At 29.3% G+C, this 72,089-nt stretch overlaps 2 protein-coding genes and 1 pseudogene across 2 annotated transcripts; 2 read left to right on the top strand and 1 right to left on the bottom strand.

The window, feature by feature from the left end:
• Positions 1 to 22,242: 22,242 nt before the first annotated feature.
• Positions 22,243 to 33,552, bottom strand: LOC124926742 (annotated as a pseudogene).
• A 2,034-nt stretch (positions 33,553 to 35,586) lies between these two features.
• LOC124926733 (subtilisin-like protease SBT5.4) lies at positions 35,587 to 41,231 on the top strand. The gene is made up of 11 exons (XM_047467020.1): positions 35,587 to 35,607; positions 37,984 to 38,096; positions 38,183 to 38,280; positions 38,364 to 38,543; positions 38,806 to 38,914; positions 39,030 to 39,570; positions 39,629 to 39,723; positions 39,814 to 40,056; positions 40,139 to 40,253; positions 40,327 to 40,540; positions 40,624 to 41,231. The coding sequence occupies exons 1-11, from the start codon at positions 35,587 to 35,589 to the stop codon at positions 41,229 to 41,231; spliced, it is 2,337 nt and encodes a 778-aa protein (XP_047322976.1).
• An 18,579-nt stretch (positions 41,232 to 59,810) lies between these two features.
• LOC124926723 (subtilisin-like protease SBT5.4) lies at positions 59,811 to 70,118 on the top strand. The gene is made up of 12 exons (XM_047467008.1): positions 59,811 to 59,823; positions 59,870 to 59,886; positions 66,485 to 66,600; positions 66,704 to 66,801; positions 66,880 to 67,059; positions 67,147 to 67,258; positions 67,528 to 68,089; positions 68,158 to 68,252; positions 68,537 to 68,782; positions 69,038 to 69,152; positions 69,232 to 69,418; positions 69,496 to 70,118. The coding sequence occupies exons 1-12, from the start codon at positions 59,811 to 59,813 to the stop codon at positions 70,068 to 70,070; spliced, it is 2,316 nt and encodes a 771-aa protein (XP_047322964.1). The 3' UTR covers positions 70,071 to 70,118.
• Positions 70,119 to 72,089: the final 1,971 nt, after the last annotated feature.

Here is a 72,089-nt window from a genome sequence, read left to right as displayed (position 1 = left end):
GCTAAACCGAGAACCACCCGAATAGAACTCATCTTCACAACCGGAGAGAAAATCTCATCGAAATCAATACCCTTTTATGGCTGAATCCTTTGACCACCAATCTAGCTTTGTATCTGGGTTGTGAGGTGAACTCATCGGTCTTCACCTTATAAACCCACATGTTCTTCAATGCTCTCTTGCCTTTAGGCAACTTCACCAACTCATAAGTATTGTTCTTATACAAGGAATCCATCTCATCTTGCATAACTTCAGCACATTCTTTCTTATGCTCATCTTCTATAGTTCTGCATAACACTCAGGCTCCCCCTCATCAGTGAGAAGAACATACTCATTTGCGGAATAACATACAGAAGGATGACGATCTCTCGTAGACCGTCTGAGTGGAACACATGGTGGCATGTCTGGAACTGGTAACTCTAGATGAACAACTTCATCTACATCTTGCTCTTGAGCATCAACATCATCAGCACCATGGTCATCAATAGGAACATCATCTCCAATCTGTGTGTCAACATGTTGTAGAGGAACTGGACCCAAATCAATAAGATCATCACTATGTCGATGAATTGTCTCTTTCTTCTCAACATCCTTCAAAATCTGATCTTCAATAAACACAACATCCCGGCTTCGAACAAGCTTCTTCTTAACTGGATCATAAAGCCTGTATCCAAACTCATCATCGCCATAGCCGAGGAACGCGCAAAGCATAGACTTCACATCAAGCTTTGACCTTTCATCTTTGGGAATATGCACAAATGCCTTGCATCCAAAGACTCGCAAGTGGGTGTAAGAAACATCTTTGCTACTCCAAACCCTGTTAGGAACATCAAACTGCAAAGGAACACAAGGGGTTAGATTAATAACATGTACCGCCGTGTTCAACGCTTCACCCCAAAAGGAACGCGGCAACCCTGAATGTGAAAGAAAACATCTGACTCTCTCAACCAATGTTCTGTTCATCCGCTCTGCTAAGTCATTCAACTGTGGTGTCTTTGGAGGAGTCTTTTGATGCCGAATACCATGCTCTCTACAGTAAGCATCAAATGGCCCAATGTATTCACCTTCATTGTCTGTCTGAATACACTTGAGCTTTTTTCTAGTCTCTCTCAACTGAGGCATGAAAATGCTTAAACACATCTAAAACTTGATCTTTAGACTTCAAAGTATAAAACCATACCTTCCGGGAGTGGTCATCAATGAATGTGACAAAATATGAGCAACCACCAAGTGTTTTTGTCTTCATAGGACCACAAACATCGGAATGAACAAGATCAAGTATGTTCTCTCTTCTGTAGGGAGGATGACTCTTGAAGGAAAATCTGTTTTGTTTACCTGCAAGACAATGAGAACGCCTCTTCAACTGGACATCATTTACACCTGATAACACTTCCTTCTTTGACAACAAATTCATGCCCTTTTCACTCATATGACCAAGTCTCTTATGCCATATCTCAGTCATGTCAGCATTCTCCACAGCATTAACAATGCTCTTGGAGATCTTCGGTTGTACCACATACAACTTTGACCACCTTTTACCTCTTACCACGATCAAAGAACCACGAGTGAGTTTCCACAAATCATTACCAAAGTAGTTGTTGTACCCATCATCATCAAGTAAACCTGTAGAAATCAAATTTAATCTCAAATCCGGGACATGTTTTACATTTTGTAAAACCAACTTCATCCCAGTATCAAATTTCAAACAGACTTCTCCAATGCCAACAACCTTTGATAGCCCACTATTACCCATCTTGACATCCCCAAAATCACCTGGAGTGTAAGATGAATAAAAATCTCTTCGTGATGTAACATAACACGAAGCTCCATTATGAATAACCCAACTCGCCTCATCATGTGCAAAGTTCACCAAGTTATCATCACAACAATCAAAGAAATCATTAGTGATAGTATTCACTTTAACCTTGTCACTGCCATCGTCATCTTTCCTTTGATTGTTGTTTTGGTTGTTGTAGTTTTTCTTCTTGTTCTCTTTTTTTGCCTGTCTGCAGAATTTTACTGTGTTTCCCTTTTTACCACAATAGTAACACTCAATATTAGCATACTTCCCTTTACCGGAGTTTCTAGTACCACGCTGATTTCCTTTGTTACCCGAACCTCTAATCTGACTTCTCCCCCGCTTTTCAAAGACCAAGACATCTGATTGTGAAGAGGAACTCTGTGACTTTCTTCTCATCTCTTCATTCATAACACTGCCCTTAGCCAATTCCATGTTGATAATACCATCCGGTGCAGAGTTGGACAAGGATGCCCTAATAGTCTCCCAAGAACCCAGTAATGTACCAAGTAGCAATAGACCTTGAATCTCATCATCAAACTTGATACCCATTCCTAAAAGCTGATTCACAATGCCCTGAAATGCATTTAAGCGATCTGTAACAGGAGTGCCATCTTTGTACTATAACTTGATCAATTGTTTAATCAAGAACAATTTATTGTTCCTAGTCTTTCGACCATACAACTGTTCAAGCTTGTTCCACAAAGTACGAGCATGTGTCACCCCAATAATATGATTCAGCACATTATCCTCCACCCATTGCCGAATATATCCACAAACCTGTCTATGCAAAATAGTCCATTCTGCATCAGTTTTATTCTCAGGTTTATTAGTAGCAAAAATAGGTAAGTAATAATCTTTCACATATAGGAGATCTTCCATTTTTGTCTTCCAAACATGATAATTAGAACCATTCAAATTAATCATCCTACTTGTATTAGTTTCCATCGTTCAAACAGTTCAATTCACAAATAAGCAACCAAGGCTCTGATACCACTTTAATGGAAATGCACCACAACGGTAAACAACAAATGCGGAAGTTATCCTTCGTTTGGCAACACTTTCCCAAACTGTTTAAACCTGTGAGGAAGATAAAAAATAGGTATGCACAAATGAAATCAACACAGCCCCTAAAACAGTGAGTAACACACCAAGAAAGCACACACACAAATAACACAGAATTTTAGCGTGGAAAACCCCTCAATGGGTAAAAACCACGGGACACCTAGTGCCGCTTAAAATCCACTATCACCAGCAAGAGAGCAATACAAAAGTCTTCTCTAGACAATACTAGAAGAATACAAATTCATAATACCCTTGGAAACATTCACATCAAGGATATAGAAACAATCAAAGAACAAGAAAGGAAGAATATCACCAAAAATAACTGCTACAGTTCCGGCAACGAAACCCCGACCTCCAGACCTCAGAATCCGATCTCCACCGTCCAGAGTGTTGGCCCAGAAGTTGTGAAGCTTCTGTCCAAAAATTAGGACGATCCAACGGTGTAAACTCCGGCGATCATCAAAACACTAAGGCTGTTGAAACTTGAAGTTTTTCCCTTTTTTCTTTCTTGATTTTCTCTCTTTCTTTTGATTTTATTTCTTGCAAAAAATGCTTTCTCCCCTTTTATATTGCTCCCAAATTAGTGAATTAAGTGGGCCCAAAATGGGCCTATTTGCTGAGTTTTTCCTCATGGACTAAGGAAAACAAAATCCCAACAGCAAACATGTTATCAAAATTGACTTCCTGAAGGTCTTTGAGGTTTCCTCTGTTAGAAATTGAAAACAGACCTAACAAATAGCATCCAATAAAAGCGTCAACTGATTCCTAAAACAAGAAAGAAATTATTTAGCATGAATGCTAATAGAATAAACCAGCATTCAATATATATATATATATATATATATATATATATATATATATATATATATATATATATATATATATATATATATATATATATATATATATATATATATATATATATATATATATATATATATATATATATACGTGGCTAAGGAATACTATGTAGAGACTGTTTTGATTGTAACACAGGAAAGACCTTTTATTACTATTCCAATTTCTCTAGGTGGAGAGTGCATCTATATTCTGATAGTGAGCTTCCAATAGTGATAGAAGCCGCAATACCAAAGCAGCCATTGCAGGAATAACATCTTTGAACCACCTAGCAAGACTCCACCGTACTTATTAGTTGTCGCCCATTAGAAGATGTGGTCAACTAAAACCGATGATGAACTAAGAAATTTATAGTTTTCAAGAGGAAAAATATTATTGAAGAAAAACAATTGAATTACTTATTTCTTGGAAGAAAAGATAGTAGCCATTAACGGTGTTGAAAACCAAGGATTCCGTGAGAGAAATTGACTGCCCTAGTGCGAAAATGGCTTAATACAGGAATCTTCCTACCCCGCTTTGATCCGGGCCTAGAGACAATAATGTGAGTTCCTCTACCATTTGCAGCGGCCAACAGATGCGGGACGTCGACGAATTTATAGAAAGGGGCAAATACGTTCAAGTCCTTGCGGGTTTCCGTGTTCTCTCGCACTTACAGGTACCAAAATGGGGAGGTAAGTAATGACAACTTAATTTATTTGCAAGTCTACTTTTCCAGTTAATTAAATTGTGACATATTCTTCTATAAATAAATTGAATGTTATAGAGTTTAATGTTAGAAATATTGTCTTGAAATAACAAATAATATATATTAAATGATGTTATAAATAAATTAAATAAATACAATATTACAAAAAACGAAATCGCCAGATAAAATGTTGATTCGAGGCATGTGTTAGACACATTTCCCATAAAACAGTTTCATCGTCTCCCGTTTGTGCTGGAGCTTATCGTAGATGACTGTCTCCCAGGGTACAACGAATCCAGTAGTGATTTTGCACTGAAATCACTACTCGTCGAACTTGATCAGCGTACCTGAACTATCACCGGGTTTCAACGGAAAATATCGAGCGAAGAACTCGAAGAACACTCACAAAATAAGAAGAGTGCTTTTGGAATTCTTGAGTGAGAAAAATTAAGGATGAAGTGATGTGTATTTTTGTCCATTGGATAGTGTGGGATAGAATGGCTATTTAGATTGTTGAAATAATAAACAGTTAATTAAATCATCAATTAATTCAATGATTGGCATTGTTTGCCTCTTCATTTGCCTTAATATTTCTTCTTAATAAAGGGTAATTGTTTGCCAAAATTAATGAAGACATTTATTTTGCCATACTCACGTTACATGGATTTGTAATCTGTTAATAATAATATTAAATTATTATAACAATTAATAATAATAACAAAATCATGTAAGTTGCACACTACAAATTAACAACATTTTGTTAATTGGTCATCAAGGCATTTTAATTAATTAATTTAAATTAATTAATTCAAATATTTGGATCAAATTTCACCATTTAATTCACGTTTGAATTTCATGTGAATTTGATTTAATTTTATTACCCACATTCTAATTTCCATTCATTAATGGAATTTATAGAATTAGTTTAAAAATTCCAACAATCCCCCACATTAATGGAAATTGAAAGATTAACCCGGTGAAAGGTTCAACAGTTGAATTGTACATAGGATAGGTAGGTGTAACCCTTTGAACCTTCTCTTATGAAAGTATATAACTTTACTAGCCAATTGATTAGTAGACTCAATGTCCTTGAACTATTCTGCAATTTGTGTAAACGATTACACACTTTCACATAGAATTCTCCCTGATACATGTCAGACTCTCATGGTTGTGTCCATTTTAGCCATGGAACACGCGCCTGGTTCTGTGAGAGGGTCTAGAATTGAGCGGGGAAATTCTTTCGAAGCGGCCCCACTTCTCCCTCACATAGGTGATCTCTTTGCTCACAAAGAATAATTAAAAGCGATATGCTTATCCTCGTCAAAATATATATTGTTTCGTTATAGGATTAATCCTCAACAATAACTTTCCAAGTCAGTACAATTAGGTTGTCCCATTGAACCTAGTTTTTGGGATATCCAGTCTGCATAGGTTGAGTTTTCCTTCATACCAACTTATAGTAGGATAATGTCTCAAAAGACTTCAAACTATCTCTCTATTCAATAATCTGATTAGTGGATCCACAATGTTATCTTTGACTTACATAGTAAAATTTGATAACTCCATTAGAGAGTATAGTCTAATGACATTATGTCCAAGACGTGTATGTCTAGACTTGTCATTGACTCTAAGCTTGTCTAATTTCAAATTACTATCACAATAATTAGAAATTTATGTTGGTACATTCTTGGTTAACCTTGGAACATCTTCTAATAAGAAGCATAGTCATGCGTACATGCTTATCATTTAATTTTTTTTATGAAAATACTATTTACTTGGCTAACTAGTAGACTAAATGTTTTTGAACTATTCTGCCTTCGTATAAACGATTATATATTTTACATAAAAATATTTTATTTTTTGACATAAGTCAAAAATATAGATTATAACGTTTAATCTATCCATCATAAGTTTATTAGAAGATTTCCCTACGTAGATTGCACTTCTAAGTGTAAACATATTCACTTTAAGACGTAAAGTCTTTCATTTAATAATATCAATATATCATTTGATAACAACATGATATTTCGTTTAGTGAATTTCATATCCTTTATGGATTTAATCATTTTTATCGTAATTTTCAACGATAAAAATATCGTACAAAAAATACTTAGTAAAATAATTTTCATTGTCTTCATGATATATATAATTGTTACATCCACTTTTTAATAAAAGTATGATCAAATTTTCATATCATTATTATAAAATTTGTTATAAGTCATGTCAAGACTTTATAAACTTTCTTTTTCATTTATTTCATAAAATTCTTTTGAAGACATTGGTTCTTCAAAGTTTTATGAAAATAATGTCAAAGTATGACACGTTTCTTGATTTCAAAACCCTCAAATCTAAAATATCGATTTGAACACCAACTCAGCAAATATAAACAAGACATTTTCTTGTTATTTTATTTCTTTTTATAAAGTTGCGCAACTTTATCTTTTATAGAGAACATATTTCTCTAACAACAAATTATTTTTACATTTATCATAATATACACAATTATTTTTGTGTTATAATCAATAAAAAATATTTGCTCTCACATTCGTGTTGGTATCCATTTTAAATCACGCACATTTGTATAATTTAAATAAATGATTTTCTAATCAAGAAATTGTCACACAATTCTTTTACAAATTTCTTTTGTTATACTTATCATACAATGAATAATATAACTATATCATAAATAATTAATTGAATAAAATATAATTTCTATACAAGAGATTAGAATGTTTATTCATATATAAATCATTCTTCACATAATCTCTACATAAGAAATTAAAAATATTTAATCAATTAAAATATTTATTTCAACACTTAATTTCTATAAAAGATTAGACGGTATAGATTAAGTTTTATACACACTCGTCATCAAAATTTCAATAGTCAAAATACTTTGACACTTAGTCAAAATAATTTGAACCAACACTTATATTTACTGAAACAATGAAGGTATGTTTGTTGATTTCAAGAAATAAATGAAACATGAGTTTGAGATGACTGATTTAGGAAAGATGAGGTTCTTTCTTGGAATTGAAGTGTTGGCAAGATGGAATTTTTATTGGGCAGAAGAAATACACACATGAAATTTTGGAGAGATTCAATATGGATCAAAGTAATTCGGTTCTAAATCCAATTGTTCCAGGTTGTAAACTTGGAAAATCAGAAGAAGAAAAAAAGGTAGATACAACTACTTATAAACAGATAGTGGGGAGTCTGATGTATTTAACAGTTACTAGACCAGATATTATGTTTGTGGTAAGTCTTCTTACTAGATTCATGGATTATCTTACTGATTCACATCTTGCTGCAGTAAAGAGAGTACTCAGATATTTAAAAGGAACAATGGACTTTGAGATTTTTTACAAGTCAAAAGGATAACAAAATTTAATTGCATATATTGATAGTGATTATGTATGGGACCTAAGTAATAGGAAAAGTACTTCTGGATATGCTTTTATATTTTGTTCTGGAGTAGTATCTTGGTCTTCAAAGAAACAGCCAGTAGTTTCATTGTTCTCCACTGAAGCTGAATTCATTGCAGCTGCATCGTGAGCTTGTTAAACTGTATGGCTTAGAAGGATTTTTGAGGAAGTAAAACACGCTCCTGTTGGTGCTACCACTGTATTCTGTGACAATAATTCAGCAATCAAGTTATCAAAAAATCATGTAATGCATGTACGGAGCAAACATAGATGTCGGGTTTCATTTTCTCCGTGAACTTACAAAAGATGAAACTGTGAATCTAGAGTATTGCAATACTAAAGAACAAATTGTAGACATCATGATTAAACCACTTAAGTTGGATGCTTTTGAGAAACTACGAGATTTGTTAGGTGTTTGTGTTGATCCGGGTGTAAATTGATACAAGTGTTACCAATTTAAGGGAGGATGTTAAGAAATATGTTAGTTTGTTTATTAGTTTAATATTGTATATGGAGATGTATAACTCTTTGTTCTTATCTAGAAGTAGTTAGTTGTTCTTATCTTATCTAGTAGTTAATGGTAGTTAGTTGTTATTATCCTCTTAGTAGTTAATAGAAGTTAATAGTTAGTTTATGGAAGTATTTTACTTTTTCAAATGTAAGATGATGGCTATATATAGCCTTTTATTCCTTCAATAAATTCATCAAGTTCTCTCTTATAAAATTCTTCTTTTATAATTCTTTAACTTAACTTGTCAATCGTCGTGATAGGGAAGAAGGATGGAATCCAAAACGATGTATGTCGATCCTACTACTTAGGGGAACAACGTCAATCTATGTTTCTTTGAGATTAGGGCTTGTCCCAATCGAAGCAACGGACAACGGACTGTGGAGGAATGGAGACGAGAGCTAGGCGAGGGGAACGGGAAGACGGAGAGTCGTCTCGGAGTGATCTTCGATCGCAGGCGCGAAGGGTCACTAGAAATCGCCATCGCCGGAGATGAGAGGAGATCGAGCCAACTGTTGTTTTATATTTTTGTTATATTTGATTTCACCCAACTTATCTGGAAGTTCCAAAAAGGCCCCTAGGCCATTTTAATTTTTAAATAGGAATTTTGTATTTTAATTTCGAATTAAATATTTAATTCGAAATTAAAATAAGCCTCAAACTCTTCCTTTCTTTTAATTGAGACCCTAGGCTTTCTTTTCCTTTTTTTATTTAATTTTTTAAAACAAATCAAAAATAAAATAAACTTTAAGGTCTTATTTGTTTCTCAAGTTTAACAAACAACTTTAAAATGATGATTTAAACATCCAAACTACTTTCAAATTTTCCCAAAAATTCAAAAATAATTATTTCTGTAAGTTTTAAGGGCCCGTTTGGTAAAATCCTAAACTTTAAAAATCTATAACTTGAATTTCATGAGTCCAAAAATCATGAAATTAAAAATGTAACTTCTTAAAAATATTTTCAATGCCCACAAAAATGTTTAGAATTTTTGGCATCCGTTTGGAAAAACGTCTATTTTGCAGTGTCAAATTATGAAACTCTGAAAATTCCAAACTCGATTTCTTTAAGCCTCTAAAAATATTTTTGACCATCACGTGAAGTTTCGGGAATCATTTTTGAAAAAGACTCGTTTTAATGTGTATTGTATTTAGAGTTTTTTAACTCCGAGAATTTCAAAAGAGGAAACACTTAGGATTTTGGATAGATTTATTCTCTTCTTTTCAAAGGAATAAACTTTCAATCTTTGATTTGAATCTTTACCCTCATCGTTTACACTTATTTGTTCTCCTCGTGAATCATGATTCTATTCTCCCTTGGGAATCGTGCTTCGTGTTTTTCAATGTTTTATCCTTGCCAAATACCTCATTAATAGGATTACTCCCTTTACAAAATGATCAAGATTTTCTCACACAAGCAAAAGAGTTATGAACTCAGAATGAAAACGTAACAATCTTTCAAATATAAATTAATCTATTACTTAGGAGTAGAGATTGTCTGTAAAGACAGACGTATATGACATAGCATCGTAGGCCCTTTCTTAATACGTAACCAAACACCGAAATCGTAAAACGAATCTCTGATTTTCTTTTCTTTAGTTTCTTTGGGAAGAAAACTAAAGTGGCGACTCTCAAGTCAATTAAATAGATACATTCGCGATTATATCGATTTAAAACCTGTACTAACAAATTCAAAAGGCATATGCAAATTCGAAAGGCATATGCTAAAAAGAGGAAGCAAAAAAAAAACCGCATACATATGAATTTTAAGTTGTATTGCGATCATTTTTATAATTCATTCAAGTTTTACATGTTTGACTAGGGATTCAAATTTAATGGCAACTACGTAGACAGAAGGGGTATGGATTTAATGTGAAGACGGAAAATAAGAATATTTGCAATGGGTGTTTCTTTATATTCCCCTATAACATACAATATAGGTGTCAATATGTTTTACCGTGCTCATTTTCACCATTTTCTTTTCTACTTTTGTGATGTAATGTAAACATAGCACACTACTTGTTTTAGGGTAATGGATAACATGTTGAGTATTTCTATGGCAGTTTGATCATGATGGGTTATTGTCATTCTATCTACAATAAGTTTGATCATAATTGTGTTTCTATTTGTTTGATTCTACAATAATTTTGATCATAACTGTGTTTTCTATTTATTTTGATTCTTTCAGGGAAGTAAATAAAGCTTTGATTGAGTTTCAATATGAATTCTAATATGATTGTTGTCACTTCATGAATTTTGATGTATAAATCAAAATCCTTATTCACCAAATGTGGCAAGTGCTCAAATGGTAATATTCCTTGTGTCATGTGTTTCATTTTCCAAATTGATTTTGTAAATTATTTTATTGAAAATGTTGTAACATAATAAAATAAAATAAAATAAAATAATATCATAATTATATCATTAGATTAATCTGATAAGTTGGGGGTATTTTTCATAGATTTAAACTTTATATTCCTTAAGTACAACTTTGAAAAATCATAATCCAACATGAATTGCAACAGAAAATTGAGGATGCGACAAAAATGAAGGGAATCTCATGTCAAACTAATCATTTAATGGATGGATGTGTCTCAGGTGGCGTGATGCTATTGGCATTAACTCCCGATGACGAGATTGCTAGCATTCTTTGGGAATTCATCACCAGAAAGGAGGTTCATGTTGTCTTTTTTCTATTAAAAATGAAAGAATTGCTGTTATATTTTTATGTACAAATAGATTTTAGCTCACCTTGTTTGAGAATATGTTTTGTTTGTTCCAGGCAGGGAGGCATACCATCATATCTAATGAAACATATTCAAGAGGTACTTTATGCTTTGACATTCAGTTTGTTGCTCGCTCGAAATAACAACAATATAATATATAATGATGACTTCACAATTATGGAACATATTATGTCTAAGAATTGGAATGTTGGGGATTTATGGAGTAAACTAATTGAGTACTCATCTTTAAGCACACGTGGAAAGATTTTACCTTTTTTCACTTGACTTCTTTCCCCTCTATAATCCTCACTGGAAAATGGGGAGTAAGGGACCAAACGACATAAATAACAGGTGCCTAGTAATTTTCATTTCATGCAATGTTAGTTGTGAACCTAAGTATATGTACATATTCCCTTTTATATCTACCATATTATGCAATTGTGAACTTTAAATTATTTGTATTAATTGTTTTTTATGTTCTTATCTCCTAATGGTTACATATTATTGGAGGAAAAGTACCAAATTTTTGGTTGTTTGACTCTAGATATTTTCAAGAGCAATATGATTGTGTTTTTAGACATTTTTCTTTAAGATTAGTCTTTTCATTTAAATAGTAAATAACATAATGACTAATCCTAAGGTTATTTATTATTTAAATGAAAAGACTAATCATAAAAAAAAGAGTTCTAAAACACAATCATATTTCTCTTGAAAACATTTTAGAGTCAAACAACCACAAATTTGGTATTTTCCCTAAATAATATGTAACCTTGAGAGATGAGAACATAAAAAAAATTATTAATACGAGTAATCAGAAGTTCACAATTGTATATTATGAAAGATACATAAAAGAATATTTACTTATACTTAAAAAGGTTTATAATTAAAATTGCATTAAATGAAAATTACTAGAAGGCACCAATGTTATTTATGTCATTTTGGTCCCAACTCTCCATTTTTGGGTGTGGACTATGGAGGGGAAATGAGCCAAGTGAATAAATAACGTAAGATCTTTCTACTTGTGCTCAAAGATGAGTACTCAATTAGTTTCCTCTATAAATCCCAACATTTCAATTCTTATATATATCCTATTGTAGTTATTTCGAGCAACAAATTAAATGTAGAGTAACTCTATAATATATTCCATTAGAAGGATGTCAACTCTGTCTATAATATATGATGATAAGTATCTGCCCTGAAAGAAACAAACAAACAATTCTCAAACAAGGTGAGATAAATCTATTTTGTGCACAAAAATAGAACATCAATTGTTTCATTTTCAATAGTAAAAGACATCATGAGCATCAATACTTTCATCTACAACAGGAAAAAGACAACCTGAGACGTATACATCCATGAATGGCTAGCTTGACATGATGATCCCTTCATTTTTTGCCTTTTTTTCCACATCCCTAATTTTTTATTTCAACTCCTGTTGGCTTATTATTTTCGAAAGCTATCTATATTTAAAGGAATATAAAGTTCAAATTTATAAAAAAATACTCCCAAGCTACCTGATTAATCTCATGATATAATTAAGATATTATTATCTTATTTTATTAGGTTGATAACATTTTAAATAAAATAATCTACAAAAATCAATTGGGAAAATAAAACACACGAAACAATGAATATTACCATTTGAACACTTGGCACATTTGGTGATTAAGGAATTTGATTTATATTTAAAAATTCATGAAGTTTTTGACCGTGCTCTTATTGGAATCCATCTGGAAATTCAATCAACGCTTTATTCACTTCACTGATAGAATTGAAACAAGTAGAAAACATAATTAGAATCGAAACAAATAGAAAACACAATTATGATCAAAATTATTATGGACAGAAAGACAATAATAGTTGAATTTAACTTAATTTATGGCTTCATAAATGATCTCTCACCCAACATAATTTGAAAATCTTTTCGCATCGACAATTTTTATTACTATATTATAAGTCATGGACAGCAAGAAAATCATACCATCAATCATTTCTATTTATTCCTGCACAAGAAAATCATAACTAACTCTAATAAATATACTTACTATATAGTGGGCCTAAATCAACTTAATCTAAAATGATCAATAATTAGGATGCTCTAGAAATAAACTTGTGAACAATATGAAAGCAGAACACCACCACTAAATAAGCAATTGTTAGCAAAAACTACTTTTAATGCTTCACGAGATTGGTTTTCTATGTGATCCATATAAAAACCCTCAAATTTGCTAAGGCGTAATTGTGAGTTGTTCCAGTAATTAGTTTCCGGATAGCAAAGACCAGAACTGACTTCTAGAAGAACTTTACGTTCAAAAGACACTTTACCAGTTGACTTAAAGGAGCATATTCTTTCAAAAATAGTTCACTATACATCTAATTTTTTTTACTCTAATTTCAAAGTAAATGAGATTTCTCAAACATAAAAATAGTGTCAGCATATCTATTGAACAATTAGAAATTTAAAACAGACAAATAAATAACATAATACAATAAGCATATCTCCTGAACAATTAAGAATTTAAAACAGAACAGAATACAATAGATTCAACTATAAAGTGACAAAACTCAATAACATTATTCTTAAACATGATAATAGAGCAATTATTTCAATTATAAAGGTTATATGTCACATACATACGCAAACATGTTATCAAAATTGACTTCCTGAAAGTCTTTGAGGTTTCCTCTGTTAGAGATTGAAAATAGACATAAAAAATAGCATCCAAGAAAAGTGCCAACTGATTCCCTGAAACAAGAAAGAAATTATTTAGCATGAATTCTAATAGAATAAACCAGCCTTCAATATATATATACCTGGCTAAGGAATACTATGCATAGACTATTTTTTTTATTGTAACACAGGAAAGACCTTTTATTACTATTCCACTTTCTCGAGGTGGAGAGTGCATCCATATTCTGATAGTGAGCTTCCATTAGTGATAAAAGCCGCAATACCAAAGCAGTCATTGCAGGAATAACTCCACGGTATTTATTAGCTGTCGCACATTAGAAGATGTGGTCAACTAAAACTGATGATGACCTAAGAAATTTATAGTTTGCAAGAAAAAAAATATGAGAAAAATGTCAATTTTAAGTATCAAGTTGTACAATGGTGTCAAATTTACTCATTAAGTTTTTAAATTCTATTTTTACCTATTAACTTAGAAATTTTAAACGGGGTTATCATTTTGCCACGCTGTCCCTGCCACATCATATTTACATCTCTCTTTTAACTTGGCATTATATAATGTTCAAACAAGACATAAGAAAAATAACCCTTCCCTGTAAAACCATCCCCTTTGCATCTCCTCAATACTGCAACCCACATCCCTTTCTCTTCTCCAGCAAAACTTTTACAGTCAAAGCCCTCGGTCTTCCTCCAATCGAAGCCTCCCAGTCTAAACCATCAAAGCCTAACTTATGTTGGTCATGGTTCTAGACCATTTTCAAATATACATATACCCACCCTAGAACAAGCTCAAGAAGTTGAGGTTGCAGTTCAATGTCTCTTAAAGCTTCAATTATTTTTTAAATTTTCAACTGCATGAAAAGAAAATTTGATCATTTGAGTGTGAAGATCTTGTTTTCTCTGTGAAAGTTAAATCTCCTTTGACATATTGGCTATTAAGATAATTGCTTCTTTTTTTTCTCGTATGCTATGAGATCCTACACTACATTTGTATAGTTTCTTCTCCCAAGCGTATAATTTGTCGAGTCGAGCGGTGATTGATGACTTCCAGTTAAACTGCTGCTGAATTCTTAAATATGAATAGATCAAGACTACTGGATTCAACATTTTCATACCTACACAAGTTATAAGAATTAAGAACCATTTATTGATTAAAGAGTGTGAAAACTGAAATAAAATTAGAAAAGAAATTTGTGAATTGCTTAAACTAGGGGTTCATTTCAGTTTAGGCTGAGACCTTTTGTGCTCTAGAACAGCTAGTTGTCTTCGATTACATCAATTATGAACTCATTTTCAAAATCTTTAATAAATTCATTTATGCTTGTTGATCTTCGATTTACATAAACAATGAATCTCGGTGGGGTTGGTTTCAAAGAGTTCAACTTTGAAGGTTCCGGTAGGTTGCGAAGATGAGAAGGTAACAAGTGGAAGGAAAGAAATAGGGTTATAGAGTAGAAAAAAATTAATATTTTATTATATTTTGTTTGAACGTAATAATATGAAGTTAAAAAAAATAACAGGTGGATATGACTTAACAGTGTGGAAAAATGGTAACTCCGTTTAAAATTTCTCTCAAACTTAATAAAATTAACATATTTAATGAAGTTCATAAGTAAAAATAGAATTTAGAAACTTAATGAATAAATTTGACACTTTTATACAAGTTTAAATTATTATTGAAGAAAAACAATTAACAATTGAATTCCTTACTTCTTGGAAGAAAAGATACTAGCCATTGGCGGTGTTGTAAACCAAGGATTCCGTGAGAGAAATTGACTGCCATAGTGCGGAAATGACTTAATACAGGAATCTTCCCACGATGTTACCCCGTTTTGATCCGGGCCTAGAGACAATAGTTTGAGTTCCTCTACTATTTGCAGCGGCCAACAGATGCGGGACATCGACGAATTTACAGAAAGGGGCAAATACGAAAAGTTTCCATGTTCTCTCGCACTTACATGTAGCAAAATGGGGAGTTACGTAATGACAACTTATTATAATAATACTTATTATATATTATTATTATTATTTATATATATAATTAAATATTTTATATCTATCCAATATAATTAATTAAATATATATATATATATATATATATATTAAAAGAAATTAAGAAAATGCAAGAAAAGACAAGACTCAAGAATTTGTATTGCTAGTCCCACTTCAATTCTTAATATTTTAGTATATAATATTATTAATTACCATAATATTATTTTTTTTTCTATTTATTTAATATCTTTACTTTTTTAGTCTATAGTATATCATATTATATATTTATTTTTCTCTGCATATTATATAATAATATATTACTTATTTTTTATAACATTTTTTATTCTTAACATTAGGATATTTTATTTATTCTTAATTTTTTTATAGTGTTTAATTATCTCCCCGCAACTTAAAAATTGGTGAGTTTAGAACATTATTTACGCAATTATTCTTATTATCATTTTTTTGTTGTTGTAACATTTGATGTTATGTATGTAGTGAATAGAAAAGAGTTTCCAGGAAGATGAATTATTATATACGGTTATAATTCTAGTGGAGAAGATAGTATAAAGTTAATCTTGTTGAAAATTTAATTAAATAATTAATTTATTAAATTTATGTTTTGTTTGCAAGAGAATGTTGGCGGAGATAATCACTCACAAGATTTCTTTAATTTCTTAAAAACAATTACAAGAGATACTATATTTCTCTTTTTTTCTTATTTACATGAGATCTTAATTTTCTAATTTAATCAAATTTATTACAGATCTTTTGTTTTCTTTATTAATACAGATGTTTTGTTTCCCACATTATTACAGACCTTTCATTTTATTGTAAGTAATTCAACATTCTGCCTCTTAGTCCTAACGTGGTTCGAGATCACGAACATTGATCAGGTTTCGCATCATAAACATCGATCAGGTGTCGCATCATAAACATCGATCAGTTTTGATGCTGGCAAAGCCTTCATAAGTATGTCGGCCTTCTGTTCATCCGTTTGAACAAATTCTACTTTGATTTGACTATTTTCAACACACTCTCGAATAAAATGATATTTTGTGTTGATGTGTTTGCTATCTCCGTGAAAAACTGGTTTTTTCATTAGTGCAAATGCGGATTTGTTGTCGACGTAGAGCTTTACTGCCTTAGGTTTTGAACCACTTAGTTCGACGACAATGATTTCAACCAAAGTGCTTGACACGTTGCCGCTGCTGCAGCCATGAACTACTTCACATGAGGACATTATACATGAGGACATTATAGAATAAATTTATTTGAGAATACTTCATTTCTACATATTCTTTTTTAGTTGATCTACTATTTTCAAAAAATCACGTAAAAAAACAATATCAAAAGTATGAAAATATCAAAAGTATGAGAACAATATAACTTAAAATTGTGATTTGGAGACTTAATTTGGGACATAAAATTGTATTTAGTCTGAAATTATAGAATCACTTTATTTTTAAATATTCTCAAAACTAATTGATCTACTTTTAAAAAAAAAATCACATACAAATGTTAGTTTTATAATGATTGTGATTTAAATGGCTTGTGAATTTAGTGGTGTGTGATCCATGTATAATTATATTTGGATTGAAATTATAGAATCACTATATTTCATAATACTTTATTTCTGCCTATACACTTAACTAGTTGATCTAGTTAAAAAAATTTGTATATTCATGTTGGTTTAAAAAAGATTGTGATTTGAATGAGTTGTAATTTGAGACGAATAATTCGTTTTAAAATTATAGAATTTCAATATTTGAGAATGCTTAATTCTTTAAAAAAAAAAAAATTTCACATAATGATTGTTTATAATATGAGACATATTATATAGACCCACATTTTGTACCCTAAATTTATAATTAAATTTACCCTAAATTTATAATTAAATTTAAATAAAATCAACAAATTAAATGAGATTTGAAATGATTTAATATAATTTGTGGTTTATTTTGCAGGTTAAGGATACGTGAGTATATTTACTTATGAACCAAACGAGACATTGAGCAAAAACAGGGCATAGGCGCATAAAGCATGCCCAACCCCTTTCCTCTTCTTCCTCAGATGGCAGCAGCAGCAGATGGCAGCAGACAAGAGTTTTTTTTCCCTCTTCTTCATCAGCAGATCATCTGGTCTTCTTTGGGAAAACTCCAAAATCCCCACACCCATTTCTTCCCTGATGCATCAGATCCACAACCACATATAATCAGCAGGAGCTCCTTCGCGAGGATCAGTCGTTCTTACATCTGAATCTTGTAAATCTTGAAACCATTCCTCTACTTCATATAGTGTGACAAGAATCGAACCGTGATCTATACCAAAACACCATGTGTTAGTCCAAACCCTGTGCCACTACACCAATGGTGAGTTCTAAATAACCCATCATATAACCATTCCTCACTTCCCAAGTATAAAAAAAAACAAAAGAATAGAGTTCCTGGGATTTGATCTCAAAAGTTCAGATGCAAACGACACCCCGCAGATCCAGACATCAGAGCCAGCTCGACCAAGCAAGCACTTGTATCTAAAACCTCCTACCACCATGATATTCTCAGCCCGGGTACCCGCTTCCAGGAGCCAGCTGGACTTATGGTCAGTTTGTTTCTCACATTTTTTTTATTATAAATTAAACTGTCTTAATAAATTCTTAAAAGTCAAAAAATATAAAACACATTAAAATAAAATTATTTTCAACCCAAAAAAAAAAACACTAAAAATTATTTTGGTTTAACCTGAGATTTCTCAATTAACATTTAACATCTGTAAGTTTTAAATCTGTACTTTTCTGAGTTTTAAATTAGTCGGATCAATTGTTTTTTATTAAACTTTATTAGTATCGTGGAAATTCCAAAAAACAAATATATAAAATACAAAAACATCCTTTCTATTAAAAACAAAATATATAATATAAAGGTTTATTTGGATTTTATCTGTAAGTTTTAAATCTGTACTTTTCTGAGTTTTAAATTAGTGGGATCAATTGTTTTTTATTAAACTTTATTAGTATCGTGGAAATTTCAAAAAACAAATATATAAAATACAAAAACATCCTTTCTATTAAAAACAAAATATATAATATAAAGGTTTATTTTGATTTTATTTTCTTGTAAACTAATATTTAAACTTTCTTTTTGTAGGTATCGTTTTTTAGCCTCACTTATTGCTCATAGGTACTAGGATTTTATTTCATTTCTCTTTAAATTTAGGACCATGACATAGACGCATGCTCTAAGAAAGAATGATACAAAATTAGACAAATGTTTAAGTTTGGATTAACTTTAAACGTATGTTCTATAATTGAATAAATGAATAAGGTGTTGAATAATATTCTTTTAAATGACCAAAAGTTTAAAGTAGAGACTGTCATGTGACAGACACATGAGACAAAACGCGAGAGCCCTTTCTCACGTGTAACCAAGCACCGAACCACTAACAGAATCTTTAAAACGCATTTGAACACGTAAAATATTTTTCTTTCCTAGTTTTTTGAGTAGTAAATTAGGTGGTGATTCTAAAAAATCAAATCTAGTTTAAATTGATGTTTTAACTGCATTCTAGTCAAGTTTACCATTTTCGTTCCTCGTCTCACTCGAGAGGAATGTGAGTTATGGGGCTCGACTATCGAGTAACGAAAACTCATTCTCGGGAAGGGTCGATTTTTGGCATTACACGTATAATTATATTCGATTTAAATTATATAATAGATTGAGTGTAGTTAGGAAGAGGCTAGGTCCTGACTAGCCTCGTTTCTTAACCTCTAACTATCGCCGGAATCCTCGAGTTTTTGTCGTCAGAGAAGACATTGTTGAGAAGTTCTTTAGACGAATACTAGAATGTCTCTAGGTTGCAACGAAGTCTTCTCCGGAAGGCAATATCGAAGGCTAAGGTGAGGACGCTTGAATGAAGAGAAGCAAATGACGAAGAAAAACCGTTGATTAATTTTCAGATCCACATTTCATTCCCCATTTCATTCATTTGTTCTTCGTTCCAATGAACTGAGACCTCTTTTAAAGGTCTCTAACATCTTGGAGAGCTTATGCAAAGACGTACTCCAAAAATCTGAGGCGAATGCGAGACTAGATGACACCTCCATTGGAAACGCAAAGTTTAGAGCGGAGAACAAAGTTTGCCTATGTTCTTCAATGTTGAACGTAGTCAGATGAGGAATCCCTGAGCAACTGCGGCATTTGGAATTGACGAGCCGGAGGAAGACAATCAGAAGACAACAAGTTTGGCTTCAACTTTTCCCAAAATTTATCTTTTCTAAATTTCCAAACTTCAGACCTCGAATTTCTTAATTTTTAAATTTGAATGGGAACTTTAATTTAAAATTAATTTATTAATTCCTAATTAAATTGGCCCTCACATTTTCTGTCTATGTACAATTCAATATCAAACTTCTAATTTCAGACTATTTTCAATAATTCCGAAACAATTCGTCCATCGGACTATTTGTTCACGTTCAATTTGACCCTCCAACTTTATATATGTCTAATTTTGGCTATAAAGTACTAATTCAATAATTTTTGAAATTCCTTAGTGCTTGTTTGGTTTCATTTTTATACCCAACAACCTTGTGTTTTTAATTGAAGCCTTTAAATTATTTTAGAAAATTTTTAAAATTTCATGGATGGTCAAAAATATTATATTCTACCAGAATAATATTTTTCCATAATTTTAGGACAGTTTGGAAAGGATATACTCTTTTAGGCCAACTGACATTGTGTCTTTTGAACATAAAGTTCTTTTGAACATAAAATTCTTTTAGAATTTGGTTTTGGTCTTTCTTTTTCAGAAACGATTACTGGAACAACTTACCGTTAATCTTTGCAAATTTGAGGGTTTTCATATGGGTCACATAAAAAATCAATCTTATGGAGCATTGGAAATAGTTTTTGCTAATAGTTGCTTATTTGGTGATGATGCTCTGTTTTTGGATTGTTCACATGTTTATTTATAGTGCATCCTAATTATTGTTGTTGATAATTTTAGATTAGGTTGATTTTGGTGACATAGTAAATATATTTATTAAGGTTAGTTATGAATTTTTGTGTAAGAAAAAATATGTTTTATCCTTCCAAAGCTTATGATGAAGTAATAGAAATTATCGGTGCAGAATAATTTTCAAGTTAGGTTGGATGAATGAGATCATTTATGAAGCTATAAATTAAGTTAAAATCAACTATGAATTTTCAAGTTGTATTGCTGCCATTTTTATAATTCATTCAAGTTTTACATGTTTGATTAGTGACTACGAATTCAAATTTAATGGTAAGTATGTGGACAGAAGAGGTATGGATTTAATGTGAAGACGTAAAACAAGAATATTTGTGATGGATGCTTCTTTATATGCCCCTATAACAGACAAGGCGTCAATGTTTTCTACTGTGCTCATTTTCACCATTATTTTTTCTACTTTTGTGATGAAATGTAAACAAAGCACACTAATTGTTTTAGGGTAATGGATAACAAACAAGTTGAGCATTTTTACGACAATTTGATCATGATGGGTTATTGTCATTCTATCTACAATAATTTTGATCATAACTGTGTTTTCTACTTGGTTCGATTCTTTTAGGGAAGTGAATAAAGCTTTGATTGAGTTTCAAGATGGATTCCAATATGAGCATTGTCAAAGACTTCTTGAATTTTGAAGTATAAATCAAAATCTTTATTCACCAAATGTGGCAAGTTCTCAAATGGTAATATTTCTTGTGTCATGTGTTTCATTTTCCTAATTGATTTTGTAGATTATTTTATTAAAAATGTTGTCAACTTAATAAAATAAAATAAAATAAGCCTATATCATAATCCAACATGAGTTGCAACCGAAAATTGGGGATGCGATAAAAATGGAAGGATCCTCATGTCAAGCTAGTCATTTAATGGATGGATACGTCCATATTGTTTTTTTCCTATTGCATATGAAAGTATTTAACGACTATGGGTGGCTTGATGCTGCTGACATTAACCCCTGATGACGAGATTGCTAGTATTCTTTAGGAATACATCACCAGCGAGAGGAGCGCTCATGTTATCTTTTTTTCTATTGAAAATGAAAGAATTGAAAATGAAAGAATTGATATTCCATTTTTATGTACAAATAGATTTCATCTCACTTTGTTTGAGAATATGTTTGTTTAAGGCATAAAGGTCTATCATCATATCTAATGGAACATATTCAAGAGGTACTTTATGCTTTATCATTCAATTTGTTGCTTGAAATAACCGCAATATGCTTTACCTTATTTTTTCACTTGGCTCATTTCCCCTCCATAGTCCTCACTAGGAAATGGGGAGTTGGGGACCAAACGACATAAATAGCATTGGTGCCCTCTAGTAATTTTCATGAAAATTACTAGAGGGCACCAATGCTATTTATGTCGTTTGGTCCCCAACTCCCCATTTTCTTGTGAGGACTGTGGAGGGGAAATGAGCCAAGTGAATAAATATAGTAAGATCTTTCCACTTGTGCTAAGAGAAGTACTCAATTAGTTTCCTTCATAAATCCCAACATTTCGGTCCTTGTATATCATATCGTAGTTATTTCGAGCAACAAATTGAATGCCAATGCATAGAGCAACAAATTGAATGTATATGACATATGATGGTAGGTCTTTGCCCTGAAAGAAACAAACAAACATATTCTCAAACAAGGTGAGATAAATCTATTTTGTACACAAAAATAGAATATCAATTATTTCATTTTCAATAGAAAAAGACAACATGAGCATCAATACTTTCATCTACAACAGGAAAAAGACAACCCGAGAAGTAGACATCCATTAAATGGATAGTTGTATCCCAATTTCCGGCTGCAACTCTGGTTGGTTTATGATATTTGAAAGCTATCTGTATTTACAAGAATATAAATTTCAAATTTATGAAAAATACTCTCAAGTTACCTGATTAATCTCATGATATAAGTAAGATGTTATTATCTTATTTTATTAGGTTGACAACATTTTAAATAAAATAATCTACAAAATCAACTGGAAAATAAAACATACGAAACAATGAATATTATCATTTGAACACTTACCAGATTTGGTGAATAAGGAATTTGATTTATATTTAAAAATTCATGAAGTTTTTGACCGTGCTCGTATTGGAATCCACCTTGAAACTCAATCAACGCTTTATTCACTTCCATGATAGAATCGAAACAAGTAGAAAACACAATTATTATGGATAGAAGGACAATAATCCATCATCATCAAACTACTATAGCAATGCTCAATATGTTACTTATTACCTAAAACAAGCCATGCTCAACATGTTACAATTACCCTAAAACAAGTAAGGTGTTAAGTTTAAATTTCATCACAAAAGTATAAAAGAAAATGGTGAAAATGAGTACGGTAGGAAAAATATGTTATATGTGCATATAAAGAAGTATCCATCGCAATTATTCTTGTTTTCTGTATTCTCATGAAATCCATACCTCTTCTGTCCACGTAGTTACCATTAAATTTGAATCTGTAACCAAATTTGTAAAACTAGAATAATTTATAAAATTATTCGCAAAATAACTTGAAAATTCATAATTAAATTTAACTTAATTTATGGCTTCATAAATAATCTTACTCACCCAACATAATTTGAAAATCTTTTCGCACCGAATTTTTTTATTACTATATTATAAGCGATGGTCATCAAGAAAATCATACCTGTAATCATTTCTGAGTTGATCATGAAACATATTTTTCCTACACAAGAAAATCATAACTAAACTTAATAAATATACTTACTTTATAGTGTGTCTAAATCAACCTAATCTAAAATTATGAACAACGGTAATTAGAATGCTCTAAAAATAAACATGTGAACAATATGAAAGCAGTGCACCACCATCAAATAAGCAACTGTCAGCAAAAACTGTTTTTAATGCTCCAAAAGATTGATTTTCTATGTGACTCATATAAAAACCTCAAATTTGTAAAGGAATGCGTAATTGTGAGTTGTTCCAGTAATCAGTTTCCGAATAACAAAGACAAAAACAGGATTATGGAAGAACTTTATTTTCAAAAGACAATATATCTAGAGGAGTATGTTATTTCAAAAATAGTTCATGATACATCTCATTTTTATACTATAATATCAAAGTAAACATAAAAATAGTGTCAGCATATCCCTTGAACAATTAGAAATTTAAAACAAACAAATAACAATAATTAAGAATTTAAAATAGAATCGAATACAATAGATTCAACTATAAAGTGACAAAACTCAATAGATTCAACTATAAAGTGACAAAACTCAATAACATTATTCTTAAATATGATAATAGAGCAATTATTCCAGTTATAAAGGTCTTATGTCACATACGCAAACATGTTATTATTTCAGTTATAAAGGTTTTATGTCACATACGCAAACATGTTATCAAAATTGACTTCCTGAAGGTCTTTGAGGTTTCCTCTGTTAGAGATTAAAAATAAACAGAAAAAAGAGCATCCAAGAAAAGTGCCAACTAATTCCTGAAACAAAAAAGAAATTATTTAGCATGAATGCTAACAGAATAAACCAACATTCAATATATATATACACCTGGCTAAGGAAAGGAATACTATGCAGCCTGTTTTGATTGTAACACATAAATACCTTTTATTACTATTCCACTTTGTCGAGGTGGAGAGTGCATCCATATTCTGATAGTGAGTTTCCAATAGTGATGGAAGCCGCAATACCAAACTGTCATTTCAGGAATAACATCTCTGTACCACCTACAGAAGATGTGGTCAACTAAAACCGATGATACGGAAGAATTGAGTTCAAGTCCTTGCGGGTTTCCGTGTTCTCTCGCACTTACAGGTAGCACAATGGGGGAGTTAAGTAATGACAACTTACTTTATTTACAAGTCTACTTTCCAGGTTGAAATGGGGAGTTAAGTAGGAATCATAGTATCAAGAATTAAAATAGAGAAAGAAAAGTAAAAATATTATTTGTGAAATGGGTTCCGAACCTGTATCATTTCAGGCGTACCATATGTTTCTGTCCTTATAATTAACACTCGGTCTAACAAGTCCACAGGAATTCCATGAGGACTTACCATGTCTGTTCCCCTGCCAAAATCCTCCAAAAATTAAAATAAAGTAAATCATTATGATATCAGAATGTCATATACAGTCAGCTTTTAAAAAATATGCAAGAATGTACACTTATAGATAGAATCACTTCTTTGGAGAAGGTTTTATTAAAAGAAGAAACATAAGGTCTTGTTTGATGTGGGTTATTAGGGATTATTTCCATGTAACTCATAGAATCACTTCTCTTTTATTTGGAGAAGGTAATTTATTAAAGGAAGAAAAAGGCCTTGTTTGATGTGGGTTATTGGGATTATTTCTAAGTAACTCACTATCCAATTTACCTCCAACTCCAAATCTATTATGAAATTATTCAAATCATCAATAAAAATACTACGTTACCCTTCATTTTTTTATAACATTTTAGAATACTAAATAATAAGTTAGGACGTTTTGGTCATTTCACCCAATAATCCACTCCTTACAACAAACAAGGTTATTTGAAAATAACCCCATATCAAATGAGGACCAACATCAAGAAGACATCTCGTCTCATTTAGAAAAATCAAGCAAAAACCATAGAAGGTAGGTGTGCTTTCCTATTACAGAAAAAGGATTGGATAAAATTGATGATGGCCAAGTAGAGGTTTTGTTTCTTTTGAATCAAGTGTTCCCTTATAATCAAATAACTAATCCTTGATTTGTAAAATTTCATGATATTGAAGAGTGTCTTCTGTAAGCACAGTAGTAAATGAGTATACCTCACATTACATATTCCTCTATTTGTGGCAAAAATTACTATAGGTGAAAGTGAGCTCTCAAGAGCACAATTTAAGTACGAAAAACACTCTATATCCATCATGTGTACCTGCAAAGAAGTGCTAAGAATCAATAACCACATTCAGCCAATTCAGGACTAGAAAGAAGTTCAAATATCCTTATAAGACCTCGTCAATAAATAAAACACCAGGTACAAGTTCTGCAACACCTTCATCAATGTAACGGTTAACAACCTATAGACACAGATGAAAGTACATTGATTTTTGTACTATATTGAATGCTAACATAAAAACTATACTGTTAAGATAGTAATTACCTTGTTTATGTTTTGTCTAACTTATCTGTAATCTCTATGTTCCTAGGTTTCATCATCTGCCCCATTAAGGATAAAATATCTTGTCCCCTTGAGGTTGAGCATTTGCAGCATCCAGATCATGCAGTGTTACATCCTGATATGACACAAAAACATCAAACAACACAATTTCACAACATGTCCACTTTATGAGTACCAACTTATTAAAAAAAAGCCTCTTATTACTGAAATTTCTGAAGCACTCAAGATTACAGTTTAACCTCAGTTTCACAAGAGAAAATACAGTCCAAAGAGTATTTTCTATTTGATGCTAACTGAGGTATGACCATTACCTAGTTAATGATTAGATTTGTTAGTTAGGATTTAAGTCACATCCTGTACATTAACATATTAAATAAGTTCTAGTTCAAAAATCATCAATTGGACTCATCAAGAATGACATTGACCATACAAAAACAATTTTTTCTTGAAAGTCCAAAATACCTTCCCTTCTGTCAAAAAATGTGGATGACATTTCTTTATACTCCACAAAGTTCTATGATGATTTGTCCAAACAGGATTATGATGCCTAGCTTCAAATAATAGCATAAGCTACTTGCAATCTCAATCAATCTCAACTATGACAAAGAGAGATGGCAAAAAGATTATAACTGTTGAAGAAGATTCAATATAATAAGAGGTTTCTAAAAGCTACCTTTTCCTTGATCAATGCATCATATATGGTTGAATTAAGCTTCAGATGCTTAGTTCCCTTGACAGATTTTAACCCAATGATAACTTTACTTATACTTTTACCATATCCACCTGTTAAGTTGTCTCCCTCTTCAGGAGATAGTTCAGATTAATTTTTCTAAACCAATTCTAACAATAAAAAACTCATCAAGAAGATTGATCATGGAAACTTGCCTCTCCTTCATACACTTCTTTATTTACTTTCATATGCAAACCTATTGCCCTTCTGAAATTTTCGGTTAACACCTCTGTTTTCTTGACTTCAGAGGAATATACTTCAGAACTAACCATTGGGCAGAATGGAACCTACAGAATAAAGAGCACCCATGACAAAGAAGTTATCATTGAATAGAGAGATTCACACCTGAACTATTCCCCTAGAATATGAAAACTAAGGCCCTATTTTACACATTCAAAAGAAATGAACAGGCACACATCTACAGAAATATATGGAAATTTGTTTAACAAGCTGCTATTTGACAAAAAAAAAAAAAAAAAAACACTCCATTATATATGTCACTACTATAATAGATTGCTAAGTAAAAGTCTAAACAAGAAGATAAGGCAAATAATTACAGATATTGAGATTATGCATCGTTGCAATAACAGATATTGAGATTATATACTACAGCTTGTATGGATGTACCAATAAACAAGTTAACCTTATTTCCTTCCAAAACAAGTTTAGAGTTGTAGTATATAATGATGAGGTAACCCTTCTTCCGTTTTTATTTATTATAATGTTTTTTTATTATTTTTATTTAAAGGTATATATTAAGTCATAGTTCAAATTGTATATGATTTATAATTTTATGTTTAATTTTTTGTATAAAAAAAAAAAAATTGGTTTTGTTTTGTTTTGTGGCTAACGTGCCTCCTTTAAAATTTACAGCAAAGTTATGTAAGCTTCACATTCATCTTTTTTTTATATAGGATTTTTTTTATTAATTTGAACCGGGCTGTACACCCTATAAAACAACTGATTTCTCTCTCTCTCTTTTATATACTTCTAACTAGACATACATATTAAATAATATAATTTATACATCTAAATATCTCAAACTAAATATCTAAGTATCCTTTCCACCTATATTTGAATATAATGAATAAAGCACGACGCTACTTACAAGTATTAGACGAATCCTTTTAAAAGTTTGGAGAGGTTTAAGAATGCGAAATTGAGATGTAATCAACATTCCATATTTAATATTCTTAAAATTTTAATTGTTTGAGTTATAAAAATATAGTAATTTAAATAATTTTTTTTACAAAATATCCTTAAGAGTTCATATATATATATATATATATATATATATATATATATATATATATATATATATATATATATATATATATATATAATTTTTAATATGACAATAGTTAATAAATAATAAGCTATAAAAATATAAATTAACATATGGTTTATATAATATATAACTAGATTAATATAATGTTAGGATTTGTATCTCCCAAATCCAACCAGTTTGAAATAATTTGTAAAAACACAAGAAAGAAAGAACACAAGAACACACAGATTTATAGTGCTTCACTCAAATTGAGCTACATCCATTTCAGCCACCACCAGATTTCACTATGAAGAAGAAGAAAGAATACAGAGTTTTTGCCTCACACTTTATCTCTCTAGAATTATGTCTACATAATGTAAACCCTTAATAATTACATATTTATAGGGTAAACATTCAGGTAATAAACCTAAATAACTTTGGTCAGGCCCAAGCCCAAAACCAAAAAAGATAAACTCAATAAACTCTAATTAAAAATGTAGAGTTTATTATAAGTGTAGGCTCCATAACTCAACAATCTCCCACTTGGAGACTAACTTCATTATCTCTCGATCGGTAGTGCCTTTCCATTCGGTTTCTTAACGAAGAAGACCAACTGAAGTTGCACACAACTTCAGTTTCTCATTTGTCACAGTTTTCGTCAACATATCAGCTGGATTCTCACTCCCGGGAATCTTCTCAAGAGTTAATACTCCATCTTCTAAAGCTGACCGGATGAAATGATAACGAACCTGTATATGCTTCGTCCTGCCATGATAAACAGGATTCTTTACCAAATGAATGGCACTCTAACTGTCGCATCGCAACACACTTCCCTCGTAGTCTTGACCCAATTCTCGCAAAAAAAGTTGTAACCACATCATCTCCTTAGCAGCTTCTGTCACAGCAACATACTCTGCCTCACAACTAGAAAGAGCAACAATCTTCTACAATTTTGAAACCCAACTGATTGCAGTACCTCCTAGAGTATAAATGTACCATGTTGTGCTCTTCCTACTATCAACATCACCACCATTGTCAGCATCAACATATCCTTCCAAAACCATATTAGACTTTCGAAAACACAAAGCAAGACCCGTACTTCCTCTTAAGTATCGTAGTATTCACTTTACTATTTCCCAATGTTGTCTACCCGGATTGCTCATTAATCTGCTAACAACTCTCACTGCATGTGCTATGTCTGGTCTTGTGGAAACCATCGCATACATAATACAACCAATGGAAGAGGCATACGGAACAGTTGCCATGTAATTTTTCTCCTCCTCTGTTGAAGGTGACTGATCTGTAGATAGTCTGAAGTGACTAGCTAAGGGGGTAGTAACTGGTTTTGCATCATACAAGTTGAACTTGCTAAGAACTTTCTTCACATATTTTTCTTGTGAAAGCTTGAGAACTTTTTCATCCCTGAAAATTCTCATCCCAAGGATTTGTTTTGCAGCACCCAAATCCTTCATTGCAAACTTTTTAGACAACTCTTTCTTAAACTTGTTAATCTAATACAAGCTTGCTCCAGCAATCAACATGTCATCAACGTAGAGAAGAAGAATATGTACGATTTATCAAACCTCTAATACAAGCTTGCTCTAGCAATGATCAGCTTCACACCTCAAAAAATTGTTACTTTTCATGAAGCTATCAAACTTCTTGTACCATTGCCTTGGAGCCTGTTTCAAACCATACAGACTTTTCTGAAGCTTACACACAAGGTCATCTTTTCATTTGATTTCAAATCCTTCTGGTTGTCGCATATAAATCTCTTCATCTAAATCACCATGAAGAAAAGCAGTTTTGACATCCATTTGTTGAAGATGAAGGTCTTCTTTTACAACCAAACTCAAAATAGTTATGATTGTCATCAATTTAACTACTGGAGAGAAGATTTCATTGTAGTCAATACCTTCTTTCTGTTGAAATCCTTTCACAACCAACCTTGTCTTGTACCTCATGGTTTTATCATGTTCTTCTTTAATCCTAAAGATCCATTTGTTGTGAAGCTTTCTTTCCCTTTGGTAGCTCAGTGAGCTCCCAAGTCTAATTCAACATCAAAAAGTCCATCTCATCTTTTATCGCAGACTCCCACTTAACCGATTCATCAGATTGTATTGCTTCCTCATAGAATTCAGGTTCACCTCTATCTGTCAACAAGATATAGTTTAGAGATGGAGATCACCTCTCAACTGGTTTTCGATTCCTTGATGATCTTCTCAATTGTATAACCGGTGTTTGCTGATTTACCTCTAGGGCCACGTTCTCAACGATTTCATCTTTAACAACACATTGTTCTTCTTCGACAATCGGTATATATTCAGCTGAAAATTCTCTCAAATCGACTGTACCAGTTTCTTCCAACTTGGAATCACCATCTGATGTCTTCCCAACACAATCTTTGTAGAGAACCTGTTCATTGAAGATAACATTTCTGCTACGAATGATCTTCCGATTTTGATTATCCCAGAAACGATAACCAAACTCGATATTACCATAACCAATGAAAAAACATTTATTAGACTTTGGATCAAGCTTGCTCCTATCACATTCATTAATATGAACATATGATAAACAATCAAACACTTTCAAATAAGAAAGGTTTACCTTTTTATTGCTCCAAGTTTCTTCAGGAATTCTGAATTCAAGAGGAACAGAGGGTCCCCTGTTTATCAAATAGGCAGCAGTATTAATAGCTTCTGCCCAGAAGGTTTTAGGCAGCCCTGCATGCAATCTCATGCTTCTAGCATGCTCGTTCAATGTTCGTTTCATTCGTTCAACTACTCCATTCACTTGAGGCGTTCGGGGAACAGTCTTCACCATACTGATCTCATTCACAGCACAATACTCTTTGAAATCTGAATTGATATATTCACCTCCATTGTCGGATCTCAAGCACTTAACTTTCTGATTTGTTTCATTTTCAACCAAAGCCTTCCACTTCTTGAAAATAGCAAATACTTCAGACTTGTGCTTCATAAAGTAAACACATACTTTTCTTGTTGAATCATCTATAAAAGTCACATAGTAGTATGATCCGCCAATAGAAGAAACAGGTGCAGGTCCCCACACATCAGTGTGTACCAACTCTAGTCTTTCTTTCTTGAGCTCCTTCCCAATCTTTAAGAAACTCACCCATTTATGTTTTCCAAGAATGCAGTTTTCACATAATTGATGTTCAACAGACTTCAGTTCTGGAATCTGTCCATTCTTCAAAAGAATTTTCATCCCTTTTTCATTCATATGTCCCAACCTACAATGCCACAACTCACTGTTCTTCGAGTCATCAACTACAGCAGCAACTGTTTCTCTGCAAGTTGAAGTCGTGTATAACGTTCCAGTTTTATGACCTCGAGCAACAACAATTGCTCCTTTAGTCACCTTCCACGCACCATTTCCACAACTGAAATTGTGACCTTCTTCATTAAGTTGTGTAACAGAAATCAGATTGCGCATTAAATCTGGAATGTGTCTCACCTTATTAATCTTCCAAACAGAACCATTTGCCATCTTCAATTTGATGTCACCAATGCCAACAATATCCAGTGGCTCACCATCTGCGAGATAAACTTTCCCACAGTTTCCAACCACATAATTCTCCATTAATTCTTTGTGAGTAGTGGTGTAGAAAGACGCTCCTGAGTCCAAAACCCATGAATCTATCGGGCTATCAACAGACAGAAGTAACACATCAGTGACAGATTCTGTAACAACGTTGGCTGCATCATTTTTATCATCACCGTTTTTTTCGGTGCTTTGCAGTTCCTCTTCAGATGACCCTGTTTACCATAATTCCAGCACTCAAATGTCCTCCAAGACTTGGACTGACTCCTCCTGCTCCTTGACATAGATCTGCTCTTACCTCGGTTGAAATTTCTATCATTACCTCTTCCCCTGTTTTCCACATTCAGAGCAGAACCTTTGAATGTTTCACCAGAATCAATTTTACGAACCTCTTCAGCAAAAATACGATCTCTAACTTCAACAAATTTCAGTTTAGCATTTCCAATTGAATTACTAATTGCTGCCCTCATAGGTTCCCAACTATTTGGTAGAGATGCTAACAAAATCAGGGCACTAACTTCATCCCCAAAATCAATCTCAACAGATAGCAATTGATTCACAATTGTATTGAATTCATTCAAATGAGTAGTGACAGAAGTACCATCAACCATTCTTAAGTAAAAGAGTTTTTTCATTAAGTGTACCTTGTTGTTAGCAAATGGTTTCTCATACATATCAGAAAGAGCTTTCATCAGACCCATGTTGGTCTTCTCCTTTGCTACATTGTGAGCAACTGTCTTGGCTAGCGTCAATCGGACAACTCCCAAAACTTGTCTATCAAGGAGTTTCCATTCAGCTTCATCCATCTTCTCTGGTTTCTCACTCAAAGGAACATGAAGCTTCTTTCCATAGAGATAATCTTCAATCTGCATTCTCTAGAAGGCATAATCTGTCCCATCAAATCTTCAAATTCCATGTCCTATACTGTTCTCACTTTCCATTGTTTCCAATGCTCAGATCTAGACCAGCTGCTCTGATACCAGTTGTTAGGATTTGTATCTCTCAAATCCGACCAGCTTGAAACAATCTGTAAAAACACAAGAAAGAAGAACACAAGAACACACAGATTTATAGTGGTTCACTCAAATTGAGCTACATCCACTTCAGCCACCACCAGATTTCACTATGAAGAAGAAAAAGGAATACAGAGTTTTTGCCTCACACTTTATCTCTCTAGAATTCTGTCTACACAATGTAAACCCTTAATAATTACATATTTATAGGGTAAACATTCAGGTAATAAACCTAAATAACTTTGGTCAGGCCCAAGCCCAAAACCAAAAAAGATAAACCCAATAAACTTTAATTAACAATGTAGAGTTTATTAAAAGTGTAGGCTCCATAACTCAACATATAATTCGTCTAAAAAAACAAACAATTATTCATATAGAGTCGTTGCCATTAAAAAAACTCAAAAGAAATGAAGTTTTCCTTGTGATGGCCCGGGACCGGAAAGAATAAGAGAAATGGAGTGAAAGGGGCCTCCAAGTAAAGGCGGCCGAGGGCCTAGCAACATTTAAGTGACTCTCCTTTTTCGGAGAAAGAAAAAGAAGGATACTTGGATTTGAAGAGTAAAGCTAAATCCTTGGGCCCATACAATCCCATCACAACCTGAAGATCCATATCCAAAGCTCAATTTTCCGAGAGAAGGGCTTCTTTCCCAGCAACTAGAGGTGGGAAGGCCTACTTCCGTCTTTCCTGGTCTTGAAGTGATAGTTTGATTCATTTGTTCACTGAAAGCTTTCACTCTTGAAAGTTTGATAGCAGCATAAACAAAGATGGATTTGTGAATGAGAAATACAAGTTTCCTATATGAATAGGAAGAAATGGGAGAATAACAAATTGCTCAAGTGGGTTGTTGGGCGTAATCGTAAGAAACACTTTTTATTTCATCCCTGTAGTTCCGCTTCTTGCTCTAAAAATGAAGAAAGACTTGTCTCGAATCGCCGGTTGGGTTGGTCCAACCAAGAAAGGCATCGTGACAAAAGAGCAGGTTAAAACTTCATCTCTGTCCGTGGCTTCCTCTTCTTGATCATATTCGTTTCGACCATGGACAATTCAATAGATCGATCAGCTGAGTGGATTTCGAGGTACATTTTTCCGAATTAATCTTTGAAAATCACCCCCTCATGTTATAATATACATTTTTAATCGGTCATCTCTGCGATTTCAGTTCTCAAACGACCGTATTTAGGGTGTTTATCGGTTCGGTTTTCGGGTTATTCTAGTTCCTCGGTTCGGTTTATTCGAATTTTTATTTTTTTAGTCAATTCGAAAATCGAACCGAATTCAAATAAATTTTAATTAAACTGAACCGAATTCGATATTCGGTTCGAACTTCGAATAATTCGAATTCAAACCGAATTCGTTTTTATTATTATTTGAAACTAGCATAACTCAAAATAAATTGAAACTAGCATAACTCAAAAAAATTGCACCAGCGAAAAATTGAACCCGAATCTGTACCGATACCATTCTACCACTAGACCACTGATGCTTTTGTTACCTTCTTTTTTATTATTAAATCTTGAGTTCAAAATATTCTAATTTGATTATTTTGAATTTTTTCTTAAACTAAGTTTGGAAAAATAAATAATAAAAAAATAAATTCGGTTTTCGGTTTGGTTTTCGAGTTGAAACCCAAACTCGAAAACCAATTTGAAAACCGTATTTGAATTCAAATCGGTTTGAAATTTGATTCGAAAACCGAAAATGAAATTCGAATTCGGTTTATTCGAATTCGGTGAATTCGAATTCGGTCGAATATTCAGTTCAGACCAAATATTGAACACCCCTAACCGTATTTGGAAAGTAAAACAACATATGGCGGCAATGTGCTATTGATGTTGCTGACGAAGAAGACGAGTTTCTCATCAAAATGCCATATTTAATGTATCCTGGATCAAGGTATCCATAATGCAACTTCTACAAAAACTAATGATTTTATTTTAATGTACAATCATGCAAGTTTATATTATGACAGAACTAAAGTATTAACCAATCATTGAACTAGGAACTAGTTATGCATTGTTTTCTTTTATCTGAACTCTTAATATCATCTCATCTTGTATATATCAATTATCTTGTATATATCAATGTAATCCAACAATCTAACTGTCTCTGGTGATCAAATTGTACGTTGACAATGTTGTCATGACAATTATAATACTAACATAGTAAAATGAAATCCAATTGTTGTTTGGTTCATGTTATATCTAATTTCCCTAACTCGAATTTATCATTTCTATACTTGAAGTAAGGTATAAAGGAAGTGCACTTGAGTATTAAGGGGGCATACAGGATGTATGAAATCTGTTTTTTATGTATGCTATGTATGATATATGCCTTTACATGTAGTCATGTATATTAAAAATGATAAAAATCGTTTAAGCACACAATAATAAAGCATGACATAAAAATAAAAAATAAAAAACGGTACTTAATAAATTATCAACTCGTAAATCTTCGAGAATAACGATTAACTCTCCGAGAACTGACTTTCCTGAACGAATCTCAAAAAACGCCATAATAATAGTATTATGAATGATACACATCGGACAACTACGATTATTGAAAATTTGACGATTTCTCTCCAACCAGATAGTACACCAAAAAATAATTGGGATGATAACTAAAATATGTAAGTCTGTCATATCAGCCGCATCAATCCAAATTTTTAATTTCAACAACTACTCAAAGACTCGTGCATCACCCAATGAATCTCAGTAATACTTCATAATTACTCTAAATATTATTCATCCTTCGACAATGCAAAAGTAAATGAGTTGTCGATTCAACATTTTTGTGACACATACGACTAATCATAATAAAACTTTTTTTTTCCATTCAAATATTATCTTTTAGAATTTAAACATTAATAACGCTCCATCCAAAGAATGAAATCATGGATAAAATCTTTGACTCTCAAAATTTTTTCTAACAAAAATTATATGAAATTATTTTAACGAACAATTTGTAGCAATACCACACATATAAACTATCAATATTTTATCGACGCTATTTGTTTTGAGGGTGACACTTACTTTTATTTGTCATTCACAAACACACAAATAATTTGTCTGTTGACAAAAAATAATTGTTTACAGATTTAATTGCCTCTGTTTCAGGACATGAGTCCTTTGGGATTTGAGGTACTCCAATACATAAGTTATGCATTTCCTTTATTTCAGTTTGTGTGTTAAAATGATTATGAAACAAGGACATTTCAACTATAATTAACATACAATGTTGTGCTTAGGGTGATTAGCATTTGGTGAATTAATTTAAAATTCAATCCGATCTGAATCCGAAATACTAATTCGTATTTGATATTTCAGATCGGATTAAGATCGGATCAGATTGAGTCCGAATGCAATTAAATTCGAATTTGATTAAAATTATCCAAATTATCCAAAATATCTAAATAAAAATATATTTTTCAATTTATTTTCTTTAAATTATATTTCACCTCAATATAATATATTCTTTTATTTATTTTCTGCATCTTTTAGTCAATAATTTTTTTTTTTTTAGATTCAAATTATAAATAAACAAAATTAATTATAACATTAAAATTGTAATACTTTTTTTTTTATAGTTAAACATATTAAACATTAAATAATAAAATAAATTAAGTAATTATATTTTCTTAATTCAAGAGGTGAATATTTGACGTGCTAATCCGAACCGAATTCGAATTACAAAATTGGATTAACTATTTCGGTTTAAATTAAATTCGAATTGAATTTGAATAATCCAATTAATTTAAAATTATTGAATAATTTGAAGTTGACAATTACAAATATATAAATATTATTTTAGATGGGATTGTCCAAACCATATTCAATCAAATCTTTATCCGATCCATATTAATTAATAAATTGATTTGGATTACAGATGATATAAATTTAGTTTGAATTTAATACGAATCGGATAAAACGGATTGATTTTGCCGTTTGCTACTCCCTAATTGTGTTTCGTCACACAAAAATATGCCTAAATATTTTTGTATGCAACACCTTACATCCTTAAAATATCAAATTAACTCGAGTTATCACTAGTTAATTCATAACTACACAGATTCAATGATTTATATAGTGTTTTAAAAAACGAAAAATCATTAAAAATCTTCTATAAACACAGAATTTGCAATTATAATTAAAAAGGTTATTTTCTTAATTCCCAATTCCAGATTGTATGGTTTAATGGAGTCAAAGGTTATATTTTATTTTTGTATTTTTAAATAGTTCAGAGCTATATGAAAAATTGATTGAATGACTTTTATATTTTTTCTTTTCTTATTTCGATACACAAGCATTAAGATATTTTTATTTATTTTTTAAAAAATAACCATAATCAAATATCATTTCATTTACTTTTTTTTTAATTATATTACTTAATTTTATAATCAAAATATTAAAATATCTTTTATTTTTGTATAATTATTTTATTATTATATATTAATACACTCTGTAAGTTATTTTTCCCAAAAATAAATACTTCACATCATCAAAATCATTCTTAACGAACATTATTTAAATAATCTAATATTTATTTAAATATTCTAAATAAGATCTTACTGCAAATTTAAATAAAAAAATATTATTAATTTTATTTTTGCTTGTTTAGATTATGATGTCAATTTTTTTTTTTAATTTAATTTTATTTTGAAGATTCTGTGACAGCTAATGTCACACGGTTTTGTTTGTAAAGTATAATTTGACATTGGTAAAGTATTTGGCACTAAATAAAGATACATTTAGTTTAAAAAGGTAATAAATTTACAACATCTAAATATAAAGTAAGACTAATTTATTTGCTTTATGATCAGATTAAATGTATATATTAATATTTTTGCAATTCAGGGTGAAGATCTAGCAAATATTTTTATAAATGAAATTGCTGAATACCGCGTAAAAAAATTGGAAATAAAGGGGAAATATAATTTATATAATCACTTATGCATGTATCATATATATATTATTTAATAACTTGCTTACTTCTGTCAAAATACAATGAGCTATTTTTGACCAGAAACATGAAAGTATATATATAATACCTCTTAATTACATACACGAACATTGTTACAATCTAAGTTCATGTTCACAACATCGGTTAAGGAGTACTATTTTATTAATACTATTTAAGATCGATCGTTCTCTTTGTGTTCATCAGTCATGGACTCGAGCCAAATCATGTTCTTCCTCCTTTCTTTTTGCCTTCTTTCCTTCTTTGCACCCGCTTCAATCGCAGTCAAACAAGTACGTATGTTTATCTCAAATTCGTAACTTTCTTTGATGTTTCCTAACTAGGTTTAGTTAAGAATCATTGATTTTGATGTTAGTTGTTTCGATCTTGAGTTATTTCTATTGAAAAAGTAATTTGTTTTATAAAACAAAATGTATTTTGATTAATGATTTGAATGATCTGAATTGAATTGATCTTATTTGTGTTTATTTTTTTTAAATTAAAGACCATGTTTGAGTTTATTGATAATGATGTATTATTTCATTGTTGGTCGATAATAGCCTTATGTAATCTATATGGGAGCACATTCGCATGGAGAATATGGCCCAATGGATGCCGACATAGATCGTGTTAAGAATTCTCATCAACAATTTCTATCATCTTTTCTTCCAAGGTGAATTCATATAATTACGATAATGGTTTTGTAATAGTTATAACATTAAATTTTATAACATGTGTTTTTCTCGTGTTACTTTATAGTGAAGAGAAGCATGAAAATTCTGTCATTAATTCGTATACAAAAAGTATCAATGGATTCTCAGCCATGCTCGACGAAAACCAAGCAGCAGAAATGGAAAGTATGAACAATTTTCAAAGTAAAGTTTCACATTATAACAATTAGTTATTACTTATATAATTATATATGTTCAATATTGTGTAGAAAATCCCAATGTTGTATCTGTATTTCCAAACAAAGGGAGAGATTTGCATACAACACGTTCATGGGATTTCTTGAGCCTTGAAGTTAAGGATAAGATTAAGCTAGATACATTTCGTCCCAATTCTCTATGGCGTAAGGCTAATTACGGTGAAGATGTCATTATCGCAAATTTAGACACAGGTAAATATATGAATGTCACATTATTTACGGGAAGGATCTACTATTTCATAATATGAGCGATTAAATGTACTTTCAATTCAGCTTATTTTATACATAACATATTATTGTGGATTCCACATTTTATGTGTAAAATAAGCTGAGTTTGAAGGTACATCTAATGACTCATATGATATAGCATATCTAGACCTACATATACAGATTGAAATAAACAATGGCTTAATTCGTACAATTTTTATTTACATTTATTTTGAATAAACTTAAGGTGTCTGGCCCGAGTCTAGGAGTTTCTCGGATGATGGTTATGGTCCTATTCCGGCACGCTGGAAGGGATTCTGTCAAAATAATACCAAGGATGGAGTTCCTTGTAACAAGTAGGCATCTTCTCATTAACATCTTCTTTTCTGGTTGATAAATATATTCTAGACCCGATCCGTTCCATTATCATCCCGGTTATGAGTTTGAGTTTTCATTGGTAATTATTTGTAGGAAACTGATCGGAGCAAGGTACTTCAACAAAGCATACAGAGCAATTGCAGGGGATAAACTGCCCAATTCTCAGAACACCGCCCGCGATTTTGAAGGCCACGGTTCCCACACTCTCTCAACCGCCGGAGGCAACTTCGTCCACAACGCAAGTATCGGCGGAATTGGTATTGGCATCGCCAAGGGCGGCTCCCCAAGGGCTCGTGTGGCTGCCTACAAGGTGTGCTGGCCTAAACAGACGCCAGAATCTGGATCGTGCTTTGACGGAGACATATTGAAGGCAATGGATTCAGCCATAGACGACGGCGTAGATGTGCTCTCCCTCTCTGTCGGTGGATTTGTTAATAGTTACATGACCGACGCTATTTCTATCGGCGGTTTCCACGCCGTGAAAAAAGGGGTAGTCATGGTTTTATCGGCTGGTAACAATGGAGGTGAATGGACTGTTGCGAATGTTGCCCCGTGGTTACTTACTGTCGCAGCTAGCACAATTGATCGCCAATTCGAATCACTAATCAAACTCGGAAATGGACAAAATTTCTCGGTAAATGATCAAAACTTTTTTCACATATTTTACCAATTCTGATGTAATTTTTCTCCAGGGAGCAAGCTTGACAAAGGGATTACCAAAAGAGGATATGTATCCGATTATTTCCGCCGAAGATGCAGCCATCGTAGGTGTCCCTCCTTCAGACGCGTAAGATTTTCACTATAGATATTTGATTGAATATTCTTGAAATGGGTTTTGAATGATATTTGAGATTTGAATCGGGATTATATGTTGTAGTTCTATGTGTACGAATGGGACTTTAGATGCAAAGAAGGTGAATGGTAAATTGTTGGTGTGCCTAAGAGGTGAAAATTCAAGATTAGAAAAAGGCTTCATAGCGGCTCAAGCTGGAGCCGTCGGTATGATCCTTTGCGATAAAGATGAATCCGATACCCCCGTTCTCGACCTTCATTTTCTTCCTACTTCTCATGTTAACTACAAAACCGGTCAAGCCATTCTTCAATACATCAAGTCTACCAAGTAATTATAATAATTTTGAAAAATAATTTAGTCTAGTTAAATGTTATATTAATAAATTCTTGTTGTTTATTCTCTTGACTAGGAACGCAACTGGGCATTTATCAGCATCAGTGGAAAAGTTTGATGTGAAACCTTCTCCATCCATGGCTTCTTTCTCGTCCAGGGGTCCCAACAAACTAACACCAGGAATTCTCAAGGTATTTTTAATACGAAAAAAAAATGTTTTATTCGACAAATTAATTGATTATCGAATAAATGTTTTGTCTCCAGCCTGATATAACAGCTCCAGGAGTGAACATTATAGCCGCCTATACTGGATCGAAGAGTCCAACTGAAAAAGATGTTGACAAACGAAGGTTTGAATACGTCACGGAATCTGGTACTTCCATGTCGTGTCCTCATGTTGCTGGAGTAGCGGGCCTTCTTAAGAAGCTCCATCCTGATTGGAGCCCGGCCGCCATTAAATCCGCCATCATGACAACAGGTAATTTCTGTTTAGAAAAACAAAGGACTAAATTATTGTGTTCTACCACTGAGTTTTTCAAACTATCCATTGAAAATTCACAGCTAAGACAAAAGACAATACTGAAAAGGCAATGTTGGATTCAAACTTAAAAAAGGCGACGCCTTTCAACTATGGAGCTGGACACATACGTCCAAACCGAGCCAATGATCCTGGCTTGGTTTACGACTTGAGCACCGTTGACCATTTGAACTTCCTTTGCGCGCATGGATACACAGAAGCCATTGTACGTCAATTCTCCGGAGTTCCTGATCACAAATGTTCGAAGACAGCAACAATTCTGAACTATAACTACCCTTCAATTACCGTTCCCGACATATCCAAGCCAGTCGAGGTAACTCGGACTTTGAAGAACGTGGGTACACCGGGAACATATGTATGCCATATCCGTGCCCCACAAGGAATACTGGTTAAGGTTAATCCATTAACTCTTAGTTTCTTGAAGATTGGAGAAGAGAAGACGTTTACTATAAAGATGGAGATAAGGGCTGGAGTTAACATAACCATGGATTATGTGTTTGGAGATATTGTGTGGACAGACGACCACAGTCACAAGGTTAAGAGTCCAATAGTCGTTGGATTTGGCATGCCGGCGCCGTCACCAAGCAGCAGTGAAGATACCGCAGCTGTCGATTTAAGGGGCGGAATCTAATGATTTAATTACCTTTTTTTTATTATTAAGAAGCACAATACTTAAATAAGAACTTTTATTCAAAAAAATTATTTAAACAAAGTTTATTCATTTTATGTTGATTTAAGTGGGAATCTATTGATTTATTATTATTATTATTATTATTATTATTATTATTATTATTATTATTATTATTATTATTATTATTATTATTATTATTATTATTATTGGGAAGCACAGTGCTTAATAAAAGAACATTAATTTGTTTTTTATTCAAAATTTTAATTTGGTAGTAAGTCTAGTCACAACTCTTGACATTTCAATCATGGATTGATATTAATGTGTTATAAATTATCAATAACACAAATAAAATTTTATTTTATTAATATAATCTCTTTTTTTTTGTTTAATTCACTATATAATGAAAATTATTATGTGTTTACTAAGGATTAAAGGGAGTTTAAATAGAGATGAATCAAGAAATTAGAGTTGATGAGCTTTAAAAAATTTGAAATACTTAAGAAAGTTATGCATAAAATAAGTGAATAAATGTCAGTTTTATAATTTTTTTTTAAATTAGAAAAACAAATACTTTTTTTTTAAAATTATGTATAACACAAATAATGAATTAAATTGAAAAAAATTAAAAAATCAAAAGATAATATCAAATTTATAGCGAAAAATAAAATAAAATTTTGGGGTTAAAAGAAAACAACACTGAATCAAAATAAACTTATTGGAATCAAATAGGGCCTAACAGCTGTGTTTCCGGCGTTTAGATGCTTTTTCCGGCGCTTTTATCTTGCAGAATTAGTTATAGGAAAATAGCATCGTTAAAAGTCTACCGACACTTTCTTCTCCAGCAATTCGCAATTGATAAGCGTCGCTAAAAGTATTTGACATTACTTCTGACATATTGTATACTGTTGGGGGACTTTAGATTCAAATTAGATTTAAGGGACGAAATCCAATCATTTAACGTTTTGTTATTATTTTTAGTGAGAAGTACAGTGCTTAAATAAAAGAATAATTATTTGATTTTTATTTAAATATTTTTATTAATTTTATTTTATTAGAAATATTTGTTAAAGCAAAATATAAAACAAAACGATAAATAAAAGACAATAAATTAAGGTGTTATAAACTAAAACGTGTACATAAATAAATATTTATAATATAATTTTATACACATCTAATTTGATATATACTTATCAATACCATTTATAATTAATTGTAAAAATTATTGACCCTTACACATACAATTTTCTGAAAGTTAACCAGGATAAGTTTACAAAGGTGTTTCTGATGTTTGGTTTCGTTTTTCGGCGGGTAGAAATAATACTAACAAAATTGAGTCGCTAGAAATCTACTGACACTTTCCTCTTCAACGTTTCAATCAACGTGCTTGGACAAGCGTCGCTAAAGGTATTCGTCGACACTTGTTCGGGCACTCGATTCAAACTTGATTTTCTGTGATTTTTTGTGCGTTTCGAAGAGGAAAATCAGAACTATGACGAATGAAAGTTCTCAGAAGTCTCTAAAATTGATTTATGACGATGAGTCGATGACAACTTGACGATTAGTACATGCGAATTGCGTTTAGAGTCGATGAATCAACTCAACCAAGATGGCTTGGTAAAAAGAGTTGACCTAGGATACCTAAAGCTTCACAGATTCGATTTCCACTTCAAGTGTTTTAAAATGAAAAAGAGTGGTCATTATTGTTAGGGTGTCATGTTAGTTCTCCATAATTAAAAAAAAAATTGGATCCTCATGGTCGATAAAAAGTCACACATTGCTTTATCTAAAATCAATTAAAACATATTTTGCATTTTATCAAATCTTTTAATTCTCCCTTAAAAATTAACATATAAAAATATAGTAAAACAGATAAAATCATATATTTATAATATAATAGTAAAATGGAGAGAAATAATCTAATTTGAATGAAAAATGATAGTCACATCAATAAAAAAAAAAATATTATTATGTTCGACAATTTAAAAATGTTAAAAATTAAAGTATATACGTAGATGAGTATTTTACTAGTTTTGGATGTGTTTATCATTTTCTTATCTAATCTTCTAATTAACCTTTTTCAAGTTATCATACTTATTTTTTAAATTAATAATAAATCAACCATAAAATAACATATTAAAAGATAATCAAATTTATTTAATTTAAAAATAATAATATTAGGAAAAAATTCAAAAAGATGAATTTCCACTCACATCCCTTAAATTCACACATATATAAATTTTTTATTTATTTATTTTTTTAGGTAGATTCACTTTTAAGAATGACATTATTAATGCATATTATCTTAATTCAAACCATCATTATCTAATCTCTTAAATTTGACTCACATATATCATGTGAGTCAATGATGTATTATGAATATCACACTCAATTCGTAAACTCTTCTCTGAAACATTTTAACCACTTATAATAGTTTCATTTCATTTATAATTTTAGTAGGTATATACATACTTAGAACAACTCCAACAGGCACGCAAATCTTATTATGCGTGCCTTTTTCACTCCAACCGGACACCATTCGCAAACCCAAAATGCGTTTGATGTCTCTTTCTCCTTCAACCAATCGCAAACCCAAAATGCGTTTGGATGTCTCTTTCTCCTTCAACCAACCCATATTTGGGTTGTCACTGTTCATTCCCCCATTTTGGCCATTTTTTTAAAATGGTCCTCAATCTATTTTATTTTTTATTTTTTTATATATAACCTTATAATATCTATAATTAAAATTAAGCTTTAAACTTATTTTTTTTCTTTTTAAGATAAAAGTTATAATATTTTTAAATGTATAGTTAAATTATTAAATTATATTATATTTAAAATTTTATCTAATTTATTTTATAGTAAGTATTTTTTTATTAATAATGTTTGTTTTAATATATTATGTTTGTTTATTTAAATGTATTATTTAATTATTTTTGTTTGGTATGAATTATTAATATATAATTAATTTTATTAAATAAATAAGAAAAGATTGGGGTTAAATATGTGAAGTTGATAAATATATAGATAATATTAATAAAGTTAAAAAGTTAGTGTAAAAAAAGAATATTCTAAGAATATTCTTTTGAGTTTGGAAATGAATTTTTGGGTTGGAGATGAATTACTGTTTGATGTGACGTTTAGTGTATTTTGGGTTTGAGAATGGGTTTGTGGGTTGGAGATGGTCTTAACTAATTAAATTTTTATATATAAATATATATATATATTATATTTAACCTTATTAATGAATAATAGATAAAATAATGAATAATTTTTTAATTAGTTATATAAATAATAAATTTGTAGAGAATTTAAAAGAAAGTTTTATAAAATATTTTGGAAATTTTAATTAGATATTAGGTGAAAATATTTTTAAAGTTTAATATATAATAATATATTATAAAATAATTATTAAAATATAATTACTGATTTAAATATTAAATTATTTATTAAAAAATATCTGGTGAAGAAAAAATATATGATTTAAAAAATTAAATTAAGAAAATAGTTAAAAAAAATAATAAATATATAGAGGAGAAAAAATATTTAAATCGAAATAAAAAATATTTCAAGATCAATTTAATAAATATATAAAAGAGAAAATATATTAATATGAAAGGATACAAATAATCAAATAATTTAATTTATTTTTGTTTAAATATATTGCAAATTAATTTTTAAATAGATTGTTATATATATAATAACTATATAGATTATAAAACAATTTAAACAAAATTAAAATATGAATGTATATATATAATTATTTATTAAAAGAAAATATAAAATTTAAAATAAAATAAATAATAATTAAAATAATGACTAAGGTAATAAATATGACTTCTTTTGTCCGGATATGATAGATTAAATAATAAATATTTCCTTTTAAATAGAAAAACATATATCAACATACATAAAAATATATATATTGAGAAAATTAATAAATAAGGAAAATGAAAAATATATCAATGTAAAAGAAGATAAATTATCAAACCGATCCATTATTTTTATTCAAATATCCATATTCGAATTCACGATCCGAACATATTTATGCTCACAATAAAGATATAAATCATTTAAGTAAAACAAACACATTTAAAAGAAAGATTTAATGTATACGGATCAATTATATAAATTAACGACATTCATTTTAGTAAGAAGAAAAATAGTTTTGACAAAAATATCTTCAAACATTGAATTTTGATAATTTACATATTAATTTATATAAAATTCTCGAATCTAATATAATTCTACTAAAAAATTGGACAACGAATTAAGTATGTATCCCGCAAACACACTTAATTATTTAAGTAGGCACAGAACTTATCGCCTAAGGAAGTCGAATTTATGACCTTAGAGTGAGACTATCCATATTGTATTGTCGCTAGATTAGAAAAGAAGATTAATATTACTCTGCTTATTATTGAGTATTATTGGACAAATATAAAAAAAATATTTAAAATTAATATAATAATTGCTAATAAAAACAGTATTCATATAATATAATATAATGTCATAATTTTTTTTTATAATAATAAATTATTATAATATATAATTGGACAAATATTTAAAATTAATATCTATATATATAAATAATTAAAATAAAAAATATAGTAATAAAAAAATTATTCTTTCTTTCAAATAAAAATATGTTAATTTAAATTTTATAATAGTTTCAAATACATTTCCCAATCAAATCAAAACTTAACCTAACTAATTAAATATATATTTAATTTATTTTATAATTTAAATATTTTATTAATTTGTTTTACTGTTTTTTAATTTATTTTTAGAAAACACTTTTTTATTTCAGTATTTTTAATTAATTAATATATATATATATATATAAATATATAATTATTTTCATTAAACAATAACATTAATTAATTATTGTTTTGAGTGTCTCAACTTATTTTTTATAATAATAAATACATTTAAAATACAATTTTAAATGATTTTAAAGCTTATCATCATTAATTAAATATATTTTAAAATTTAATAAAAAAATTCTAAATGACTTTAATACATAACCTACTACTTTAAACATATTTGTTTTAATTTTTTTCTAGTTTTATATTTTTAAAATATATATTTAGGTACATTATAAATTATTAAAAATGTAAATATATTTTTATTGTAAATATTAATATTCATCATTTTAGAATATTTTTAATCGATATTACCCTTTCCAAACCAACTCATTTCATTTACATATTTTAACTACAAACATCATTTTTCCTACCTTTTAACATTATTAATTTTGAATATGGATCATTCTTTTAAACATCTCAAACATACTAACCTCTTAATAAATAAATATATAATTAAATATAAAAAATATGTGATAATAAATATTTCCTTTTTAAATTCTCCTTCAAATCTAAATTATTATTTTAAGTATATAAGATTTTATTTTATTTTTTTATAATTATAAATAAATTTAAGATATTTTCTCAATCATTTTAAAACTTAACATATTTAGTTAAATATATTTTTAATTTTTTTTTCTAATTTAAATATACATATATAGGAAATTGCAAATATTTATAATTATTTAAACACATTAAAATATAATGTTTAAATTTTAATATTAAAAATAAAAAGAATACATTATTAATATCAAACTTGCACCAATATATATATATATATATATATATATATATATATATATATATATATATATATATATATATATATATATATATATATATATATATATTATACATTATTTTTAATGATGCATTATTATCTTCATTATTCTCAATTCTAACTGTACATTAACTTCAAAGATGAATTCTTAAACATTCAACTACATCTTTCGGTATTGTAACCTTCAGAAAAAACCCTTTTAGTAGACTTCCGTAGAAAGTTTGATGTTCGAAAATTTTCAACTTCGATTTGTGTGTCAAGAATCTTATTTTAAAATAAAACATTATTTAAAAGATTTTTAAATGATTCTGGACAACTTTTGAAATTAATTAAACATAATTAATTTGGGTTTCAATTTTAAATAATTTGAAGATTTACGGTAATCAAATTACAATTTAATTTTTTAGAAATTTGTTTGTTTAAATTAGTTAAACATAATTAATTAAAAAAATTATTTATTTTGAAACAGAGTCGTTAATTGATTTTTTAAAATCAATAAAAATGGCACACGTATACAAACGTATATGCTAGAGTTTATTTTAATTCGTAGTTTGGTGATACTCGGGAAGAATTTTCGTGTTTCATCCTCTATACCCGTTTTAAAAACAGTCTCTACTTATAAAGTTGATTTTTGAAAACCGGTTATATAACGTTTTATTTTTAACCGATTATTCTTCATGTTCTATTCATTCTTTTAGGTTTTAGCGTTACTTAAAATCTTGAAACAATAATATTTAAATCCTGGTACATGTTGCTAATGATAATTAGGGATAAGTGTATATACCTGAATAACATCAGTCATTTTAAGGGTGTTAGGATTTAGAAATAAACACCAAACAAACCTTAGTCAAAATATTTTTTTGTGGAACTATCCCAAAATATTTTGAAAGTATTTTCTAATTTTTCGGGATTTTTAGAAAATATTAGAGATTCTAAAATTACAAAAATAATTTTGAATTTTAAAAATGAGAACTAAACAAGCCTTAGGACCAGGGTCATGAGTCTTGGTTTTGTTTTTATCGATCGGGGTTTAGGACCCTCGGACAGACTCATTGGTCTAGGCTAAAAAGCCTCGGTCGAGGTGCTAAGGATTCTCGATCCTTGGCCAAAATTTATCGGTCGACGTGTAAAAACCATCAGTCCTAGGCTAGCTGTAGGCTAAGTTAATCGGTCTTAGGTTTAGGAATTCTCGATCAGGGTCGAGATTACTCGGTCCTAGGTTTGATCTCTCGATCTTGGGAGGAGGCCATTGATCTAAGTTCGGGAGTTCTCGGTCCTAGGTTTGGTGTCTCGTTCGGTTGTTAAAATCCTCGATCGGATCACTCGGTCTCCGATGAAGAACATTTATTAGACCTCTCGGTCCTCGATGAAGAACATCGGTTGGACCTCTACGTCCCCGATGAAGAACATCGGTCGGACCTCCCGGTCCTCAATGAAGAACATTAGTCAGACCTCTCGGTCCTACTAAAATTCTCGATCGGACCTCCCGGTCCTCAATGAAGAACATTAGTCAGACCTCTTGGTCCTACTAAAATTCTCGATCGGACCTCTCGGTTCTGGATCTAAATTTCCAGGTCCTAGGTCTTCGGTCCGGACAAATGATTGTCGGTCGGACCTTAAGAGCATAAAAGTTGTAGGTTTTTGCTATTTTGAGTTAAGCTTGGATTCTTTGATCCAAGAGCTTGGGTAGCATCACAAAGCTCCTAGAAACATGTTGATCATCATCTTAAGGTATTAATTGATCTAGATGATGATCAAATCGTTCAAAATAGTATGTGAAAATTTTTTGGATTTTTGGTTTTAAAACTGTTTTGAGGAGAAATGAGTTATCCAATAACTTTTTTATATCTCATATACTTGATTGGTACCAAAACAAGAACACTATATGTTCATTTGGACTAAATTAAAAACTCAAAATTTTCAATTATTTTGAAAATTTTGATTTAGATCAAATATGACCGGGAATGATCAAACATGATCTAAACAGTTATCCAACATGATTACAATCATGTTGGGAAGCTTTATGGGTTGTGATCTTCAAAGATTAGCCCAAAACAGCAAATCTGTTTTTTTTTTTAAATTTAAATTTAAATTTAAATTTGAGTTTTTTTTAAGGTCGATTGATTGTGTCTAACATATACATAAAGTTTATAAATGATCATATGATTGATTTCCAGCCACAATACACCATAAACAACCAGCATACAAGTTTAAGCAATTTGAAATATAAAAATTTCAAATTCAAATTGTAAATATGAATTATAGTTTGATTGGAATCTTAAAAGGGATTGGATAACACTCCTAGGAACTTAGGGAAGCTTTTGGGATACTCAGATCCAAACTTTAAGGCCTTATACGAAGTTTTTAAAAAATTCGAAAGCTTAAAGCTTTAATGACAAATTTCTGAATTTTGTCGATTTGAAGTTGGAGAGTCGATCTATTAGCTTTGGATTTTTTTAGGGAGACTATTTATAGCCTCCCTCCCGAAGTTGGTTGATCCATCTAGTAACATCTAATAATTAATTTATCATTATTATGTTTAATTATATTAGACTAAACAACTAGTCACATCTAATAATGCCTAGTTGATTTGCATTTGATTAACCGAGATATTAATTTATTAATTAAATAATTATATGATTAATTTTAAATTAATATAATGTTTTGTCATTAAAATTTATACATCTTATTTTGTTTTAATAATACATACTTAACTTATAAAATATTATAATTAAATCATTTAAAATAACTGGAAAAAAAAAAAAAAAAAAAAAAGAGAGAGAAATAATTTGAGAAAGAATGAGAGAAAATTTGATAGTTTTGAAGATAAATAATTTAAATGTTAAAATCAATGATCAAATAGTTTGAAGGTAAAGTAACTATCAAAATAGTTGGAAGGTTTTTAGTTAAAACCGTTATATTTAACGAAAAAATTGACAGAAGATCATTAGTAACTAGGATATTCATATTCAATATTTGGTCTGAACTGAATATCCGACTGAATTCGGTGAATCGAATTCGAATTTCATTTTTAGTTTTTGAATCGAATTTCAAACAAATTCGAATTCAAATACGATTTTCGAATTGATTTTCGAGGTGGGGTTTAATTTCGAAACCAAACCAAAAAACGAATTAATTTTTTATTATTTATTTTATTATATATTATATTATATTATTTATTATGGTAGCGTTTGGTACGTGATATTAGTTATATAAGTATAAATTGTAAGGGGTATAAATTGTAAGGAGGTATTATGAGGTATAAATATATTATATAGGTTATTAGTGTTTGGTATAAAGTATAAAATATGTATAAATTATATAAGTTTATTATTTTGTGTTTGGTTGGTGATATAAGAAAATAGTACAAAATTTAAAAAGATTATTTTATCTTTATATTTATATAATTTTTATTTTTAATTTAATATTTATCTTATAGGTAGTTTGTATTATTAATTTTTTTTAATATTTATCTTATTTTTTAAATTTATGTATTATTTTAAATATTTGTATATATAAAAAATATTAATTGTTTGTATAATATAATATTAATAATAATAATATTATAAAATAATATTTGAAATTAGAATAGTATAATTATAAATTAGTTTTAAAAATAAATTATATAGATATAAGTTGTATTAATTAATTATAATATCATTAATTTATATAATTAATTATAAATATAATTTATTAATAATTTTATAAATTAATTTTGTATATGAATAATTATAAATACAATTTTATTTTATAAATTAATTTTATATATGAATATTATTTTTTAATTAACATTATTAGTTTTTTTTAAATAATTATTATATTTAACTATATATAAAATTTTCACATTTAATTTTTTATGATTAAAAAATATTTTTTTTTCTCTTACAGAGATAAATAAAATATATAAAAAATAAAAAATCAAATAAAATAAGTAATTATATATTTATTTATTATTATTATTATTTAAATTAGAACATTAAACATAATTAAATATAAATAAGTATATAATTATAATTTTATATTAATATATTTTACAATTCAATAAAAAAATTAAATTTTTAATAATTTTATAAAACTAAAATATAAAAGATAAATATTAAAACGTATGCAGGTTTGTAACTAGTAGAAGTAGTTACTAAATTATACTTGATTGAAGGTATAAATTATATCTAAATAATTATGTAGATATAAATAATAATTAACCAAACAACATTTTAAATTTACTGTAGATATATTATATCTATATTTTTATACCTCTTACCAAACCCGTAACCTCTATATATATATATATATAATATAATATATTATATATTATAATATATAATATTATATTTATTTTATTATATATAATATATAATCGGTCTTCACCTATTTCAGCCCGCCTGTAAACATAATTTATTAGTTGTCTACCTAGTTACCTCATTTATATTATTTAACTTAATTTATTAGCGGTACAACTCATATATATTCTCTAAACTTAATAAAATTATCTTAATCAAATAATCTCTTTAGTTTCCTTCGTCTTTATTTTCTTAACATAATCTTCTAGCCGCCACTTCATCCCTCGTCTTTATTTTTTTAACCTAATTCTTCAGTCCCCACCTCCTTCTTTCATCATTATTCTCATATAAAAAAAAATCTTCATAGATCATAAGTCGTCCACCTAAAAAAACTATTAATCTAATCTTACTATATTTGCCCTATGAAGATTTGATCTATCTAATCTCGCTATCTCTAGAGTTTCTTCTTTGTCAAAACTCTTAAGTCTTAATTTGTTTTAAATTAGAATAATTTGAATTCAAGATTTGAAAATTAAAAAAAAAATCAAATTCGGTTTAATTCGAAATTCGAACCGAATATCAAATTCGAACTCGATTCGGTTTTATTAAATTTATTCGAATTTGATTTGGTTTTTGAATTGGATAAAAAAATAAAAACTCGAAGAAACTGAATCGAGGAGTTCGAATAATCCAAAAATCGAAGAACATCCCTATTAATGACCCTTTATGAAATTGACGCATTCTAATTAACTTGGAAAAATAAAAGAATTTCTCTCTTTTTCTTTTTTTATCTTTTCTTACACACTTTTTCTTTTTTTTAACTAATGAATTGATGACACATTATTTTTTTTTTTCTATTCCCCATTTTTTTTTATGACTTCTCTAATAATATTATACTGTACCAATCAAAAATCATATCAAATTCATTAGACTTTTATAAAAATCAAGTTAAATATGATGATATATAAATTAGTATTAATGATATATTAAAACTTAAAATTAATTTTAAATAATAAAATAAACGAATATTAATATATTTAAATAAGATAAAAAATAATTAAACTGAAAATTAATCGTAATTCAGATTCAAGTCGGTTTAGTGAGGGCAACCGCGAAAGTCACTGAATGGGCCTATTGATAAATCAGTTATTCTTTCTATTTTTTTTTTAGAGAACGTTGATGTACGAGAGGGGCACGACTGATTCTAAGATTAGAAGACTACTGGAAGACACCCCAAACTAGAGTATGCAGTGAAAAAAGCATACTAGACAAGCGTGATTTGACCCTATCTTCGGAGTACATTTGAATGTAGATATCATAAACACGTGGTGCGTATGGAAACGTCCAGTTTCGGAGTTGATGTTGAGTTTGGACAATTTTTTTCTTTTATTTATTTAAAAATTATATTTTTAACAATATCTTATTAGAATGTTAATTTAAATTAAATATTTTAAAATATAATTTAATTATATATAATATTAACAAATTTAATAATATTTATTCCCAACCTTCCCAAAATGTTTTCAAAGGATTATAATTGTTAGTCAACTGATTTAAATAAAACAGAAACATTAACTTATAGTCTTTTAAAAAAAATATAAAATTTATTATAAAATTAGTTTTTTTTTTAACTCAAGTTCTTAGTAAATGTTACTAATTTATTTTCACTTAAACTTAAATCTGTTCAAGTTAAGAGAAATATTAACTCTTGAATGTTAGCTCCTTATTTAAGAATTTTCTTTTTCTTTTACACCAACATGATTTTCATTTGGAAGATTTTGTCCTATTCGATCTTCTGTTATCTCACATGTATAACCCTTTTACTTCGGATATTCTGTATCACTTGACTTGTTGGGAAAATTTGACGAAATGATCATAATGATTCACTTATTTGACTTTTTGACACTGCTTAAAATAAAGAGCGATGGTGACACATTTTTCTTTTTTGGATAATTTTGTCCCTGTTGCTAGACATCCTCAATCGCGAGACGATTTTTTTTTATATATTTTTTTTTTAAAAAAAATAATTTTTTTCGTCTCGCGATTGCCGGTTGCGTCTCGCGATTGTGGAATTTTCACTTGCGTCTCGCAACGGGTGCATTTTCGTCCAAAAAAATAAAAATTTCACGAGCGCATTTATTTTATGCGCTAGCCAAAAAATCAAATAACTGATCTTTAGGGTCATTTCATCAAATTTCTCGACTTGTTGTTATTTATCCTCTCATATATAATATTTTTTTTTAACATATATGTTTTATAAATTTTTTTAATTTGTACTTAAATTTGAATATTAGTTTTTACTGTTAATTATAAAAAAAATTAATCATTAGATCGGTCAAGATTATTCATTTATATTTTAATTTTGCATATAATATATTTATTGATATGGCACTTGTGAATTAATCGGATATTAACCTATATATAAATATAAAAAGTAAACTAGTAATATCTAAATTTACTTTATAATCAGGTTAATATTTAGTAATAACTGTAACATAATACTTTGCAATCCAGAGCGAAGATTGAGACATATTTTAAAATTTGAAACAGCTACCTAAGCACACAATTATGGATGGTAATCAAGAATTTTGTACTACCATCTTGTCCCGTTTGGTTTCGGAAAATTCTCACAGAACACCGTATCATATTAAAAAAATAAAATAATAATAATAAAATTATATTAACGAATTTTTTAATATAATATATTAAAATTTTAATACTTGTTCGGTTTTGGTTTTTTAAATAACCCAAACAAAATCTAACATCATTTCACTCCCCTCTCATTCATTACATTACTCAAATTACTCACCAAAATACTAAAATATCATATATTTTAAATTATTATTTTTTATTTTATTTATATATATCAATACCCTTTAAATTTTTTAACAAAAATAATCATAACCTCCTTAAAATCATCAAACAATTATTTTTTTTCTCTCTATATTTGAGTTTTATAAAATTTAATGAATAAAAAAATATATTAATGATTATATATATATAATATAAAATTATGTTTACAGTGCTTATATCAAAATCGTTGTTAGGTCGGACTGGGACAAAAATATCATCCTCAACCTATCCTCAATCAACTATCGGTCAAATTGGGGAAAATCCGAACCAAATCAATTAGGTTAACTCGACACGATTTCCATTGCCATCATTACCCAACTACGTGTATTAGAAATAGAAAGGATAATGAATGTGAATATCTAAAAAAAAAATTATTAAATAATTAGTCTTATTGGAAATATTTTTTTAATTACTATTAGAATTACAATCCCTTAAAAAAGGAATTATACAAAACCAAATTGAAAATAAATTTGTGATGTTCAGTATTTTCTTTTCTTTTCTTTTCTTTTTAACTTTTTTAAAATATTCACATAATATATTTTTTTTTTTTTTACAATTCTATGTTTTTTTATAAAATAAAATATTAATTTATTCAAATAATGCTTTAATATTATTGAATTTGAAGAATATCGTGTTTTCATCCTCATTAACAATCTACTTAGATTTGTAAGGTCCAGTATATATATATAGTAGATTTTACAAAACTATTTTCATGACTTATCCAAGCAATTTTTAAATTTACTTATAAGATATTATCTTTAAGATAACTAGTATGTATCCCGTGCATTTACACGAGTAATAATATAAAAAACCGTGAAAAAATATTACGGTAAAATTTTTATTGGCGGGGTCAACCCACAATCTGATCTAAGTATCCATTACTCTCACATATATCCAAATTAACCACAGCTCTCGACCCGACAATCCGAACACTTTAAAAATTAAGCATTATTATATATATATTTATAATATAGGCAGATAAAACAATTAATGAGTATTCAAAATAAAATAAAGAAACAAGACCTAATAAAAGAAAGGTCAGGTAAATTAAAACCTTATTCTTCAAAATATTGAGAGATGATTATTTTTTCATATCTTATTGGTTGATATGATATTAAAAAAAAAATTGATATTTTTCTTTTAACTTCTTTAACCAACACTTATTTTCATATCCAACCATCAATATCTTTATTTCTCAATCACATTTTTCAATGAATTTTTTAACCTCTTTTTGAGCATTTTTGTCAAATTATCTCAATTCATATTATTAAGTTCTCCTCATTTCAATTAAACAAAAAATTATTAGATTTGTTCCACAATTAACCTTTTCATTTTAGTACTCAATCTCGTAATCTCACTCCGAGTATTTTGTACCCGACCATTTCATTTTTACCGACATCTTATCATCACTTCGGTTAACTAATTATCTTATTCACATATTTAATCACAATTATTTTTTCGTTTTGGTTAACTAACAATCTTATTAACATATTTAATCATTAATATCTTTTATTTCTACATCGACCTTGTACAATGAATCTCTCCTCAATACTTAATCTTGTAATCTCACTCTGAACAATTTTGTACATGACCATCATATTTAACCACAATTATCTCTTGTTTCTCAATCTTTCGTATTTAATCTCATGTCACATCACTCCAAACATTTTATATATACTTTAACTATTTCATCACTTTTCAGTACTTATCTCATGACCTCACTCTAAATATTTTATACACAATCATCTCACAAATTATTTTTAGTATTTTGAACTCAACTATCTCATTATTACAACTTTTTATCCGCACATTGACTGACCAACTATCTCATTATTCATTCATATAAATTTTTTATAATTTTTTCAAATTTATATCTCACAAGATTCGAACATTTATCTTTATTATATACCATGAATATTTTAACCACTAAATCACTTAAATTGTTAGTTTGTATTCTTAACTTTTACATAAATATATAATTAATATGATTAACCATTCAAAATAAACCATTCAATTTACATTAAAAAAAATCAACTTAAAATGCAAGTCTATTGTTTTTTTTATATATAAACATATTAGACAAATAAAATTGTATACAAGACTTATATTTTTTTTTTTAAAATAAATTAATCTTGTGCATAAAAACAAATATGTAGTTCATTTCATTCAAGTTTATTGTTAGTTCATGTTAGTTTAATTATTTTTATTTTTATTTTATAAAATATTAAAATTATGTGTAACTTTTATTTTTTAATATAAAAATGTAGCACAATCCTCCTTGTCATGATTTTCAAATTCATTACAGCGTTTTAAGTTAGATTTTTTTTTATATTTTAAATATAATTAATCTTTTTTTTTTTTTGACAACTTTTAATTATTTATCGCAACCTATATATTGTTTAATATATTTGTCCAAACTTAGGTATTTAGAAATTTTATCGTTTGTTTTTTCTATATATTATATTATTATATTTATTTTTATCGACAATTGTGTGGATTTTGACTAGGTGGAAAGTTTCACTCAAAGAAATTGCAAGGAGATTGGTGGGAGTTTCAGTATTTTTATGACTAATGTTAAATTGGATCTAGAAAACTGATAGTGCAAAAATGAGAAGAGGTAATAGAGTTTTATTTAAGCCTTCCATTAATGACTAAAGTAACCATTGATTGAGGTAACGGAAGACAATATTTTGTGCTAAAAGATAATATTTTGGCTCTGATACCATGTTAAAATATTTCATATTAAATGATTTATTCTGATTACATAGGTTATGTCTATTATATAGACATTATAATCAACATATGAGAAAACTAATATAATAGAATAATATGATATTGATATTATCACAATTTATAATATCTTACCTATATATTATCTTACATTCTAGTAATTAATCTAGTCATCTCCAATTACATTTAATAATTTTTACATAAGAGTTCTTACTTAATTGATCTACTTCGAATAAAGTATTAGTATTTGGCTTGGTCTTGATCTACTAAAAGATGAATACATGTTTCATTGACGGTTCTTGCAAGATTATTGGGGATCTTAAAAGAAAAAAGAAACTCTTTTAGAGAATAGTTATGCAACGGTAAGAACTTGATAATGAACATAGTTGACAAAATAATAAGGTTCACTTCAGAGTAATGTAACTTCACATCAATTGAGATGATATCAAAACTTGGTAGGAAGACAATAACATTCCAACACAATGTCAACTTAGAAAGTAATTGAATACCTGGTCTTTTGTTCTCATAAAATAAACCCACACCTTTCTAGACGCATCATCAATAAATGTTAAAAAATATCGATTGCCACCCAATGACTCCACTTCAAAAGGACCACACACATCAGAATAAATCAAGTCTAACACATTATGTTTTCTTTCTGATGTCTGACTAAAAGAGACTCGATGTTGCTTACCAAATGGGCAGTAGTCACATAGATCCAGAACCTCATCTTTGGTTGAGGGGATGTGCAGCTTCCTCACCAAAATTCGCAGCCCTTTCTCACTCATGTGGCCAAGGCGTTGATGTCACAGATTTAGAGAGCTTTCAGCTTTAATGCATTCAGATCATCTTTGAGTACCTTCACATGTGTTCTGTACAATGAGTGCCACGACTTCCCTTTTGCTACAATCATTGATCCTTTGCTGAGTTTCCATTCACCACCACCAAGATAATGCTTGAATCCATCTTTGTCCAATGCATCATCTGATATCAAATTTAGACGCAAATCAGGAATATGCCGCACATCTTTCAGTGTTAACCGATGCCCCTGTTCTGTCTGCAAATAAATGTCACCAATACCCACAATGCTTGAGTGACTAGTATTACCCATCTTCACTGTACCAAGATCTCCAGCCTTGTACGTGGTGAAGAACTCTTTATTCGGTGTAGCATGATAGCAAGCACCTGTATCAACTATCCACTCAACTCCTTGGTGATCTTCTACATGTAGATATTGTTCCTTTTCACAAGAAAGAATAACTACATCCTCTGCAGTTACTGTGGCTGTGGTATTTCTGTTTTCATCATCTTTCTTCTGATTTTTGCCTTCATTTTGTAGTATTTTCCAGGCTCTACAATTTTTCTTCATGTGACCTTCTTTACCACAGTGATAACATTCTCTTCCCTTAGATTTTGATCTGCCTCTTGACTTTCTATGGCCTCTTGATTGTTGTCGGTGTTCAGCTCTTCCCCTGTTCTCTATGACTAGGGCCTGTGCACTATTTGTATTAGTTGACTTCCTTCTTGTCTCCTCATTGAACAAGCTGCTAGTAACTATACTCATAGTAAGCACACCATTTGGAGCTACATTACTAACTGTCACAACCAATGTCTCCCAACTGTCAGGTAATGATCCCAATAGCAATAAGGCTTGTATCTCATCTTCTAAGGTCATCTCCATCACTGATAATTGATTAATCAAGCTCTGGAACTCGTTTAAATGCTCAACAACACCTGTGCCTTCTCTGAATTTCAGATTTACCAACTTTCGGATCAGAAACGCTTTGTTACTTGCCGTTTTCTGCTCATACAATGACTCTAGCTTCTTCCATAGCTCATGAGCACTTTTCTCAATTGCTACATGGTGATAAACACTATCATCAAGCCATTGTCTGATTGTGCCGACTGCTTTTCGGTTCAGTTTTATCCAATCGGCTTCAACCATCTCTTTTGGCTTTGCACTATCTCCTTCAACTGGCTCATACAGATCCTTACAATAAAGGATGTCCTCCATTTTGAATTTCCAAATCTGCCAGTTATTGTTTGTCAGCCTGATCATAGTGCTACTGCCTTCCATCTGAACCTGAGAAAAGCACTCTTCAATAGAAAATAAACCTAACAGCTCTGATACCACTTGTTAGGAATTTCAAGTTGAATAATATTTTCCTATTGAAATCAATTGATCTGATTAATTTCACAAGTCAACCAAATCATATAGAAGATCAACAAAGTAATAAAGAACACCAGATTTACGTGGAAAATCCTCTCAACACGGAGGGTAAAAAACCACGGGGCAAAACCAACAGATTTCACTAATCAGTAAGAAACCGATACAATTGTTCTTCTCAACTTTAAACCTAAAGTTGAGGTATACATACAGAGAAACTAATTTCATTCAAACCCAAACAAATCTAGGTTTGAGAAAACATGAAATTCCCTTTACAAATAAGAGAGAAATGAACATGAGGGTAATCAAGACAAAGAAGATGATACTCTGTTCTCCTTCTCTTCTTCTTCCTCTGTATTTTTTTCACTCTGTTTCTCTTGATCTCTTCACAAAACTCTCACTGAAAATTGTGGTAGAGAGAGAAACAAAATTAGGATTTATTTGTTTTTTATATTGCCTAATTGGGCTGGACCCATAAGGCCCAACAAATATAATTAAAAAAATTATTCTCTCTTTTTTATTTTTTCTTACACTTTTTTTTTTCCACCCATAAATTAATGAAACATCATTTTATTTTCAATTCCCCATTCTCTTTTTGGATGACTTCTCTAATAATATTATACTGTACCAATCAAAAATCATATCAAATTCATTAGACTGTTATAAAAATCAAGTTAAATATGATGATATATAAATTTGTATGAATGATATATTAAAACTTAAAATTAATTTTAAATAATAAAATAACTGAATATTAATATATTTAAATAAGATAAAAAATAATTAAACCGAAAATTAATCGTAATTCAGATTCAAGTCGATTCAGTGAGGGCAATCGCGAAAGTCACCGAACAGCCTATTGATAATTCGGTTATTCTTTCTATTTTTTCCTAGAAAACGTTGCAGATGTACAAGACGGGCACAATTGATAAGACTAGAAGACCACTAGAAGATACCTGGACTAGAGTATGCAGTGAAAAAAGCACACTAGACGGATGTGTTTTGACCCTATCTTCGGAGTACATTTAAATGTAGATATCATAAACACGTGGTGTAAGATACATGCGAGAAAGTCGGGCAAGGCCCTGTTTGGAAACGTCCAGTTCCGGAGTTGATGTTGAGTTTGGGCAATTTTTTTCTTTTATTTATTTAAAAATTATATTTTAAACAATATCTTATTAGAGTGTTAATTTAAATTAAATATTTTAAAATATAATTTAATTATATATAATATTAACAAATTTAATAATATTTATTCGTTTAACCCAAATATAGTATTATAATTGTTAGTCAACCGGTTTAAATAAAATAGAAACATTAAAGACTTGTTCGGTCCAGGTTATATAAATAACCTGGAAAAAGAGAGAAAAATGATTATTGATAATGATTGGTGATAATTTTGAGGAAATGATGATGTTTTTTGGTAAAAAAACTTAAAGGGTATTGATATATATAAATAAAATAAATAATTATAATTTAAAATAGAGGGTATGTTAGTATTTTGGTTAATGACTTGATTGATTTGAAGGATGAGAGGGGGAGTGAAGTGACAATTGATTTGGTTGTGTTATTTTGAAAACCCATATACGAACAAGGCCTAACTTAGGCCTGGTTCTCTTTGGGTTATTTAAAAAACCCACACAAAATCCATTTTCCAATTAATCACTTTTCACCCATCACATCACTCATATCATTAACCAAAATACAAAAATACCTTCTATTTTAAATTATTATTTTTTATTTTATTTATAAATATCAATACCTTTTAAATTTTTTTATCAAAAATAATCATTAATTTCTCAAAATCATCACCTATCATTCAATTTTTCTCTCTCTTGGTTTTTTAAAAAACCCACAACTGAACAAGGCCTTATAGTTTTTTAAAAAAATATAAAATTACTTTTTTTTTAACTCAAGTTCTTAGTAAATGTTACTAATTTATTCACTTACACTTAAATCTGTTCAAGTTAAGAGAAATATTAACTCATGAATGTTAGCTCCTTACCTAAAAAAAAATATATTTTTTTCTTTTACACAAACCTGATATTTTCATTTGGAAGATTTTGTCTCCTAATCGATCTTATGTTATCTCACATGTATAACCCTTTCACTTCGGTTAAAAAGGGGAAATTTAACGAAATGATTATAATGATTTACTTATTTGACTTTTTGACCCGCGCTTAAAATAAAGAGCGTTGGTAACACATTTTTCTTTTTTTAACGATTTTGCCGCTGTCATGAGACGTCCTCAATCGCGAGACACAACCGGCAATCGCGAGATAATTTTTTTTATATATCTTTTTTTCAAAAAAAAAAATTTCGTCTCGCTATTGTGGACTTTTCACTTGCGTCTCGCAACGGGGACATTTTTGTCCAAAAATAAATAAATATTTTACCAGCGCATTTATTTTATGCGGCCAAAAAATCAAATAAGCTGATCTTTAGGGTAATTTCATCAAACTTCCCGACTTGTTAGTTATTTATCCTCTCATATATAATATATTTTTTTTGACATATATGTTTTATAATTTTTTTAATTTGTACTTAAATTTGAATATTAATTTTTACTGTTAATTATAAAAAAAATAATCATTAGATAGGTCAAGATTATTCATTTATATTTTAATTTTGCATATAATATATTTATTTATATGGCACTTGTGAATTAATCGGATATTAACCTATATATAAATATAAAAAGTAAACTAGCAATATCTAAATTTACTTTATAATCAGGTTAATATTCATAATAACTGTAACATAATACTTTGCAATCCAGAGTGAATATTCGAGATATATTTTAAAATTTGAAACAGCTTCCCAAGCACACAATTAGGGATGGTAATCAAGAATTTTGTACTACCATTCTTTACCATTTGGTTTTGGGAAATTCTCGTAACACCGTACCATATTTAAAAAAATAAAATAATAGTAAAATTATATTATCGAATTTTTTAATTTAATATATTAAAAATTTAGTACTTCTTCGGTTTTAATTTTTCAAATAATCAAAACAAATCTAACATCATTTCACTCTCCTCTCATTCATTACATTACTCAAATTACTAACCAAAATACTAAAATATCTTATATTTTAAATTATTATTTTTTATTTTATTTATATATATCAACACCTTTTAAATTTTTTACCAAAAATAATCATAACCTCCTCAAAATTATCAAATAATAATAATTATTTTTTCTCTATATTTTTTAAATAACTCCAATCAGAATAAGACTTTATATTATTATAAAGAAATAAACTTAATAATCATATAAGATATAATAAATAAAAAAATATATTGATTATATATATATATATATATAAAATAATTATGTTTATAGTGCTTATATGAAAATCGGTGTAAGGTCGGGTTGAGTGACGACACAAATATATCCTCGCCCTGTCCTCAATCTACTATCGGTCAAATTATGGAAAATCTGAACCAATTCAATTAGGTTAACTCGAGACGGTTTCCATTTCCATCATTACCCATTACGTGTATTAGAAATAAAAAGGATAATGGATGTGAATATCTACAAAATTATTAAATAATTAGTCATTTTGGAAATATTTTTTTTAATTAGTATTGGAATTACAATCCCTTAAAAAAGGAATTATACAAAACCAAATTGAAAATAAAATTTTGATGTTTAGTACTTTCTTTTCTTTTCTTTTTATTTTTTTTAAATATTCACATAATACTTTTTTTTTTTTTTTTTTTTGACAATTCTATGTTTTTTTTATAAAATAAAATATTAATTTATTCCAATAATGCTTTAATATTATTGAATTTGAAGAATATCGTATTTTCATCCTCATTGACAATCTACTTAGATTTGTAAGCTCGCCAATATATATAGTAGATCTTACAAAACTATTTTCATGACTTATCCAAGCAATTTTTAAATTTACTTATCAGATATTATCTTTAAGATAATAATATAGGCAGATAAAACAATTAATGAGTATTCAAAATAAAATAAAGAAACAAGACCTAATAAAAAAAAGGCCAGGTAAATTAAAACCTTATTCTTCAAAATATTGAGAGATGATTATTTTTTTGCATATCTTATTGGTTGACATGATATTATAAAAAAAATTGATAATTTTTTTTTAACTTCTTTAACCGACACTCTTATTTTCATTTTCGACCATCAATATCTTTCTAACTCTTATTTTTTTATTATTTCTCAATCGACATTTTCAATGAATTTTCTAACCTCTTTTTGAGCATTTTTGCCAAATTATCTCTATTCATATTATTAAGTTCTTCTCATTTCAATTAAACAAAAAATTATCAGATTTGTTCCACAATTAACTTTTTCCTTTTAGTACTTAATCTCCTCCGAGTATTTTGTACCCGACCATTTCATTATTACCGACATCTTACCATCACTTCGGTTAACTAATTATCTTATTCACAATTATTTTTTCGTTTTGGTTAACTAACAATCTTATTAACATATTTAATCATTAATATCTTTTATTTCTACATCGACCTTGTACAATGAATCTCATGATCTCAATACTTAATCTTGTAACCTCACTCTGAACATTTTGTACATGACCATCATATTTAACCACAATTATCTCTTGTTTCTCAATCTTTCAGTATTTATATAATCTTATGTCACATCACTCAGAACATTTTATACTTTAACTATTTCATCACTTTTCAGTACTAATCTCATAACCTCACTCCAAATATTTTATACACAATCATCTCACACATTATTTTTAGTATTTTGAACTCAACTATCTCATTATTACAACTTTTTATCAGCACATTGACTGACCAACTATCTCATTATTCATTCATATAAATTTTTATAATTTTTTCAAATTTATATCTCACAAGATTCAAACATTTATCTTTATTATATACCATGAATATTTTAACCACTAAATCACTTAAATTATTAGTTTGTATTCATAACTTTTACATAAATATATAATTAATATGATTAATCATTCAACTTACATTAAAAAAAAATCAACTTAAAATGCAATTCTTATATAAACAACATATTAGACAAATAAAATTGTATACAAGACTTATATCTTTCTTTTAAAATAAATTAATCTTGTGCATAAAAACAAATATGTAGTTCATTTCATTCCAGTTTATTGTCAGTTCATGTTAGTTTAATTATTTTTATTTTATTTTTATTTTATAAAATATTAAAATTATGTGTAACTTTTATTTTTGAATATAAAAATGTAGCACAATCCTCCTTGTCATGATTTTCAGATTCATTACAGTGTTTTAAGTTACAATTTTTTTTTTATATTTTAAATATAATTAATCTTTTTTTTTGACAACTTTTAATTATTTATCGCATTCTATATATTGTTTAATATATTTGTCCAAACTTAGGTATTTAGATATTTCATCATTTGTTTTTCTAGATATTATATTATTATATTTATTTTTATCGACAATTGTGTGAATTTTGACTAGGTGGAAAGTTTCACTCAAAGAAATTGCAAGGAGACTGGGGGAGTTTCAGTATTTGTATGACTAATGTTAAATTAGAGGGAGAGAATTATAGTGAAAAAAAAAAAATAAGATGGAGGCAACGGAAGAAAATATTTTATGTTAAAGGACAAAATTTTAGTTCTGATACCATGTTAAAATATTTCCGATTGAATGATTTATTCTGGTTACATAGGTTATGTCTATTATATAGACATTATAATCAACCTATAAGAAAACTAATATAATAGAATAATATGATATTTATATTATCACAATTTATAATATCTTACATATATATTATCTTATATTCTAGTTATTAATTTAACCATCTCTAATATATTGATTACATTTATTAATTCTTACATCAATAGTTCTTACTTAATTGATCAACTTCGAATAAAGTATTAGTATTCGGCTTGGTCTTGATCTACTAAAAGATGAATATATACATGCTTCATCGGTTCTTACAAGATTCTTGAGGATCTTAAAAGAAAAAAGAAACTCTTTGGAGGATAGTTGATGCAACGGTAAGGACTGGGATAATGAACATAGTTGACAAAAATAATAATGTTCACTTTAGAGTAATGTAACTTCACATAAATTATGAGATGATATCAAAACTTGGTATGAAAGGAAATAACATCCCAACACAATGTGACCTTAGAAAGAATATCTACAACCAATACTTCATTTGTAGATAACTAAAGAATAATATAAAATAATTCAAAAGATGCTCAAAATAATGATGGATCAAAGAGACAATCTAAAAAAAAAAATCTGAAAAAGGACCAAGGAAAACATTAACTTCGAATCACACTTTTAAAGTTGAGATTTTCTAACATTTAAACATCTCCAATTCAATTTTAGATGTCAATCTTAAGGGGATATTGAGACATTATTATTTAGAAAATATTTTATTCTATAAAATATTAGAATAATTTTATATTTTTACTAATTAAGGCTGTTTCCTAAATTCTTGTATATAAATTATTTGGGTCATTAATTATCAATTACACATCAATAATAACATAAATAAAAAATAACATACATCATTCTTTGTTATATATATATATATATATATATATATACAAATACAGTTTATTTAAATGAATACTTACCTAAACTATTATATGTACTTTGTGTAGTTAATTTTATTTAATTACCCGGTTTAAAATTAATTTACAATTATGAAATTTGAATTTGTGAATGAATAAGGTTAATATTTATACGGTCAAATTAAAATTTAATTAAATAATTGAATCATAGCATAATATATACTCTTAATTACATACACGAAGATTATTACAGTTAAAGTAGCTTTTTATCACTATTTAAGAAGCCTTAGCTCATCTTATTTTTTTCATCATATTTTGTTCATCAATGGACTGCCAAATATTGGTGTGCCTCTTTGCCTTTGGTTTTCTTTCATCCTTTTTATTGGCTTCGGCTTCCTCCGATGTCAAACAAGTATGTCCATAATCCTAAGTCTTTCATCGTTTTTTCATAACGAAGTAAAACACTGTGTTGTAGTAATCAATGAAATTTGTAACAAATATGTACAAAGAATCACAATAGCTTTGTTGTTTCCTAGGGTTAATTCTATAATCGTTATTTTTTAAATAAAAAACGTAATATTGAAACACCCAAAGTTTGAGTTGAATCATGAACCTTCCGCTTAAGAACATTTGGTGCAACCGCCTTTCCTATCTAATAGAAAAATAAATCTCATAATCCAGAACCAGATCTATTAAGAAAGTTGATAATATAAGAGTACCGGACAGGGTATTCAGCATATGCACCTTCCATGAAAAGCCCGCCTTTTTTTACCTATAATTCAATCTTACATCTAAAGGGAAATATCCAAATTTTGATGCCTAATACCCCACAGATGGTTCGAACTAGTTAATCCTATTAGCTTACTTCGGCTCATTCATAATAAGTATCTTCAAATTTTAGAATTTGTTTAATTTGTTAACTTCTAACTACTTAAATAAGTTACATTAGTACATGTCAATTATAGAATCGTTAATAATTTTGATCTTTCTTGTACTATTTTTGTTTAATGATCATGATGACTTCTTTATTTCTTAATAATAGGCTTATGTAGTCTATATGGGAGCACACAAACATGGAGAATATGACCCGATGAACAATGTTAGCATGGATAGGGTTGAGAATTCACATCGCCAATTTCTCTCATCTTTTCTCTATAGGTGAATTCTATATTCTAATCATTATATGTAAAATGTGTTTATGATAGTTCTAAGATCTAAATCTTTATAACTTGTTTTTTTCTTTTTCAAATATGACTTACAGTGAAGATAGTGTTGATGATAGTATCATTAACTCGTACACAAAACATATCAATGGTTTCACAGCCTTACTTGACGAAAACCAAGCAGCAAAAATTGCAAGTAGAACGATTTAATTATCATGAATGTGTTGCATTACAATGTCTTACTATTTATGTAATTTTTACATATCTTATGTAGAATATCCAAATGTTGTATCTGTTTTTTTAAACAAAGCGAGTCCTTTGCACACTACACATTCATGGGATTTCATGCATCTTGAGAAAGTTCGTAATGGCATTCAATTCGCTCTTTATCTCAATTCTCTATGGTATAAGACAAAATATGGTGAAGATGTCATCATTGGAAATATAGACTCGGGTATTTTGTATTATTTAATTATCAAATTATTCTTTTATTGATCATTCAATTCTTAAATATTCACATAATTTATAATAAATTTTTAAGGAGTTTGGCCAGAATCCGAGAGTTTCTCAGACTATGATTATGGTCCTATTCCTTCACGTTGGAAGGGATTTTGTCAAAATAATACTAGCGTCTTTGGAGTTCCATGTAACAAGTAGGCATCTTACCTTCTTCTTATTTGTTTTTTTTTTTTAATAAAACTTTTGATTATTATTTTTTCTCTTGTTATATGTATTATACTAAAGTATAATCAAACTTAATTATTTATTTATATTTTCCGAGTATATTTCACATTGTTTTTTGTTTTTAACCACAAAATCATAATCTTGAACTAAAGAAAAATTTTATCTTTTCAAAAAAGAAAAGCAAAAACAACTATTAGAATCAACTATTGGACATTGGATTAATACAAAATATTTGAAGGAAACTCATCGGTGCAAGGTACTTCAACGAAGTTTACAAATCAAAATCCAATCATAGTTTGAACCCATTGATGATCTCCCCCCGCGATTTTAATGGCCATGGTTCCCACACTCTCTCAACGGCCGGGGGCAACTTTGTCCACAACGCAAGTATTGTGGGAGTGTGTAATGGCACCGCGAAGGGCGGCTCACCAAGGGCTCGTGTGGCTTCCTATAAGGTGTGTTGGCCTACGTTGAAAAACGAATATGGCCTCATGTGCAACGGCGGAGACATCCTGGAGGCAATGGATGCAGCCATACATGACGGCGTAGATGTCATCTCTATTTCCATCTCGAGCGGTTCTGGACATGAGTACTTCGGCCACATCAGAAATGCTATTAGTATCGGCGGTTTTCACGCTGTGAAAAAAGGGATAGTCGTGGTTGTATCTGCAGGTAACACAGAATCCATGGGTAATTGGACCGTTGAGAACCTTTCTCCGTGGCTATTTACGGTCGCAGCCAGCACTACTGATCGCCAATTCAGAACTATAATCAATCTCGGCAATGGACAAACATTCGTGGTATATACTCTTCTTTTTTTTTTTTTTTAAACGCACCGATTTGCTTTATTAAAGTTTAATTCTTTTAGAGAACAAACATTGCCAAGTCTTTACCGAAAGAGAAAATGTACCCGATTATTTCAGCTGCAGACGCCGCCGCCACAGGTGTTGCTCCTTTGGACGCGTAAGATATTTCTCCATTCTATATTTGATTGCCGGATTTGATCAAAAATTTGCGACGGATACAGACAAGATCCGTCGAATTTTTTATAAAGAAATTGTGGAAATTTAGCGACATATCTATCTGTCGCTAATTTAAGTTATTTTGCTTTATTAGCAACATTGAGCTTTTTCGTCAGCTGGCACATATATTACAAAATAAGTATTTTTTTTATAAAATATAAAGAATTGATTGATTCTTGAAGTGGGTGTTGAATGGATTTTGAGATTTTGATCTTCATGATTTAGTTTGTTGTGTAAGGATGGGAGTTTAAACCCGAAGAAGGTGAAGGATAAACTGTTGGTCTGCCTCAATGATAAGAATTCAAAAGAAAAAAGCTTCGTGGCCTTTAAAGCTGGAGCTGTTGGTATGATACTTTGTAATGATGAATCCAGTGGGAATGACATTATAGAGGAGGACCCTTATTTTCTACCCACTTCAAATGTTAACTACACTGATGGCCTTGCCATTTTTGAATATATCAAGTCCAATAAGTAAGTATATCATCTCTAAATGTCACTTAATTTTGTATGTTTATTCGTTTGTGATCATTTTTTTTTACGTTTTAACTTTTATTTCTTAAAAATTTGGTTGTCTTTTGGATGTGTTTGTTTAAATTTTTGACACTCGGATTTTTTAATTGTTTTTTTCATTAGACTTATATCATAGTGAATGAACATTTTTCTAAATTTCTCTCTCGAAACCCCATGTTCATAATATTGATGCCTCGGTTTGGTTATCTTAAACAGAAAACCTACCGGATATATATCAGCAACAAAGGAAATATTTGACGTGAAACCTTATCCATTCATGGCTTCTTTCTCCTCCAAGGGTCCCAACATATTAACACCCGAAATCCTCAAGGTTCGAATGGAAATTGATTGATATCAATTTTTTTTCATTTGAACAATATGTAACCCTTTTGTTGATTATCGATCTTCAGCCTGACATAACAGCTCCGGGAGTGGGCATCATAGCAGCCAATACCGGATGGAAGAGTCGGACTGATTACATCAAGCAATCCGGTACTTCCATGGCGTGTCCTCATGTTTCTGGAGTAGTCGGACTTCTGAAGAAGCTTCATCCTGATTGGAGCCCAGCCGCCATTAAATCCTCTCTTATGACAACCGGTAATTAATTACACGTGGTTGCAACAAAATAACACTTTTTAAAAGGTCTCACATTATATAATTCTTTAAATTCACAGCTTGGACAAGAGACAATACGGGCAATCCAATGCTAGTAGGAGGCTTCAAAAGAGAAGAGGCGACCCCTTTCAACTACGGAGCTGGGCACATACGTCCAAACCTTGCCAATGATCCTGGCTTGGTTTACGACTTGAGTTTCGTTGACCACTTGAACTTTCTTTGCGCGTATGGATACAGCGAAGCCCGAGTTCGTCAATTATCCGGAATTTCTGATCACACATGTTCTAAGAATGCAAGCCTTCTTGACTATAACTACCCTTCAATTACCATTCCCGACTTGTCCAATCCGGTCATCGTAACACGAACTCTAAAGAATGTCGGTCAACCGGGAACCTATGTGGCCCGTGTTCGTGTACCGAATGGAATATCGGTGACGGTGAATCCACCTACTCTTAAATTCTCAAGGATTGGAGAAGAGAAGAAGTTTATGATGAAGGTTGAGAAAAATGAGGGTGTTAACATAACCACGGAATTTGTGCATGGAAAGCTTTTGTGGTGGGACAAATATGGTCACAAGGTGAGGAGTCCACTAGTAGTCGGATTTGGCCTTAAATCCCCCATTACTAAGAAATGAAGATTAAGTTGATGTAGAATTAATGGTCCAAATCTAATTATTTATCCTTTTTTTTTAAAATTATTATTGAGAAGCACATGGTTTAAATAAAAGAACATTAATTTATGTTTATTTTTATTTTTTTAATATTTTATTTTGAATATTTCTGAAAACTAGCATTTTGCAATAGTCATATTTATTTTTGAAAATTATTATAATAAATAACAAGAGTGATTTTGTATGAAAGATATAAATATATTAGATAAAATAATTTTATGTTAAAATGGATAAAAAAAAATTTTTTTAATAAATGTTTTGATCATAAAAGTGTATCATTTATTTTTGCCAAATATAATTTATTTATTTATTTGGAAAAAATAAAAGAAAATATGATGTACAAATAAACTAAAATAAACAATATAACAAAATCAAATTGATTTCAAAAAATAGGAGTGATGTTGAACAATGAACAAATTTCCAATATAACAGTGTTATATTTTCTTCAACTTTCCAATCAAACATTTTATTTATTCACCAATTATATTTTACTATTTAAACTCAATTTATTTATATTTAAACTCATTAATATTATTATTATATATATATATTATTATTTTTATAAATTTGATATATAAATTATTATTTGTATAAATTAAATTATTTATATTTTGATATATATTTTAAATAATTATTTTTATAAATTTTATTATTTATATTTTGATATATAAATTTTAATATTTTTTTTATAAATTTTTTTATTTATATTTTAATATATATATATATATTTACATTTCAATTATTATTTATATAATATAATAAATATTTACTTTAACATTCTCATAAATAATTGATAAAATACTGACAAATTTAAAATATCTTAACGATAATAATATAATAATTAATTATTCATAAAATAAAACGATTATAATCATCTTTCTCTAAATTATTAACGATTTTGCCTAACACATCGTTGGTTACGATCTCGTATGAATTTATTGGCCACACCTCCCATAAATGATGATTCTTTGTGAGTTATCCATTTTGATTCAAATACGCTGATTTTAATCTCATTGATTTTTCTTTTTTTAGATTATAAAATTTTATTAAGTAAATATTTATAAAAAATGATAATTTAAATATATTGTTATGACAATAGAGAATATATTTTCTGAAAAATCGGTAGAAGTGGTCGGTGAACTTATTAATTTTTTTATTATAAAGTTATATAAATTAATAATTGAAATATATATATATATATTAAATTAATTATAAATAATTGAATTTATAAAAATAATAATTTAAAATATATATATCAAAATATAAATCATTTAATTTATACAAATAATAATTTAAATAATAAAATTTATTATTTATTATAAAATTACTTGAAAAAAAATATTTTTAATTAGATAATGATTTGAGATCTCTAATTAACAAAAAAAAAAAAAGAATATTATTAATACTTAAAATAAGAAAAAAATTAAAAGATAAATTAAGGTAACAAAATAAAATAAATTAATATATTTAAATATATATAATTATAAAATGAATGAATAGATGAATATATAATAGAACAAGTAATGTGGAAAATTTTAATTTATAAATGTTATTATTTAATTTTATAGTGCGGCTTTGAGTCCTAGGATCAATATATATATTTGGTATAAATAGAAAGAAATAATTGAAAGAAAAATTAAAAATTATTTATACACTTATTACTCTTAATTTCATATATATATATATATATATATATATATATATATATATATATATATATATATATATATATATATATATATATATATATATATAACATTTTAACTAACTAAGCTAATAAAATCTTTTAAATTTAAATATATGAAGTTTGAAAATATAAAGTTTGATAAACTTGTGACATTACATTTAGGGTGTTCAACCGGCCGGTTAACCGGTTAATTAACCGGTTAAACAGTTCTGGTTAAGACCGATTTTGTCTTTTATTTTACAAACCGATTAATCGGTCGTTAATGGTATCGGTTTTACCGGTTCTGGTTCTACCGG

The sequence above is a fragment of the Impatiens glandulifera genome, chromosome 1 (assembly GCF_907164915.1).
Source record: "Impatiens glandulifera chromosome 1, dImpGla2.1, whole genome shotgun sequence".
Taxonomy (NCBI): domain Eukaryota; kingdom Viridiplantae; phylum Streptophyta; class Magnoliopsida; order Ericales; family Balsaminaceae; genus Impatiens; species Impatiens glandulifera.
The sequence above is the reverse complement of the archived record's forward strand: the minus strand, read 5'-3'. Positions and strand labels throughout refer to the sequence as shown.

Excerpts from the sequence above, each read along its gene's own strand:
- LOC124926733 (XM_047467020.1), top strand. The coding sequence starts at position 35,587 with ATGAGTCCTTTGGGATTTGAG. Across the intron at positions 38,097-38,182 it reads CTATCATCTTTTCTTCCAAG|TGAAGAGAAGCATGAAAATT; the intron begins GTGAATTCATAT and ends GTTACTTTATAG. Across the intron at positions 40,541-40,623 it reads ATCCGCCATCATGACAACAG|CTAAGACAAAAGACAATACT; the intron begins GTAATTTCTGTT and ends GAAAATTCACAG.
- LOC124926723 (XM_047467008.1), top strand. Across the intron at positions 66,802-66,879 it reads CCAAGCAGCAAAAATTGCAA|AATATCCAAATGTTGTATCT; the intron begins GTAGAACGATTT and ends TATCTTATGTAG. Across the intron at positions 67,259-67,527 it reads TTTGGAGTTCCATGTAACAA|GAAACTCATCGGTGCAAGGT; the intron begins GTAGGCATCTTA and ends AAATATTTGAAG.